Raw genomic sequence first — 72,089 nt, 5'->3', positions numbered from 1 at the left:
AGCAACATATGTCAAATTGCAACAACAGATATTAGTACCACAATTGAGTCCACAGTTATATAGATGTTTTATAGACCTGTTTCACACTCTTGGCATAAATGTGATAATGTGATAAGAATAGAAATTGTTCTGGTAGGTGCTGGGGGATGGCATACACCCATCAACACTCCTCTCAGGTAGAGAGAGATTGCTGGAGTTTTGGACGTAGTCTAAGGAAGATAAAGTCATCTCTTATAAAATTACTTAGTAGTATTTAATAAACATATATGAATGAAGTTATAACTCAGTTTTAGATTTATTCCACATGCTCTCTTACATGAATGTGAGTTGGATGCAATGTGTCATGGGGGTATTGGAGATGTAGCCCCCATCAACCTCTAGGACATATTCTAATTAGAGTATTTCACATTCCACAAATATTTCTTCATAATGAGCTGTTAATGTGAAAGATGCAAAACTATTATAGAAAATGCTGCTGATTGGCATATAATGTAGATCATGTAGATTGTCTGGCACTGACATTGGCATATGCAGTATAATGACACAAATTCACCAATTAACAGGTACTTTGAGAACATCTACAGCATTGCATTTTTCCTCATTAGCTCAACAATCAGTAAATGGTAGGTATATCCACATATTTATTTCCTATTAAAGTCATATTATTTATTATCAAAATCAAGTACGTTTTTCTGCTACCAACATGTGCACTTGGAAAAAATGGATACTTTAGGTAAAAGTTACCAAGAGGACGGCATTTGCCTCAATCAAAGTCCCCTAACTCCAACTTACAATCATTGGGAATTGAGTCCTCTCAGTAATTTTTAAAATACTTTATTTACAAGAGCACTATATCTTATTTATGGTCACCGAATCTCATTAAAGACATTGACAGACTGGAAAAAGTACAACGGCGAGCCACAAAACTGATTCCAAATATCAAAAATAAATCATACGAAAATCGACTTAAGCACATGAATCTGTTTTCCCTAAAAAAGCGTAGACTCAGAGGTGACTTGATACAGGTCTTTAAGATTTTAAAGGGAATTGACAACATCAAAAGTGACAAAATTTTCACATTGAATGAGAATCAGACAAGAAACAATGGTCTCAAACTGTCCGGAAATAGATTCAATTTGGAAGTAGGTAGAAACAACTTTGCCAACCGTGTAGTTAATGAATGGAATAAACTTCCTGCACAGGTAGTGCAATGTAGTTCAGTTCGAAGCTTTAAGAATCATTTAGATAAATACCTAAGTAAGATGCTGTAATTATTATAATTTATGTTATATTATTTGTTTTTGTGTTGTTATAATTTGTCTGTCTGATTTTCATTTATTATTAGTTATATGTCAATTTATTATCATTTACTATTTACCTGTTTGTTTGTTATTCAACTATACCAATGCATTTATTTATGTATTTTAATTATTATTTACATTGTTATAGTTTTAATTTATTATTAATATGATTTTTTTTTTTTTTTTTTTTTTTTTTTGCATCCGACCTAGATATGGATCAAAAGGTCTCCTGTCGGCATGCTTTGCCTTTGTAATCCTTTGTAATTTACAAGATTTTTTTTATTAGCTTTTAATGTTTTGCCATTGAAATTACAGCAGACACATCACAAGCAAGACATGTTTTGGAGTAAGTTGGAGAAGTCTTGTCCTGTTCTGGTAAAGAATAAATTTGCCATTTCCCTTTCTTTAAAGTATGAAACTATGCATTTTATGATTGAGAATCATTACTATCATATTGCTGTTTTGCTAACATCAACAAATACTGCCATAGTGCATTTAGGAAAGGGATATATATATTTATAATTTTTTGCAGGCGAGATGTCAGACAAAACTGTATTTGCAGGTACTGTGGAAGAGGAGGTAGATTAAGTCATATCCAACACTGGTAGGTGAAAACTCATATTTAATATAATGCTAGTCATAAACAAAAGAAAATTAAAGTATAATATCATTTCTTAAGTAAGAATGATTGTGTTTACTAATTGTACTTGCAAAATATTTAATCCAATTAAAAAGACACTATCAGTGCCTCATTATAATGTTATTTCATCATTGAATAGATGAAGATTGCTGCCAAACAAAAAGTTGGGAAGGTGTGTAGTGACGCAGCCACAGGCGGTCACACACTTCCCATAGTTGGCAAGAGGTGAATATGAGCTAGCCAATCAGGAGCCAGCAAATGGTTCTCGAGCGGCTAGCGACCTCTCTTGCCAACTACGCTGAGCCGCGAGCGACCCTTAAATAGGGCAGCGGCGGCTAGTCAGGACAGAATGGTAATAGCCACGGCAGCAGCAACAACATCTCGTCCAGTCTTGTAGCAGTTCCATCGAGCCTCGCCGTCATCAGCCGCCACCGTCTCTGACGTTAGGCTCACCGTCCAGCTACGACTGATCAGATCCACTAACCAGTGGCTATTACTTGTGGTTTTACCAAAGAGATTAGAATAAGAGAGCAAAGTGAATTTCATTTTCCCTGGCTTGTTCGAACCAAACCACTACAAATTGGTGACCCCGGTGAAAGACAACCAGGATTATGGAAAATTCACAAGTGAAACTTCCCAGTTTCTCCCGTGACTTGGAGAGCTGGCTACTTCACACAGAAGCCTATTTAGCCACTCAAGGTGACGTTCCAGACCACCAAGCCTTCGGCGCGTACATCGCCGCTCTACCAACGGACGTCATCGCCCTTGTCCGTAACGCCGTCTCTTCTCCTCCGGAAGAAGGCAAGTGTGCCGCCCTCAAGACTGCCTTACGGAAGCTATGCGCCAGGCCTGACGACCAGCTCTACCGAGATATCCAGCAGAGCGAACTCGGCGACACCACCCCCTCACAGCTATACACCCGTATGGCCAACCTCAACACCCGTGCAAAGGTGGCATTGCCCAAGGAACTCCTCCGCTCCATTTACCTCTCCAAGATGCCGGACGCCCTCCACTTACACCTGGAAGCTTTAGCCGGCGATAAGGACGACGAACAATACTGCGAAATAGCAGATAGGTTGTTCCAGCGACATACCTCGGTACACAAACCAGTGCATAGTGTTCGCGCAAAGTGTAGTGACAACCCAGGTGTTACCGACTATAGTGCTGTGAGTGAAAACATTCCCATGTCATATAGTGCCAGTGACCAAAGTATGCAGCAACTACGGCAGGAAGTCGCCGACATGAAGACCTTGCTCAACCAGTTACTAGCCGAGAAGGGAACCCCCCCTCAACCACCACCTAGCCCCGCTCCACGACAGGATACTGCCTCCTGTTGGTACCATACCCGCTTCGGAGCCAAGGCGCTCAGATGCACACAACCATGCAGCTGGTCGCAGGGAAACGCCAAACGCGCGGGTCGGTAAGCATTCCTACCCCCGCTAACCATACTCACACCCTCCTCTCAGTGCGTGATCGCCACTCTGGCCTCTCTTTCCTGATAGACACGGGCTCAGCCGTCAGCATCATACCCCCGACGGAAGAACCCAACCACGGTACACGGTGGCCATCCTACGACCTGCTTGCAGCCTACGGTACGCCCATTGCAACGTACGGCAGCCACCACAGCGTCCTGGACCTCCACGATGTCAAGTTCCCTTGGACATTCGTCATAGCAGCGGTCCAGCACCCCATTCTTGGCTACGACTTCCTCCAGCATTACAATATGGTAGTAAACGCCAAGGATAACTGCTTGTACCACGGCACGACAAGCATACCGGGAACCACCACTAACGCCGAATCCCACCAGATATCGTCCCTCCAGTCCGCTGGCGATTATGTACGCATCCTGCAGGAGTTTCCCCAGCTAACATCGCCAGACAAGACCAACACCACCACCACCCCTCACAACATCATGCACCACATCCAGACATCTGGACCGCCAGTACACAGCAAGCCTCGACGACTTTCCCCAGAGAAGTTGGCCGCTGCCAAACAGGAGTTCCAAGAACTCCTAGACCAGGACATCATCCAACCATCGGAGAGTGCTTGGGCATCACCACTCCACATGGTTCCCAAGCCACCCCCACCACCCAACCAATGGCGGGCTTGCGGTGACTACCGTCAACTTAACCGCATCACGAAGCCCGACCGCTACCCCATCCCTCACGCTCAAGACTTCCACTTCAAGCTTCACGGGAAGCAGGTCTTCTCCAAAATTGACCTGGTCAGGGCGTTTCATCAAATCCCTGTAGCGCCGGAAGACGTCCAGAAGACAGCCATAGCCACTCCGTTCGGCCTCTTCGAGTGGAAGATGATGGCCTTTGGCCTCCGGAATGCCGCCCAGACGTTCCAGAGGTTCATAGACCATGCCCTCAGAGACTTCGACTTCATCACCGTTTACATCGACGACATCCTCGTAGCCTCCGATACCCACGACCAACACCGCCAACACCTCCGCCTCCTCTTCCGCCGCCTCCAAGATTATGGCCTCCGGGTACATCCGTCCAAGTGTCTCCTCGGAGTTTCATCTCTCGACTTCCTCGGACACCGCATCTCAACAGCAGGTCTGTATCCTCTCCCTCAGAAAGTAGACACAATCCAAGATTTCCCACAGCCAACAACCATCAAGATGCTCCGACGATTCCTAGGAATCGTCAATTATTACCACAGATTCATCCCCAACGCAGCTGCAAAACTCGCTCCCTTGAACGAACTCACCAAGAACCATTCCAAGCGGTCGGTCAAACCTGTGAGATGGTCTTCCGAAGCGACCCAGGCATTCGAACAAGCCAAGGCGGCAATCGCTGAAGCCGCCCGCTTGTCCTACCCAGTAGCTCACGCACCCACATTCCTTACCACTGATGCCTCCTCCACAGCAATTGGCGCCGTCCTCCAACAGAAGATCAACGGCCAGCTCCAGCCTATCGCCTTTTTCTCCAAACGTCTGGACCCTCCTCAAATTCGCTACAGCGCCTTTGACAGGGAACTGCTAGCCATAGTCTCGGCTGTCAAGCACTTCCTTTACTTCCTGGAAGGCCGGCCTTTCGTTATCCTTACAGACCACAAGCCACTCGCCCATGCCCTAGACAGAGTCTCCGACCATCACTCCCCAAGAGTCTCCCGGCAGCTGTCCTTCCTCTCCCAATTTGATACTCGCATTGAATACATCAAGGGAGAGGATAACCAGGTAGCCGATGCCTTGTCTAGAATCACCTCCAGCATCCTCCCTAACCACAACATAGACTACGCACGCATCGCCGCATCTCAGAACAACGACGGTGAACTCCGCCTCCTACGTATGCACGACACCTCGTCCCTACAGCTAAGACAGCTTCCCAACAACCCCGTACCATTGTGGTGTGACATCTCCACAGGCAAACACCGTCCGTACATCCCCGCCTGTCACCGTAAGGACGTCTTCTCCTCCTTCCATGACCACAGTCATCCGGGCATCCGCGCGACACAACGCCTCATCACGGATCGAGTCGTCTGGCCAGGCATCAACAAGGATGTCAGACAATGGACCCGGACTTGCCTCCCCTGCCAGACAGCCAAGGTTACGCGCCACGTCCACGCACCACTCCAGCGTTTTCCTGCACCAACGGCACGTTTCCAGTCAGTTCATGTGGACATTGTGGGCCCCCTTCCGCCTTCTCGCGGCATGCGTTACCTCCTTACGTGTATCGACAGGTACACCAGGTGGCCAGAAGCGATCCCCCTTCCGGATATATCCGCCGAGACGACCGCCCGTGCTTTCCTCTCTGGATGGGTATCCAGATTCGGCGCACCTCACATCATTGTCACCGATAGGGGCTCCCAGTTCGAATCTGACCTATGGTCCAGCCTCCTCAAGTTCCTTGGCACCAAACGTAACCGGACCACCGCTTACCACCCCCAAGCCAATGGACTCGTGGAACGGTTCCACCGCCAACTGAAGGAGTCGCTGAAGGCACAACCCTCATGCGACTGGGTCGACGCCCTTCCCCTGGTGCTTCTCACGATCCGCGTCACACCTAAGGTCGACAATGACATTTCCCCATCGCAGCTACTTTACGCTGAGAACCTTCGCCTCCCTGGGGAAATTGCCACGCCTGCCGTCGGCGATCCGGATCGTCACGCCCTCCTCCAACTCATCAAGGACACATTCGCCAACACCCGTCCAACACCCCCTCGTCCACCACAACCACAGCCGGAGCACCTTCCCCCGGCCCTGTCTACAAGTGACTACGTCTTCGTCAGGAAAGACTCCACACGAGCTCCTCTTCAGCGCCCATACGACGGCCCCTTCCGAGTCCTCAGCAGATCACCAAAGTACTTCGTGATCAACCGAGGTGCCAAACCGGATAGCGTCTCCATCGACAGGCTCAAGCCGGCCCATCTCCCCATCAATCCCCCTACCAAACCTCCAGGGCCACTACAATACCTCTTACAGCATGGTCCTAACCCCATCCTCACCACCGAACCAAGTCATTCCTCACCCCCCGAAACACTCTCCCTTCCAAACCAACACTCCCCTCCAGGGCCACTACAATACATCTTACAACATGGTCCTAACCCCATCCTCACCACCGAACCAAGTCATTCCTCACCCCCCGAAACACTCTCCCTTCCAAACCAACACTCCCCTCCTGCCCCTGACTCTTCACCATACACAGATCACACGCACACGACAGCGAACCCTTCTTCTCCCACCCCGCAACCACATCCTTCTACAACTGTTCCCGGCACCCCGCAAGATCCTCCCCACCCTACGCCCCCACTCTACCATGCAATGCAACAATTCTCACCCAACCTTATGTCTCCACAGCTCCATACTCAACCGACCCCACCTCGCCAGGCATCTGACTTCGACCACACCACCCTGCATTCGAGCCCCCCTCCATCAAGGCCCTCCTCGCCAGACATGCCCCCTGATGGAATGACCACACGTTTTGGGCGAGTGATACGAAGGCCACACCGATTCAACCACGTCGCGCGCGTCGCTCCCTATCTCCCTCGACGCCCGCTCTCGAAGAGAGGGGGAGTGGTGTAGTGACGCAGCCACAGGCGGTCACACACTTCCCATAGTTGGCAAGAGGTGAATATGAGCTAGCCAATCAGGAGCCAGCAAATGGTTCTCGAGCGGCTAGCGACCTCTCTTGCCAACTACGCTGAGCCGCGAGCGACCCTTAAATAGGGCAGCGGCGGCTAGTCAGGACAGAATGGTAATAGCCACGGCAGCAGCAACAACATCTCGTCCAGTCTTGTAGCAGTTCCATCGAGCCTCGCCGTCATCAGCCGCCACCGTCTCTGACGTTAGGCTCACCGTCCAGCTACGACTGATCAGATCCACTAACCAGTGGCTATTACTTGTGGTTTTACCAAAGAGATTAGAATAAGAGACAAAGTGAATTTCATTTTCCCTGGCTTGTTCGAACCAAACCACTACAGGTGATCCTCAAAATTATTCTGCAACCCCTCTTACCTCAAATGCTAATAGGAGTAAGTAAAATCATAGTTCAGTATGGTAGTGTTGATATTTCTTTACTTTCTCTTTATTTCTCATTACCTACAAAGTTAATATCTACTAGTCTGTATAGATGTTCTTTAATACTTCATACTTCTCACAAAAGCATTTTTCTTGTATTTGCATCCCCCCAACCTGTAAGGAAATAAGGAAATAACATATATTTTCTTATTATGCAAAACATTGAAATATACTGTTTGCAATTACTTATATGTAAAACACTGATAAGTAAGGTAGATCATTTTACTTTTCTTATTCCCTCATTGACTACTCTCTTCACAATCACAGATGTAGTACTGAATCTGTTTTTATTTATGAAGGCATGTTAAGCTTTGGTAAATGTTTTAGCCATGCACGTTTTTGCTTTTTATTTTTTACTGAATAGGTTTGCTTTATTATGTGTCATTCTATTATTGATAATGATTATTTTATTTGCACAATTATTTCTTTTACAATGCATGAATTTCTGCTCTCTCAAGTGTATAATTAATTTTCAAATATGTGACCATGGATGATTCATTTTACGTTTATTATAGATATGATGCTATCATTTAATTTATGCTTTGTTTTTGTTTTTTGTTAAGTTGTTTTGTTTGTTTGCTTTTGCATGACTTGCTCTTTGATATATTTTGGTTGTTTTAATTTTCTCTGCTCTGTTCTCTTGTATCTTTGCAAGTTGGAGGTAAATAAACCTTTATGTTAAGTTTTAAATATGTGTTCTTTGGAATTAATAAAATTATGAAATAAAACCTAAGCTTTCATTTGCCCATATTACCACATATGATACCCATGAAGACTAATGATAAAGAAATTCATATGTACATAAATCAAATAAGAGAATATATATATATATATATATATATATATATATATGTGTATATATATATATATATATATATATATATATATATATATGTGTGTGTGTGTGTATTCACCTCGGATCTGCTGCAGCCTCTTTTCGAGACAGCCAGACACCACCCTACGGCAGTGAGCTCAGAGCTCATTATTAGCAGATCTCTGGGTAGGTCTGAGACCACTCACACTCCACACACCGGGAATGCAAGGTCACAACTCCTTGACTAACGTCCCGTACCTACTCGCTGCTAGGTCAACAGGGGCTACACGTGAAAGGAGACAAACCCAACTTGTCTCCGCCCGGCCGGGGAATCGAACCCCGGTTCTCCGGCTTGTGAGGCCAGTGCCTTACCAATCCGCCACCGGGCGTGTGTTTTGTGTGTGTGTGTGTGTGTGTGTGTGTGTGTGCATGTGTATATGTATATATATATGTATATGTGTATATATAATATATATATGTGTGTGTGTGTGTGTGTGTGTATTATAATTTTTTCTTTATATTTTATGAAAATTTCAGAGGTATGAAAAATTATATATATATGAGATATTGTCAAATGTCAAGTATGTGAAAGCAAATACTATTTTCACAGTAATGGTTACAATTGAAGTAACAAAAAAAGTATTGAGCTAAAACAATAATCATATACAAGGCCGAAAATATCAATCAATATATAATTTCAAAAATATATAAAATACAATAAGATGGCAACAATAGCTATCGCTTCGATTTTTTATTTTTCAACCTCTCAATAGATGGCGTTGAAACCACAGTAATCTAGCGGTGTTTGGCATCAATTCTGGCTACATATTTTTGCTATACACCTGACGAACCCTTCCTGTCTTTCTTATATAATCTTTGGGGTCAACGTTGATTGGTCGAATAGGATCTCGTGTTTTGACTTTGACAAATCACAGTCTTTCCCTCCACCACCCACTACCTATATTTGGCTTTCACCAAAAAATGTCGACAATTGATCGTTACAATTTGTCTGCTTCAGCATAATGCCCAACGGGCACGGTACATTTGCTTTCCGGATGTTATCTTGCATTAGTTAAGACGTCGAGGGGCAATATGTCAAATGCTGTGTCATGTGTGAATAAGGGGTATCAAATACCGCATATCAATTGCAACAGCTAAGATTTAGTGGCCATTTGCTAACAAACCATTTCAGTGGGACGGAGCAAATCGTTCTTGATGGGTTGTGCGGATTTTTAAGGAAGCAAATTCCAAACATTGCGATAGATTATCATATTCACTTCGAATTATTATCTGCAGTGTTGAATATATGCATAAGCTCTACATTTTGGCGGGATTATTTGGTGGGGAATACCACTAACTCTATTTAGGCATTATGACCCTTTGGACTTATTCATAATTACAATACAATACGATACAATTGTTGTGCATTCTTTTTAAAATGAGGCCTTTCTAAACAGTAAATGTGATTGTAATTGTGATTTGAGTAATTTGTATCTGTACTACCTATCACCTTCCATGACTTGATATAACGACCTAACTTAGTTGACATTTGTAACTGTTTGATACAACATAATCAAGATGACATACTCATGTGATATCCATACGTTGATGGGCATACATACACGAGCATATATTGCACACCCACACCATACGCAAAAACATACAGACCAACTTTGTACATTGATAAATAGCTGTAATTTTGTTTGATTCCATTCACACCCATGTAAGAGCTCGCTGCAAATATTCTTCTTAGTTGTTAGGACACGCTGAATGGATGCTGTAGCTATGATGCAACAAGACCTCACAGGTAGAGAAATCAAATTTTATGAGCTTCAAACACAACAGTCGAACGAATAATAGTTTCTTACTGGTTACAAGACCTGTTAGAACCTACAAATTGGAAACATTTCAATCCATAGGAAGGGTAAAAACTTAGAAAATAAACGTGGGTCAGTTTGCTCAAAGTAGAAATGGTTGCCAAAGGAATTGAAAATGTGACAATTTGCCAACCGAAAGCAATGTTGAACTTAGTAATAATTTGTTGAAAAAACGAAAAACAGCTGTTACTGGTAGAATGTTGCAGATCGCTAATCTATACATGCCAGACCCGTGAGAAATCAACTTCACAAAATCTCGAGACAAATTAGTTGGACTCGAGATTTTGTGAAGTTGATTTCTCACGGGTCTGGCATGTATAGATTAGCGATCTGCAGCATTCTGCCAGTAACAGCTGTTTTTTTTTTCAACAAATTATTACTAAGGTCAACATCTGAGTGTACAGTCACGCAAAAAAGTATCGGTTGGTGGTTTTGGGCGTTCGTGAGAGAGGAGCGAAGCAACAGAATCGATGTTCTTGTACAGTTGGTGGTCGTGACAGAATTGCGCCCTACGTGGTGTAGAATAAGCATTTAATGCGTAAAGATGTGACAAGATTGAAAGTAATTATATTTGCACCGATAATAATAATAAATATTTTGTTACTGAAATCTCACACATGCATACAGACACACACGTACGCACGCACGCGCACGCACACACACACACACACACACACACACACGCCACGACTCGGTGGCGCGGTTGGTAGAGTCTCCGACTCTACGGTGGTCCGGGTTCGAATCCTGCTCAGGACTGAAATAATTTCAGTATCGCTGCGCTTCGAGTCGTTACTCCAACTCTCGTGGTCGGGGAGTTGTGTGTGTGCGTGTAAGGTCACAGCATTACCCATGGATCGGTCATTCGAGCTCTGAGCTCTCTGCCGGGAGGGAAATAGCTGTCGATCACGAGTCCAACACGTGATCCAATGACCAAGATCATAGTGAAAACACACACACACACACACACACACACACACCTACCTGAACCCCATAAGATGTGGATGGAACACCAGAACTCCTCTTCTGTAATGTAGCAAGAGGTGGCGACAAAGAGCCGCTAATGCTTAATAATCCTATAGGTAACAAATGTCTAACAATCGATTATATATTATGAGAGGCAGAGTGTTGGAGTGAGGCGTGGACTGGCAATGTGGCTCCCCTCCTGTTTTAAACTTATCTACCACATACAGGATTTGTTCAAAATAAAGAAACCATATTTCTTATCTTATTTTCATCGTATATCAGATGCCTCTTCTGTTGAGAGAGCATCATAATTAAGTAAGAGTTCGCCACTGCTCCGGAAGTGTCTCGCTTTATCACCTTTTCCGCTGTGGCTCTTAATTAATAGACAAAGTGCACTTGCTACCTCCGATGGTTTCTGTCGACTGACTGTGAAGCATAATTTTGAACGTGATACGAATTCCATTCGAAGGCGTACCAACGGCTTCCAAGTCTTTTGAACAATGTGTCAGGGTTTAGCGTTAAATAATTAGTTACGACGTCCATTTGCGTACGATTTCGTACCGATAATTTATTGTACATATTCTAACGGTGCATTTTGAACGCCTTCCCGCGCTTTCCACGTCGACGTCGACATAATCTCGTATCAGACTTGTGGGCTGAACACAAATAGCTACAAATTTGTGCGTCTAATTGATACAATAATTTTGGGGAAAATGATAACTTTGTCTGATCTCCATTTATTCCCGTTTTTTTCATCTGTGTTTACATATTTAGAATGAATTCCCTTCTCGATACTTGGGCTTATATATTTTGTTCTTTCATTACCTCATCGCAGGGGTCGAGAAGCCTGCCTCCTTCATCCGTCAGCAACATCCTCTGATCCGCTGCTGGGACACAGGTGGCGCCACACCCTCCCCTGGGGAGGGAGGGAGGGAGGGAGGAGCCCCCCCGGACCGTCCACGTCCTGACCTCTGGCTTGGTGTCATCCCGTATCCAGTGCTCCTCCTGAGTACCTGCGTTGTTCTCAGGTCATATTGCTCTTCTCTTCCATTATTCTCTTCCTACCGTACCGACTCCTGGAAGCGATTCACAGACAGAATTAATCACCAATCCAGTGTAGCCTCCATGTGGCACATTATACGCAGAGTAATTAAGAAGGCTCTTGATACTGGCCGTCGTCATTCCCCCCACCATATTTGCCCGAGAGCTCATTGACACGTGGTCAGACCAGTCCACCCCTCCCCTGCCAACCTCCCTGCCCCCGTCCAAGATGCTCTCTCCTCCGGTGCTTTTGCTCGTGGACTCGGCTTAGTACATGCTCTGCTGCTGCAAGAGGATGTTATGAGGAGACTATGCCGATCACTGAAGATGAACTACGACGTGCTCTCCTGAGAGGTAAAGCCTCGTCCCCTGGGGATGATGGCATTACCTCCAGTGTGCTACGTTTACTGCACCGTATACCCGGTAACCCCCTCCTTCGCCTCTACAATATGTGTCTACGAGATGGATGTATCCCACATGCCTGGACCACGAGTACAATAATCCCCATACCCAAGCCCGCCGGCACAGCAAATTTCAGGCCCATCTCCCTCACATCCTGCTTTTGCAAAGTGATGGAAAGGATCTTGCTCACCCGACTGATGTACCAACTACAAGATCGCCTTTCTCCACGTCTCTTCGGCTTTTTACCCCAACGCAGCACCCATCACTGCCTCCTCGTCGACTTGTACTCTCGCCTCTCCCGTGACAGTGTTGTGGCATTTGTAGATCTAAAAAAATGCGTTTGATGTAGCTAACAGAGACATTATTTTAGACCAATTAATTGATTTTGGAATCAAGGGTAAATTGTTACGGTGGATCAAGGGCTACCTCAGCAACCAGACCTCCCGTGCCTTCTTCTGCGGTGCCCACTACAGCTCCTCACGGGATTTTCATCTCGCCACTCCACAAGGAGGGGTGCCAAGTCCTTTTCTTTTCAATATACTAATGCACTGTCTCCTCATGTCTTTGCCTACTGTTCCTGAGGTCACAATGATTACTCGCTATGTAGATGATTTGTGTGTTCACTCTACTTCCCCAACACACCTACAGCTCTTTCTTACTTCTCTCTCCCAGGCTACTACTAACTGTAGCCTTGTTGCTTCCCCCACAGAAGAGCAGATTTTTCTCCTGCCACGCTGCCAGAGTTCACGATTGGAGACTGCATTATCATCCCACTCAGCTCCCAGTACTGCTACCTTGGTGCACCAGCACGAATCTCAGAAACTCTTCCCATCCCGTAATTCGTGAACTGGTAGATCGTCTCCCTGCAAATACACACACAAACACACATGTGAACGTGTACACATATAAGCACACACGACGATATCTCCCCGTAAAATACAAGTATATAAACACACACACATGTGAACGTGTACACATATAAGTACACACGACGATATCTCCCCTTCCCGTATAATACAACTCTATAAATACACACAACCATTTGTCCGTATGACTCAGTGGCGTCATTGGTTGAGAGTCAGGCATACAATGTCAAGGTATCGGCGGTACCTGGTTCGAATCCTGCCCAGAGTTGATTTTTTCTTCAGTATCGCTGCGCTTCGAGTCATTACTCCAACTCTCGTGGGCGGGTAGTTGGAGATATCTGTGCGTGTAAATTCATAGATCGGACATACGAGCTCTGAGTTCTCTTCCGGGAGGGAAATAGCTGTCCAGTACGTGATCCAAAAGACAAAGATGAATCACACACACATGTGAACATGTACACATATGAGCACACACGACGATATATCCCCTTCCCATAAAACACACACACACACACACACACACACACACACACACACACACACACACACACACACACACACACACATGTGAACGTGTACACACATAAGTACACACGACAATATCTCCCCTTCCCGTATAATAAAACTATATAAATACACACACACACATCCTCATAACTATACAGTACGCCTCGGTGGCGCAATTGGTTGAGAAGCAGATAGATAATATAAAAGCATCGGCGGTATCTGGTTCGAATCCTGCTCAGTTTTTATGTCTTTTTTCAGTCTCGCTGCGCTTCGAGTCGTTACTTCAACTCTCGTGGGCGGGTAGTTGGAGATATCTGTGCGTGTAAGTTCATAGATCGGACATACGAGCTCTGAGCTCTCTTCCGGGAGGGAAATAGCTGTCGATCACGAGTCCAATACGTGATCCAAAAGACCAAGATGAATCACATACACATGTGAACATGTACACTTATAAGCACACACGACGATATATCCCCTTCCCATAAAACACACACACACACACACACACACACACACACACACACACACACACACACACACACACACACACACACACTGATCATAGCAATGAGCTAGAGAGAGATAACGGGGGGAAAATATAATAGTTCCAGTCTTCCTTAGCGTTTCACAGTTTTCTTCAGTGTTTCACAAAGAGAAAACGGAAGCAGCCAGATGACGTCAGAAGCTGCGCAGAACGGCTCAAGCTGTTAGACCTGGTGTATATAGATCTTGGCCTAGCCGCAGTCGGGCCGAGACAACATTGTGGCGACGAACCATAAGTGCCCTGCGGCGGTACGTGTATTTGTGGCGGCAGACGGACTCGTAGTTGGTGATGGTGACACTGAAGGGTCTCTCGGTGTCCCGACGACGCTGCACGGGTAGAAGTGTAGCGGAGCGGACCCTGGTGAGGTAACATGGCAGGTAGAGAGGTCGTCCATCACCACGACGCGACGGGGGAGTCGGCAGGCTTCCTTCGCTAGGCGGTCCACTTTGCTGTTATGGTGTAAACCTACATGAGAGGGAATCCAAATAAATTTGATGCAGAGATTGCGGATGGTCAGTAGGGATAGAAAGGAAAGGATTTGTTGTACAACAGAATGGTGAGTGGGATGAATAGCGGAGAGGGATTGCAGTGCAGACTTAGAGTCACATGTAATGACAGCATTAACTACTCTTTGACAAACGAGGCTGACAGCATCTAAGAGGGCGTATAGTTCGCACGGTATCTGGTCGTTTCGGTACATGGCCAGTTCGCTACCAACCATTTCGCTACATTGCTTGGTCTTTCGCTACATTTCTTTGGTCGTTTCGCTACATTCTTCGGTCGTTTCGCTACATTTCTTCGGTCGTTTCGCTACATTCTTCGGTCGTTTCGCTACATTTCTTCGGTCGTTTCGCTACATTCTTCGGTCGTTTCGCTACATTTCTTCGGTCGTTTCGCTACATTCTTCGGTCGTGTCGCTACATTGTTTTTTTCGCATTTGAGATACGAATATGAAGGAAAATACAATGTGTGCAGGTTTATAAAGTCATTTTCTTTTCACTACATGGCCAGTTCACTACCAACCATTTCGATACATTGCTTGGCCGTTTCGCTACTTCCTTTCGGTCGTTTCGCTACATTCTTCGGTCGTTTCGCTACATTCTTCGGTCGTTTCGCTACATTCTTCGGTCGTTTCGCTACATTCTTCGGTCGTTTCGCTACATTCTTCGGTCGTTTCGCTACATTCTTTCGGTCGTTTCGCTACATTCTTCGGTCGTTTCGCTACATTTAGCTACATTGTTCGGTCGTTTCGCTACATTCTTTCGGTCGTTTCACTACATTCTTTGGTTGTTTCGCTACATTTCGCTACGCAGTTTTTTTTTATCCCATCTGAGATACGAATATGATAAAAAATACGATTGTGCATTTCAGATACGAATATGATAAAAAATACAATGTGTGCAGGTTTATAAGGTCATTTTCATTTCTCTAAATGGCCAGTTCGCTACCAACCATTTCGATACATTGCTTGGTCGTTTCGCTATATCCTTTCGGTCGTTTCGCTACATTCTTCGGTTGTTTCGCTACATTCTTCGGTCGCTTCGCTACATTCTTCGGTCTTTTCGCTACATTTGTCTACATTCTTCGGTCGTTTCGCTACATTCTTTCGGTCGTTTTGCTATATTCTTTGGTCGTATCGCTACAATTCGCTACACCTTTTTTTATCGCATTTGAGATACGAATATGATAAAAAATACGATATGTGCAAATTTATAAGATAATTTTGTAGGCTACGGAAGTAGAATTTACCTAATGGGCGATATATAAATATGTTTTTATCAGGGCCTTATTTTATGCAATCGTCAGGCAGATTATTGGGCAGATAATTATAAAACAGTGACACAAGAGCTGGGATCGTTTGTCGGTCGTTTTGCTACATTTCTTCGGTCGTTTCGCTACATTGTTTTTTTTTCCGCATTTGAGATACGAATATGAGAAGGAATACAATATGTGCAGGTTTATAAAGTCATTTTCGTTTCACTACATGGCCAGTTCGCTACCAACCATTTCGATACATTGCTTGGTCGTTTCGCTACATCCTTTCGGTCGTTTCGCTACATTCTTCGGTCGTTTCGCTACACTGTCTCGGTCGTTTCGCTACATTCTTTGGTCATTTCGCTACATTCTTTGGTCGTTTCGCTACATTCTTCGGTCGTTTCGCTACATTTGGCTACATTCTTCGGTCGTTTCGCTACATTCTTTCGGTCGTTTCGCTACATTCTTTGGTAGTTTCGCTACATTTCGCTACACTGTTTTTTATAGCATTTGAGATACGAATATGATAAAAAATACGATGTGTGCAAATTTATAAAATAATTTTGTAGGCTACAGAAGTGGAATTTACTTAATGGGCGACAGATAAAGTTGTTTTTATCAGGCCTTGTTTTATGCAATCGTCAGGCAGATTATCCAGCAGAACCAGAGCGGGGTGCGTTCCTCGGTGAGTTCCACTTTAGTTTGGCTGAGATTAGCGCTCCTAAGCTATTAAAGCAATATAGGTATCAGTTTAGTATGTGACCTACGAAAATTTTCTTTGGTATATTATGTGGCCTACCGGACTTTTATTTCGGAACGCACCGAAGAACGCGCCCAGTTCTGTACATTACAATTAGAATGCCCGTTCATTTCCCGCACGTGACATACTGCTATATATGTCATGTGCGTTAAATGAACGGGCGTTCTAAAATGAAATGTTTGTCATCTTCAGATTCAGTCGGAATTAGGGGGGACCTAAATTATTTAAAACTGGGATGAATAATCCTTATTTTAATCAATTTCTCTTTCTTTTATTCGAAATGTGCTTATTACAAAATAATGTATATTGTTCAGTTTCAATAAACGTAATTGTAATTTGATAGGCCGCGCCTATGCCATAGGCTGACTGTTTGCGTTAAATGTTACCCCGGGCAACATAAGTCGAATCCTGCAACCTGATTGGTTCGAGATTTAAACGGACTATTTTCTAAAGTTTATATTGCAAGAATCTTACAGTTCAACCGATTGTGTCTCCAGGGTCTGACGACGCGACCCGAGATTGGAGGAAGACCCTGGGTACAGAGTAGGTTTCATTGCTAGGACGGTAACAAATAGAAGTGCAGAGGTAATTATTAAACTATCTAGCGATAGTTAGACCCATCCTTGACTATGCGGTACAGTTTTGGTCTCTATCCTACAGAATGGACAATTCATTAGAATCAGTACAGAGAAAAATTAACAAAATGATACATGGACTCAGAAATTTGCCTTACAAAGAAAGGCTTAGGTGCCTTAACTTACACTCTCTGGAAAGACGCAGAGTGCGGGGTGATCTAATAGAGGTGTTCAAGTGGATCAAAGGCTTTATCACGGGTAATGCAAACAAGGTCATCATATTAAAACAACAGGGCAGGACTCGCAGTAATGGCTATAAACTTGACAAATTTAGATTTAAGGAAATAGGCAAGAATTGGTTTATTAATAGGGTGGTCGACGAATGGAATAAACTTAGTAACCATGTAGTAAGCACTGAAACTATCAATTGTTTTAAGAAACTACGAGTACTAGACAACTTTATGGATGGGGATGACAGGTGGTGATGGATACGGAGCTGCCTAGTGTAGGCTTTATGGCCTCATGCAGTCTCCTTCATTCTTATGTTCTTATGAGTTTGATGCCCCCTTGACCAGGTAACACTACCTCCATGGTTTAGGCATTTTCAGATCTATAGAAAATATTTGTGATATTGGTCGGTCGTATCTGTGTGCCCCAAGACTGATGATGCGTATCTTCGATTGCCTAAAAAAGGCCGGAAGATACGTTTTATCAGTTTCGGTTTTATATATATATATATATATATATATATATATATATATATATATATATATATATATATATATATATATATATATATATATATATATATATCTATAAACTGTGCTCAGGGCCTCATCAGCTGGGAAGCTTTTGTGTACATCTCATGACGTCACCACGTGACTCGCCAATGAGAGTGACTCACTAACCATGAATGACGTTATGGCAACATCGTCGTGTTGCCATATGACAAAAAGAGAAAAATCTAAGTAATTGTTCAAGAACGCTTTGTAATTAAAGGGTCGACCTTTTTATACCCATTACAAGCCTTTGTGGACCTTATTTGTTTATTCATTTATTATACATAGTTATTTTTATTTAATAATTTATTTTATTTATTCATTTATTCTTATCTATTTATTTATCTATTATTTATCACTTTTGTGCTGTTGTCCTTATGTTGCCATTAATGGTATCGTTATTGATATCAATGTATAATTATCTAATTATTATTGTTTATTATTGATTACATTATTACAGTTATTATTATTGTTATTATTATTATCGTTATTATTATTGTTGTTGTTGTTATTACTATTATTATTATCATTATTATCATTATTATTATTATCATCATTATTATTATTATTGTTATTATTATTATTATTATCATTATTATCATTATTGTTATTACTATTGCTATTATTATTATATTTATCATTATTGTCATTATCACTGTTTTTATCATTAGTATTACAATCGTTCTAGATTACCTCTAACCTGAACCATGTCCCAGGAGACGGGGGTGACCTAAGAAAGGAAAGGACAACGAATGTTTGTATATATGCAGTGACACGGCTATCCCCTTATATCAAGGGGGAATAGGCATTTTAGTACATACTGTTATTCATGCATTTATCTATTTACTTTTTATTATCGACTGTATTTAAGTCGATGTGAGGAAATTACTACAGTATTTCTTTCCCGTTAAAGGAACTCAATGCGTTGTTGTTGTTTTTTTTTATGACGCGAATAGAACAAAAATTAACGATTTTTCTGCCAAATGTGAAGGAAAACATCGACATATAAAACCAAAATCGACGGTATTTTGCCTAGTGTGAAGATGGAAATCGACAGCATTTTTGCCGTCGATTTACATGAAAATCGACGGTAATTTTGCTTAGTGTGTAGATGGATATCAAAGGAGGAAAACGACGGCATTTTTGACGTCTTTTTGCCCTGTGTGAAGGAGGAAATCGACGGCATTTTTACCTTGTGTGAAGACGGAAATCGACGGTATTTTTGCCTAGTGTGAAGACGGTGTTTTTGCCTAGTTTAAGACGACATGGAAGGTAAGGATGTCATGTTATCAGGGAGCGATATTTTCAGGTCAGCACGTGGCCTTACGTAACATTGAACGAAGCATTCTGAGAAAGCCGTGTAGAGAAAAATGTTTTAAGAAGAAAAGACGATGAATTTCGACAATTGTGTTCTAAATTAAACGAGGAAAACATTCTGAGAAAATCCTTAGATACATGTAGAGAGAAACGTTTTGAAAATATAGAAGAGACGATGAATTTTGACAATTGTGTTGAACGAAACATTCTGAGAAATTTTCTAAACACGGGAAAAAAATATGATTGATTTTGATGCGACGTGACGTCATAACGTCGGCATCAGAGCGCGGGAAGATTTTTCGGTCCTTGTGTATGGTCATGGCGAATAAAACAAAAAATAAATGTGAAGCAGCAAGACGTCGACATAGAAAACCAAAATCGACGGCATTTTGCCTAATGTAAAGATGGAAATCGACGGCATTTTTGCATAGTGTGTACATGAAAATCAACGGTAATTTTGCCAAGTGTGAAGATGAAAATCGACGGCATTTTTGCCCTGTGTGAAGGAGAAAATCGACGGCAGTTTTGCATAGTGTGAACATGGAAATCAACGGTATTTTTGCCCAGTGTGTATATGGAAATCGACGGCATTTTTGTCTAGTGTGAACATGAAAATCAACGGCAGTTTTGCCTAGTGTGAAGATGAAAATCGACGGTATTTTTGCTTAGTGTGAAGATGAAAATCAACGGCAGTTTTGCCTAGTGTGAAGATGAAAATCAACGGCAGTTTTGCTTAGTGTGAAGATGAAAATCAACGGTATTTTTGCTTAGTGTGAAGATGAAAATCAACGGCAGCTTTGCCTAGTGTGAAGATGAAAATCGACGGTATTCTTGCTTAGTGTGAAGATGAAAATCAACGGTAGTTTTGCCTAGTGTGAAGCTGAAAATCGACGGCAGTTTTGCCTAGTGTGTACATGGAAATCAAAGGTATTTTTGTTTAGTGTGAAGATGAAAATCAACGGCAGTTTTGCCTAGTGTAAAGCTGAAAATCGACGGCAGTTTTGCCTAGTGTGTACATGGAAATCAAAGGTATTTTTGCCTAGTGTGAAGCTGAAAATCGACGGCAGTTTTCCTAGTGTGTACATGGAAATTAAAGGTATTTTTGCCAAGTGTGTAGATGGAAATCGACGGCAGTTTTGCCCTGTGGGAATGAGGAAATCTACGGCATTTTTGTCTGGTGTGAAGATGGAAATCGACGGTATTTTTGTCTAGTGTGTACATGGAAATCGACGGTATTTTGCCCTGTGTGAAGGAGGAAATCGACGGTATTTTTGCCTAGTGTGAAGATGGAATTCGACGGTGTTTTTGCCTAGTTTAAGACGACGTGAAAAGGAAATCAAGATGTTGTCATGGTATCAGTGAGCGAAATTTTCAGGTCAGCACGTGGCCTTATGTAACACTGAACGAAACATTCTGAGAAAGCCGTGTAGAGAAAAATGTTTAAAAATGTATAAAAAAGAATATAGAAAAGACGATGAATTTTGACAAATGTATTCTGAGCGAAACATTTTGAGAAAATCCTTAAATACATGTGGAGAGAAACGTTTTAAAAAAGACGATGAATTTTGACATTTGTGTTGAACGAAACATTCTGAGAAATTCTGAAACACGTGGAGAGAAAGATGATATAGAAAATATAATCGATTTTGATGCGACGTGACGTCATAATGTCGGCATCAGAGCGCGGGAAGTTTTTTCGGTTCTTGTGTATGGTCATGGCGAATAAAACAAAAAATAAACGATTTTTCTGCCAAATGTGAAGGAAGACATCGACATAGAAAACCAAAATCGACGGCATTTTGCCTAGTGTGAAGATGGAAATCGACGGCACTTTTGCCTAGTGTGAAGGAGATCAACGGTATTTTGCCTTGTGTGTAGATGGAAATCGACGGCATTTTTGCCTTGTGTGAAGGAGAAAATCGACGGTATTTTTGCTTAGTGTGATGTGGATTTGGTGGTGGATGATGATGATGTGGATTTGGTGGTGGAGGAGGAGGAGGAGGATTTGGTGGTGGAGGAGGAGGAGGATGTGGATTTGGTGGTGGATGAGGATGAGGATGAGGATGTGGATTTGGTGGTGGAGGAGGAGGAGGATGTGGATTTGGTGTTGGAGGAGGAGGATGTGGATTTGGTGGTGGAGGAGGAGGATGTGGATTTGGTGGTGGAGGAGGAGGATGTGGATTTGGTGGTGGAAGAGGAGGATGTGGATTTGGTGGTGGAGGAGGAGGAGGAGGATGTGGATTTGGTGGTGGAGGAGGAGGAGGAGGAGGATGTGGATTTGGTGGTGGAGGAGGATGTGGATTTGGTGGTGGAGGAGGAGGAGGAGGAGGAGGATGTGGATTTGGTGGTGGAGGAAGAGGAGGAGGATGTGGATTTGGTGGTGGAGGAGGATGAGGATGAGGATGTGGATTTGGTGGTGGAGGAGGAGGAGGATAAGGATTTGGTGGTGGAGGAGGAGGAGGAGGAGGTGGATTTGGTGGTGGTGGAGGAGGAGGATGTAGAGTTGGTGGAGGAGGAGGAGGAGGATGTGGAGTTGGTGGTGGAGGAGGAGGAGGATGTAGATTTGGTGGTGGAGGAGGAGGAGGAGGATGTGGATTTGGTGGTGGAGGAGGAGGAGGAGGAGGAGGAGGAGGAGGATGTGGATTTGGTGGTGGAGGAGGAGGAGGAGGATGTGGTTTTTGGTGGTGGTGGAGGAAGAGGAGGAGGATGTGGAGTTGGGGGTGGAGGAGGATGATGTGGATTTGGTGGTGGTGGAGGAGGAGGAGGAGGATGTGGAGTTGGTGGTGGAGGAGGAGGATGTGGAGTTGGTGGTGGAGGAGGAGGATGTGGATTTGGTGGTGGAGGAGGAGGATGTGGAGTTGGTGGTGGATGATGATGATGTGGAGTTGGTGGTGGAGGAGGAGGAGGAGGATGTGGCGTTGGTGGTGGAGGAAGAGCTGGTAAAGTTGTAGGAAATTGTGGTTCAAGATCTGAAGAGGAGGAGGAGCCGATGGTCGAGACGGTTATTAAATGCCGCGGGGGGTGGGGGGGGGGAGAGTGGCATTGGATGTTGAACAGGGAGAGAGAGAATGAGATGGAGTTGAGACATTGAAGGCGTTGGTGGAACCAAAAGGAGGTGAAGAGGAATTGGGAAGACGATAATCCAGGTCTGGGAACAACAGAAATGCGAGATCGGGATGAGGCGAGACTAGGTTGGGGGGGGGGGAGACGGTATTACATGCATAGTGGTCGAGGGAGAGGAAATAGTTGCTGTTAGGTTTGTGGGGATGGGAGTCAGTCGTACTGCTGGTTAGGTGTGGTGGAGTTGGAACCTGATGATCAAGAACCAGCCTCGCCGTGGTGGGAAGGATCTTCGCTTCTTCAAAAGTAGAGGTGGCTTCAGACGGACCTGAAGGACAAGGGAAGGCTCTCCGCTGTGAGTATTGAGAATCTGGTATTTCAGAGATAAAGTTCTATATCCTAGTACAATGGCAACATTACACAAAGCAGTAGATAATTCTCCGTGTTCACTGGATGTAAATCTGACATTTCATTGGAGGTCCTAAATTTGGTAGTCTTTTAGATAACTCATCAGATGACGAATCTGATCCCTGTTATGCCCCTTTTCAGCACCTCGTGGAACTGCAGTTTTAAAAGCGCCGCTGCTCCCTTGACCTACAGTACTCTCTTGTATCTCCCCTCGGTAATCTTCAGTCATGCAGGACAGGGCGACACCTTTGCCTCGGAAGGTACGTCGTCTGGAAAATGTAAATACTCGTAGTGCTCACATGGCAAGGCTTGTGTCATGGTAGGCATTGTTAGTTACTGTGCATTCATTCTTAGCAGTCAGAGCAGAAAGTTTAAGACAATAGAATGGCATTTTATTACTTTGAACTTTAATTGAAAACTCTATATACCAAGAGCTTTCCCCCATCAGGGATGCAACAAAGTTGAAGGCATCATGTACCTAATCCCTCCCACTCCACTCCCCTCCACCACCCTTTCCTTCCTCTCATCTTAGCTCCTCATTGATGACGGGTCATCCCTGTATCCCGCCCACTGCCCCACTGGGTCAGAAGCAATGTAGTAAGACACGGTACATCCACTGAAAGGCAGCCTCGCTTAATCAGTGAACTCTCCGTCCCCTCGTGCAGAAAAGACTGGGGGAATCCTTTTGTACTGCATTAGAATGTTGTTCCCAAAAGAATACCCTTCCTGTCTTGCAAAAAGTATCTATACACAGCCACACTCCACCTCCTATCCCCATCTCCTACCTTCTTCATTGCCCAACAGCCTCTTGTTCAACGTCCCCCTGCACATCCATCCATCCATCCATCTCGTACTTGGTCGTCCCCTCCAGTTCACTCCCTCCACCTCTGCCTTCGACACCTTTTAATCTTGACACATTCTTTGTCCAAACCATCCCAATACTGTTTCATCACCCCTGTTGTCAATCTTTCTTTAATCCTGGTCTCTCTTCCTCCACACAGTTTCTCACTAACCTAGTAACAACCCCTACCATATTTCTTGCACATTTCATCTCGATCAGACATTTCCTCGCTGCCCATGAATTCAGTATGTCGTAAAATGCTGTCGGCACTCTCTCCTTCATACAATCTTTGAATCCATTCCCAGATGCCTATTTCTCGTGACATTTTTAATCCCTCTAAAAGGCGTTCAAGTCTACTTGCTCTACAATTTACCTTTACCTCCAATCCTGGAAGCTGTGGCCAAGCAGGTTAGGGCGTTGTTGCTTGTGGCAAAGGTGGAGGGGATGGCGGTTCGAATCCTGCCACAGGCCAAGTTGAACCAAGGGCATGGTTCATTAAATTCCACACTACAAATTCATCTGTATGGGCACTGTCTTAGCCTCCAATCCTCACTTTCCATCATGTAACCCCAAATACCTAAAGGCATCCACTTCCAGACTCCTTGAAGATTTACTTCAAACTTGCTACCCACTGCCCTTGTACATCTAATCTCCTTGCTTTTACCCACATTTACCTCAAAATTTCTACTCGTACCTTCCCAAACTCTTCACTTCAGTCCCCCTATCTCACCCAGCCACAAGCAGTCACCAGTTCCCAATTGGTTCCTCTCCCACTCTCTTTAACCATCTCCAGTCGCCTTCCCATTACCCTCGCCTTTACCTCCCGCACCACCCCATCCATGTACAGCCTCGGCAACATTAACACATCATTGACGTAGTCCCACCTTTACCTCAAACCACTCGCTCTCACCGTTTCTAAATCTAACGCAGGCTGTACTATTGTAAAAACTTGGACTGCCCTCAAGTTTCCCCCCAATCTCGTGTATCTGCAGAACCTCCCACAGTGCCTTTCTGTCGACCTTGCCTTTTCCAAATCCATATTGGCCCAAAATGCATCAACCTTTCACTAAAGCTTACTCACAAATCTGATCCATGCAACCCTTGCCTTCCCTAAACCCACATTGATCTTCACCAATTCCTTTTGTTCCTCTCCTAATCCTCTTACAACCTCCCATGCATACAAACTACTCAGACTTGTCCATGTAAAACTACTATATTGTCCCAGTTTCCCTTCCGAAGGAAAACTGTACAGGACGAAAGTGGAAAGTAATAGGATTATTGACAGGGGGAATTCTGCAGTAATTTTCTTCTAGCTATTGCTTGTGGAATACAAAAGCTCTAATCTTTTTTCCAGTCGCTAAGGACTGCGGTTGACCAGCATGTCCTCCCCACTTCATGGGCCATGGAAAATGGTTTTCTTGAGCCGCCGCCGCCACCACCTGAGACTGCAGCTCCTAGACTAGCGCCACTGTTCTGTTGCTCCACCACTCCACTCCTGCATCCTTGCCCTGCCCTGCCCTCCAATATACTCTTCTTGCATCGGTCTTATCTGCTGTCATGCTGTCATACCCAAACCATTGAGCTGTTACATATTCCTAGTTCAAAGGAACTAGGTGTTGCTGCTGGCTCTCCTTACCTGTGAATATTGAATAAATGATCTTCGTCATTCCCTAGACTGCCTGGTCAAACCGTTCCTTCTCGGAGGAAGAAAGTTTAAAATGGAATTGTCATCATGGGATGATGCACATGCTGGGGCTTATGCCACGTCCACACGGTCGAGCACTGTCCGCCGGGCACGAGGGCTTTGCTCGACAACGGGCAATTTCATCGGGCAAACCATCAAACTGTCCGATCCCGGCGCCATTGGCGGGCAGTGGATGGAGGGCTGACATCGCTGCCAAACGCATGAGGTGAGGTGCGAGCAAAGTTAGCAAACCCACTCAGTACAGACCGAAGTTACCTTACTACCATGTCCGCACCTAGTACTAGTGTGTACTGGTCTCGACAAGACGTGTTATTGGTGCTATGCTTTTCCTCATATTTGTCTCTTGCCTTTGTATATATGGCTCCACTTTCGAAGGGAGAACAGAAAAGCTGCTTATGTTCATTCTCATGTAATTGCAAAACAATTGTTCATTTTCATCTTGCAATTCACGTAGGATTGTCACTGAGCTTCCCATTAAATCACGTCTTTGTAACCACTCCCGGCATCAGACATGTCTCCGTGATTTCTTGTTTTTCTTTTTAATGCAGGCAGCAATTATAATGCTGTAAAGTGCTACCTTCTTTCCAAGTATGGCGGGAACCATGGTTATCGTACCGCACTGAACCACTCCCTCCCAACCTCTGCTTGCGGCCAACTAACCTCCTCTCTATTGAGTATTTCTGTGCCCTTCATGATTCTATAGATGGTCAATAGGTCGCCTCTCTTCTTTGCTCCAGAGTCGGTAACTCCAGTTTAGCCAGTCTCTCCACATATGATAAGTTTGCAAGTGCAGGGGCCATTTTTGTGGCTGCCCTCTGGATTCTTTATATTTTCTTTATATTCTTTTTGGTACCGGGTAACCACAATGTCTTCACATATTCTGGTCTAGGTATGACTAATAATTTTTTAATAATTTCTTCATCCAAATATGTAAATGTCACTTTATTGATCTTAGCAAGTTATAGGATTCTCCGACAATTTTGTTTATGTTTGTCATAAGACAAGTCGTTTGAGGTAATTACACCCAAATCTTTTTCGGATCCCACTTTCTTTACCTCCTTAGTTCCAATTTTATATTGTCCTGATATTCTATTTTTACTTTTTCCAAACTCCATTATGCTACACCTCTTAATGTTGAAGTCCACTTCCCATTTCTGACTCCAGTTCCATACCTTATGCAGGTCTTCCTGGAGTGATTCGCAATCCGTTTCAGTGTGTGTGTGTGTGTGTGTGTATTCACCTTGGTCTTTGGATCACTTTCTGGACTTGTGATCAACAGCTATTTCCCTCCTGGAAGAGAGCTCAGAGCTCGTATGACCGATCTATGGGTAATGCTGTGACCTTACACGCACACACACAAATGTCCTCGCCCATGTCGATAAAATATCGCCGCAGATAATAACGACACACTTTGGTTTGAAAATAACCTACGGCACTCGTTTCCTTTGTTTCCGCCATCTTTGTTTACATTCTCCTCTCATTAGCGACTTTGGGGAGAGAGGCTGTTTTCAACTTGTTTGAAGTTATTCTGTCCTTGGTAAGGTTGTATGTATGGTGAGAATTTTTTTTTTTTTTTTTTTTTTTTTAATGTTGGAATGGCTGTGGTTGTGAATTAAGTCTGAAATCAATGTAATCAGTTCGTTCATGCTTATTATGTGCAGGAGAATTGGAATCCGAAGCTCACATCAATATTTGTGGGGGATATAGGATAATGGCAACAGAGAAGACGAGGACTGAACAAGCATTAGCCATTATCCTAGGTACAGGAGAATGAATACAACCTGTGTCACAAAACTTAGGAATATTATGATTTTTACTTGGTAAAGTCGAGGCTAGGATCTACTGTTGGCAAAAGACTAAACCATTTGTTGTCTAGTATTACATAAACAGTATAACTCAACATTGGTTTCATATGTATCTTGATCATATTACAGAAAAGTTGATACAATGCACTTTTATTATTCTGGAATAATGGACGAATCCACAGAACCCTTATGGACAACAGTTATCCTCACCGTAGTCTAAACTAGGGAAAAAGGATGAAATATATATTTTTGTATTATTATGAAATCTGTGTTTAGACTGCATAAGATAAGAGTGATAACATCAATAGATATAAGATGCTACATAAAATATGGTGATAACATTAGTACACTAAACCCAGGCATATCAAAATAAACATATAGGATGTATACACATGTTGGCAGCTGCCACCGTCATATAAACCCAGTTAATTGATCAAATATGTTGATCCATTACATACATCTTTTTATGTGATTATTGGAATCATGTCAAGATTAGCAAATTCAACATTTTTAAATTTTCTAGATTTTAGCCTTCTTTAACTAAAGTTAGATAAGGTTAGGCTAGGTAATATAGCTCTGCTTGCAGGTTATAAAATATTTAATACAATGATAGGATTTGGAATAATATTTTAAGAAAATTTTAGTTCGCTTATTTTGACATGATCAAATTATTGTACAGTAGTGGTTCTTTTCTCCCACCCTATGTACTCCCTGGAAAATGAAAATGTACCACTCATGCTACATGTATCCCCAGTGCCACATTTTCAGTTTTTATACAAATTATGAAGAAGTATATTTTTGCCTCAAATGACATTCTTTTACCTTATTTTTTTAATGTATACTTATCATATATTTGTATACATATAGCAATTACATCTAGTTGCTGTTATGCAGCTATAACTTTGTATAAATTAAACTAATGTAAGTGCTATTAAGGAAATAATCAGATTAAAATAGGTATTTGGGATGGTAACTCAAGGGTCTACCAACATTTCTTGGCACATTTTCCACAAATTAGAGTTGGGTGATACCACAGATTTTTTTCAATATGATCTGATCATTTTGTGCTCTAGTATTGGAGGTATTGAGTACTATAGTACCCAGTATCATTTATATCTGACTTGCTACTCCAATCTTTGTGACAGTTATTATACTTGAAACAGAATTATATTTTACAGGAAATTCTAACAGCACAGAGTGATTTAAATAGCATATTGGACACTGGAAAATGCGGAATACTATGCTAAATCATAATGCATCATTTGATCCTAGAATAGATCACTTTTCACAAGGCAATCTAAAATCTACAGATATTTATGAAATTATATTAAAATTGCTAGAAAGTTATCTTTCATAACATGCCAACAGAAAATCCCAAACCAGAAAACTTAATGAAGGAGGAAGTATACTAGGTTCAATGTAATTCAGCATTAACATGATAGCCTTGTCTCAAATACTGTATAAGCATAATATGAACTAATTCATAAGCTGATATCAATTATTATTTCCCAATTAACAGCAAATGACAGACATGATGAACTGAACAAATAAAAAACTTGAAAAGGCAATGATCCTCATGTCAACAGCGAGCCCAAAGATCCTAATGTAAAGAATGGCCAAACCAAAAGAGTTCATGTGAAGAAAAGCAAAAATGTAAAAAATAGTGTACTAAGTTTAAATTGGTAAGTAAACAATGAAAATAATATGGTAACATAATGTTCAATTTACATTAAGAATCTGTTAAACCTAGTTATTGAAAGGGTACTGCATGGCGATTGCATTACAGAACCTTGATTGATAATCTGTCAACAGTATACCTAACCTAACCATAAGACTTCTTGGATACCTGAATACAGAAATTCAAACCAACATATAAAGACCACTATTAAACCAGCAAGGATTCATAAAGGTTAACTAGTGAACAAAAGCTATGAAATTTAATTAGTTGTTTAAGTGTTGTTTGTGTACCGAAGTGTTTATGTTAAGAGCAGCAAACCCGATTGTACTCGTGTAAGGAACAACGAAATCAAAAAGCTTTCTTGGAAAGAGTAGTAAACCCTGCTGTGATTGAGTTCGCTAATCATGACATAATCCTAATATTGCAACTAAATGTTATAAAGTACTAAATTATATATTAATAAGATGCACAATTAAAAAAAAACGAGAGTAGAAATAACATAAAATGTCTTTTTACTAAAGTGGTTTTGAAAAATTGATATTAGCAAGTAATATACTCTATGTCGGAATGTTTTTACAAATGGCTTCTTTCACCACAACCTGAAAGATTAAATCTTATGATGATTTACGACTAAGATTGATACAAGGTACAGATATTAATGCAAATTATTTATTTGAAGTGGCTGTTTTCACTGAATAACTATAATTTGACAAACTACTCCAAACATACACTTTGTTTTAGTATTTCATAGAAGGGAGTGGTGAATCTAAATTGACCTTGGTGTAGGTTACGATAGATTGATAAGAAATTTATTTCTCACACCAGAATGTAAAAACTCAATATTTCATAGTTTTATTTAAAGGTGGTATTTGTGCAGAATGTTACTTGTTTTCCCACCAACCATGAGGTTAGAGGAGTGAGGGGTTGATTTCCTGAAGTAGATATCAGGTTTTAGTAAATCTCTCAAATGTTGATTTATGACATCAACGCTATTGCGTTGTACATTATACATCAATCTCTCTCTTCTTTTTTTTCCTGTACAGTATTTATTCAGCCACTCTTTTGCCTTGTTATGTCCTGAATAATATCTACTGGCCCAGTCTTTTTTTTTTTTTTTTTTTTTGTGAGACTCCATAGTTTTTATTGTTTGTTCAACATCTTTCATTAAGCTTTTTTAATATGAGTTGGTTGTTCCCTTCCCCTAATGCATTTTGGTACATACCCCATTATATTTGTATATGATTGTGTTACTCTTTATTTTATGTTCTCAACAAGTTAAATGTCAAACTTATTAAATATTTTCTTTCAGGACGAAGGTAATTATCTATATTTCTTTGAAAAAAACAAACATCCAAAGGACCCATATATTCGTCATACAATAAAGATAATCTGGTGTGACAGGAAAGAGTGCTCTTAAGTGTCACATAATGACCCACACTGGAGAATAGCATTTCAGGTTTGATGTGTGCCATGAACTTGCTCAACAAAAAGTGCTCTCAAGTACCACATGATGGCCTTTTAATTGTGACCTATGCAATACAGGTTTCTCACGAAACAGTATTCTTATAAATGACACATGATGACCCACACTGGAGAGAAGCCCTTTAAATGTGACACGTGCAATGAAGCTTTCTTCGATAAGGCTAATCTCAAGCGACACATGATGACCCACACTGAAGAGATGCGTTTCAAGTGTGACCTGTGTAATGCAGATTTTTCAGGGAAGAGTGGCCTCAGATATCACATGATGACCCACACTGGAGAAAAGCCCTTCAAATGTGAAATGTGCGATGCAGCTTTCATAGCAAAGGATGGTCTCAAACGTCACATGATAATCCACACTGGAGAGAAGCCTTTCAAGTGTGACCTGTGTGATGCAGCTTTCTCTGGAAAGAATGCTCTAAAATATCACAAGATGACCCACACTGGAGAAAAGCCTTTCAAATGTGATACGTGCCATTCAGCTTACTCATCAAAGAGTGCTCTCAAATATCACATGATGACCCACAGTAGAGAGAAGCCTTTCAAGTGTGACCTGTGTGATATAGCCTTGTCAGGAAAGAGTGGTCTCAAATATCACATGATGACCCACACTGGAGAGAAGCCCTTCAAGTGTGACCTATGCAAGGAAGCTTTCTTAGATAAGGCTAATCTCAAGCGACACATGATGACCCACACTGGAGAGAAGCCTTTCAAGTGTGACCTGTGCCATGCAGCTTACCCAACAAAGAGTGCTCTTAAATGTCACATGATGACCCACACTGGAGAGAAGCCCTTCAAATGTGACCTATGCGATGCAGCTTTCATAGCAAAGGGTAATCTCACTCAACACATGATGACCCACACTGGAGAGAAGCCTTTCAGGTGTGACCTGTGTGGTGCAGCCTTCTCAAAAAAGAGTGCTGTGAAATATCACATGATGACCCACACTGGAGAGAAGCCCTTCAAATGTGACCTCTGCGATGCAGCTTTCTTAGATAAGGGTAATCTAAAGCGACACGTGATAACCCACACTGGAGAAAGAGAAAAGCCTTTCAATTGTGACATATGTGATACAGCTTTTATAACAAAGGGTGATCTCAAGCGCCACGTGATGACCCACACTGGAGAAAAACCCTTCAATTGTGACCAATGCGATGCAGCTTTCATAGCAAAGGGTGATCTGAAACGACACATGATGACCCATACTGGAGAGAAGCCTTTCAAGTGTGATCTATGTGATGCGGCTTATTCACGAGTGAGTGCTCTCAAATATCACATGATGACCCACACTGGCGAGAAGCCCTTCAAATGTGACCTATGCGATGCAGCTTTTAGAGGAAAGCGTCATCTTAAGCGACACGTGATGACCCACGCTCGAGAAGGGGAATAGCCTTTCAAGGGTGATGTATGTGATGTAGCATTCTCAGGAGTGTTCTGAAATATCACGTGATGACCCACACTTGAGAGAAGCCCCACATATGTGACCTATGCGATGCAGCTTTCATAGCAAAGGGTGTTCTCAAGCGACACGTGATGACCCACACTGGGGAATAGCTTTTCAATTGTGACCTGTGTGATGCAGCCTTTTCATTTAAGAAGTCTCTCAAACGTCACGTGATGACACACACTAGGGAAATAACCTTTCCAATATGACTTGTGTGATGCAGTTTACTCAGGAAAGAGTAATTTCAAATATCACATAATGACCCACAATGGAGAAATGCCCTTCAGTTGTGACCTGTGTGATGCAGCCTTTTTAGCAGAGTATGACCTCAAACGACACATGATGACCCACACTGGAGAGAAACCTCTCCAGTGACCTGTAAGATGCGGCTTTTCACGAAAAGGTAATCTCAAACGACACACAGTGAAGAGAAACCCTGCAAGTCACGAGTCATCTCAAACAACACATAATGACCCACAATTGAGAAAAGCCTTTCAAGTGTGGCTTGTGTGATGTGGAGTTTTCATGAAAGAATGATCTCAAACGACACATGACGACCCACAATAGAAATAAGCAATTCATGTACACATTGACGTAACGTGGTGACACATACAGGTAAGAAGCAGTTTCAGCTTTCTCATGAAGCCTCTCCTGTGTGGCCCTAGTGATTTAACTTTTCTGTACGATTGTAATATCAGCTATCAAATACTGATCCATTGCTGCAGATCTGCTTGGTTGTAAATGTCACTTGTTTACTTTCAATTGTGAAGATTTGGTGGTGACCTTATTTGTTTGGTCTTAAAGGTACTTAGATGTTCCAGTAAGTGCACGAAGGTCTTTATAATTGAAAAAAAAATGAGAATATTAAAATGTTGTTGGTGAATATATGTTAGCACGTCATGACGTGCAGATGTCCTTTTTACCATTGCGTTGTATAAGGTTATTTGGAGTACACCATTGTTACTTATAATTTGTGTTACTGTAGATATCTACTGTGATATAATCAACAGTGTTTATTTTATCCTTTGAGACATAACTGTTACATATCAATGAAGTCTGTCAATGTTATAAGATCAATAGCTCACTATCGACGAAGAATAAATCAAATTTGTTAGTTGAATGGTAATCATTTCTACCTGATTACTTAACTGAGTCATGAGAACTTTAGTGTCATATAATTTCTGATATGGCATGATGTCTAGTGACTGTCCGTCCTGTATTAAATGTAGTTGTTTGATTGATGTTTCTGCATCTAACACATATTTTTTTCAAGTGAGTCTCAGGGCAAGATGCATTGAAACCTCCTCGACGGTGACCTCTGGGTGCGTAGAAACTGTTTTGAAACTTCTGTACTTGGTGACTGACCCTGGTCAGCATTTGGTATTATTAATTGTAGTTTATCATTCTACCAAAGCAAAATTGGTCACATAATTGAATATGAAATCCGAGGGAAATATATAATAATAATAATAGTAGAAATCATAATGATTATAAAAATCATAGAAGTACATATTTTAGAATAAACTTGTGTCTAAAAGGACGGCCTCTTGCCAAAGTCAGTACAGCTTCCAATACAGACTCGGTAGATGTCAGACGTCACTCTTCGCTCCAGTTCTCGCAACAGCGCCCACCAATCTTCACCGGCCGGCCGGTCGCGGCGGAGATTTTTCTCCCTTGCCACTGACCGGTCTGGCACAAGCCTGACCTCTTCGTTAACGTTGACAAGCGGGGTTACATACATACATATACCAAAGGCTTTTCCCCCCTACATGGGGGGTAGCCAAAAAGAAAAAGGCATAGAAACCACTCCCACCCATTCCATTTCCTATATATTCAACTCCCGTCCTCCCTCTTACCTTGGCACCTCCTGGATGACGGGTCATCCCTGCATCATGTCCACTGCCCTGGGTCAGAAGCAGTGTCGCAAGACACAGCACATACACACCTAAGACAAAGACACACATTTCCCAAGCCACGTTATTCTCTGCTTTCAGAGTTGTGCTGGGAAGAAGATATAGAAACACACACTCGCTGGCACAGCAGAGATCGGTCGTTGTCCTTCACTCGAGCTCTCTCAGCCACTGCCCATAATTCTTCGCCGGTCGGTCGTGGGGAAGAAGATTTCATAATGACCTTTAGTCTCCTCCTGTCCCGCCGACCGGTCCGGCACACGCCTGGCATTCTCGCCAACGCCCATAATTCTTCGCCGGCCGTTCGTGGGGGAGGAGGTGCCGGACCTCTCCTGTCGACCGGCCCGCACACGCCTGGCCTCTTCGCTGACGGTGGCGAGAGGGTTTACACTTCTGACAAATACACACACTCTTAACTAGGCTTCGGATATCGCCATTGCCTCGTTAGAGGTCAAATGCCAATATCCTCACCTGGGGCTAATCAGGAACGCTAAAGCCTCAGCTGGGGTTAATCAGGAACGCGCTCCCTAGCTTATGGTAAACCAGTAACGCCACACGCGTATAATACATACACACACCTCTCACGGACATAACCACGCCACACGCACAAACATCTACACTTACTTTTTCTTCGACTAAAATTCGCTTCCTTTCAAACTTTCTCTTATATTACATCTCATTTCAGTTTACCTCCCACTATTTTTTTTCTTCCGTTTTTCAACCTTTACTACGATGCCTCCTACCATTTTCTCGACTTTTGGTGATTTTAATCGCAGACATCGGCGCCGCCGTCCAAGTTCCCTGCCCGTTTCTCCCAAGCCACCACCATCAACCGCCCCTTGGCTAATCGCCCATGCAAAAAGCGCTTATTGGCAATAGGCCTCTTTTATACACAAACCGATCCCGCTTGAGCGGGAGGTCTTTCCTATGTAGACAATAGTCCATAGTACATCTTCAACCGCCCCCCGCAGCAACACCTCGCCTTCACATCCAGGCCTTCTCTCTCTGCTATACCCTATGCACTGAGATCTGGCCGTTAGGGCGGACCACTGGGAGTTCCCCTGTGGTGCCACATATAATTATTTTATAGTTTTATTTTATTATATAATTCTATCTTATAATTTTGTAATGTTGCCTCATATGATTATATTATAATTTTTTGTCACACACCACCACTGAGATAAAAATCAAAGCAATGTTTTCTATACAAAGGTTTCGTTTCTTTAAGTGTAGATATGGCATATGTGCATGCGAGAGCGACGTTGCCACTACATCTAATCTCTGGCCCCGCCCCCCTCACACTGCATTCAGAAAACATTGCATCCACACGCACGTTCTCGCCATGGATGCCCATATGTGGCAACACCGGGAAATCTCCTAGCCACGCCTTATCGGCCAATTCTCCTTGCGCTGACTATAGCATCGTCCGAAGACCTCCAGCCCTGGTCTTCCTCTCTCCCAGCAACGATCGGGGACCTCCAGCTCCATACTTCCTGTATCCCTGCCAGGACCAAGTCCACCCCAGGCTCGCCATATACTTCTTCCTGTACTCACCTTACTCTGTGATTATTAGAGATAGAGAACACTGTGTAGTCGGGAGTTTGATTTCTTCCTTGGTTGTCCATACCGAACCTTACCCGAAGAGTACTACAACGGTGCCACCTGTTCTTGGTAGCGGCCAAAGGAGAACTGTCGGCCACCATGGAGTTGTGGCAATATTTGACCCTTTTCACATCTGAGAGAAGAATCTTCCGTACAAAGTAGGTCATCCAACAGTGCTCAAGCATACAATCAATTTCTTTATCCTCGTTCTCAATAAGGAACTGGCCCCTCTCCAACACTCTCCTCTCCAGACAAGAAATTAAATGACCTTAATAAACCATGAATCAAAGTTTTCTATATAAAGTTGTACATTTTGGTTTGTCTGGCCAAGATTAGACACCGTGAACCCATGTTTGAAAATTGTATGTAGGGATTTGCAAGAATTTTTGTGGTTCCTGGGACAACCAATGGTCAAGCGTGTAGCTTGCATGTATTAGTTTGGCAGGTATTTTTTCTGTTCTTTCCCAATAACAAGAGATTTATCTTTTTTTAAGTACTTGTTTTTCCTGTGTAATTCCATGTCAATGAAATATCGCCGCAGATTAATAATAATAACAAAATTTAGTTTAAAAAATAATACACGTCACTCGTTTTCTTTGTCTCTCCGCCATCTTTGTTTCTATTCTCCATTAGCAACTCTGGAAGGAGGTGCTGTTTTCACCTCGTTTAAAATTATTCCGCCCATTATTGTTGCAGGTCAGATGGATCTCTGGTGAGGCCTCTTTAGGGACGACACAGTTCCTGTACATTACCACGGTGGCTTGATTCTGTTTCGTAAGGTTGTATGTATGTGGAGAAATGCATTTTTTTTTTCCTGTGTTCGTATGGGTGTGGTTGTGAATTTAGTCTGCAATCAGTGTTATCAGCTCGGTAATACTTATTATATACTGGAGAATCGGAATCCGAAGTATCCGTCAGTATTTGTGAGGGATATAGGATAATGGCAACAGAGAAGGGGAGGACTGAACGAGCATGATCCTTGGTATAGAAGAATGAAGATAATCTGTTACGAGATACCGAGATCTACTGGTGGCGAAAAACTATTTGTTTGTTGTCTAGCATCATGTAATCAGAGGAACTCAACATTTTCATTCGTATTTTGATCGTATTATAGAAAATTAATTCTTATACATATTCTGGAATAATGGTAGAATCTACAGAACCCTTGCGGGCAACAATTATCATGACCATAGTCTAAACTAGTAAAAAAAAAAAAGATGAAATATATATTTTTATATAATGACATGTGTGTTAGACTGCATAAATACGAGGTGCTACATGAACTATGGTGATAACATCGATACACTGAACCCATTTCGAAATAATCAGCATGTGAGGACAGAGCATTTATTAGTACAATAAAGGCACATTCCTCACATAATGTTTCTTTGGAAAGACTTGTCAGCAACTGTCACTTTTTTTTTTTTTTTTGCCACTTTCATATAAACCTAGTTAATTTATCAAATAGGTTGACCCCATTACATATATCCTTTTATATAATTATTGGGATGTCAAGATTATCAAACCCAACATTTTTAAAATGTTATTCTAAATTTTACCCTTTAACTAAATTAGGTTAGGCTAGGTAATTTGACTTTATTTGCAGGAAGTTATGAAAGATTTTAATATAAGGATAAAATTTATAATATAAGTAAGATGCTGTAATGATTATAATTTATGTTATATTATTTGTTTTTGTTTTGTTATAATTTGTCTGTCTGATTTTCATTTATTATTAGTTATATGTCAATTTATAATCATTTACTATTTACCTTTTTGTTTGTTATTCAACTATACCTATGCATTTATTTATGTATTTTATTTGTTATTTTTACATTATTATAGTTTTAATTTATTATTAATATGATTTTTTTTTTTTTTTTTTTTTTGCATCCGACCTAGATATGGATCAAAAGGTCTCCTGTCGGCATGCTCCGCCTTTGTAATCCTTTGTAATCCTTTGTTGGGTTCGCTAACCTTGACATGATCCAATTATTGTACACCATATGTATTCTCTGCAAAGTGGAAAAGTACCACTTGGGGTACATGTACCCCCAATGCTGCATTTTCAATTTTCATACAAATTGTGTAGAAATGTAATTTTGGCTTGTATATGTCATTATTTTGCCTTGTTTTTTTTGTTAATATATATTTATCATATTTGTATATATTTGTATTTTTTGTTTTTATAGCAAATCTTAAATTCTATCACATCTAGTGTCTATATTTTGTTGTGTAGTATCTGTGTATAAATGAAACTAAGTAATCAGATTAAATTAGATATTTGGGATGGTGACTTAAGGGTCTGCCAACATTTCTAGACACATTTTCCTCAAATTAGAGACTGGCAGTATCACAGATTTTTTTTTTTTTTTTCCCTCTAGTATCGAAGGGAAGGAGGAAGATGTAGGGGAGTGGAATATGTGGGGAATGGAATGGGTGGGAGTGGTTTCTATGCCTTTTTCTTTTTGGTTACCCCCTGTGTAAGGGAAAAATAAGCTATTGGTATATGTATGTATGTAGTATTGAAGTATTAAATACCTTCATATCTGACCTGCTACTCCAATCTTCATGACAGTTAATGTAATGGAAACAAAATAATATTTTACAGGAAATTTTAACAGCATAGAGAGATTTAGTGAGCATATTGGACACTAGAAAGTGTGGACTATTTATTATGCTAAATCTTAATGCTTCATGTGACCTTAGTTTAGATTACTTTTCGCTGTACAATCTAAAATCTACAGATATTTGAGAAATTATGTTCAAATGGCTGAAAAATTATCTCACGATCAGAATAGTGGACATAAAATGCTAAAAGAAAATCACAAAGAAGAACCTAATGAAAGAGGAAGTATTCAAGAAAGTATACCAAGTTCAACGTAATTCAACGTGATAGACTTGTCTCAAATACAATATAAGCATAATGTGAACTCATTCAAAAGATGATATCAATTTTTATTTTCCATTTAAAGACACCAAGAATGCAAAACAAAATGCACCAAATAATGTCTGACATGATGACCTGAATGAATAAGATTTAGACACGGAAGATCATGTGACACTAACTTAATTTGCTTTTATTCGAAATAATGCAAGCAAGGGATGGATGGGTGGATTGTGCTTTCCTAGATCTACAAAAAGCACTTGATAAAGTACCACACAAAAAGCTACTAAAAAAAAATTAATCAATAGGTGGTGTTCAAGGAAAGTTATTGAAATGGATGGAAGATTTCTTGACAGTGAGAAAAATGAGGGTGGTACTTAGAGACAAATATTCAACCTGGGTAGTAATGATAAGTGGAGTCCCACAAGGTTGTGTATTGGCTCTGATAATGTTTGCCATATACATAAAAGACATGGATGAAGGTGTGGAATGTTATATGAACTTTGCAGATGATGCAAAACCAATAGAATAAATACAGAGGAAAACTGTGAATCACTACAGAAAGACCTGGATAAAGTCTAGGAATGGAGTCAAAAGTGGGAAGTGAACTTCAACATAAAAAAAATGTAGTATAATGGAGTTTAGAAAAAGTAGAAATAGAATATCGGGGCAATTTAAAACTGGTACAAAGGAAGTTAAAAAGTTAACACATAAAGGAACCTAGGAGTAATTATCAGCAAAGATGATGCCACTAGACAAGCATAGCAACAAAATTGTCGCAGAAACCTTCAATTTACTAAAATCAATGAAAGTGGCATTTGATTACTTGGATAAGGAAATGGTAAAGAAAATATTAGGTACACTGAGAAGATCAAGATTGGAGTAATTATCAGCAAAGACGATGCCACCAGACAAGCATAGCAACAAAATTGTCGGAGAAACCTTCAATTTACTAAAATCAATGAAAGTGGCATTTGATTACTTGGATAAGGAAATGGTAAAGAAAATATTAGGTACACTGAGAAGATCAAGATTGGAGTAATTATCAGCAAAGATGATGCCACCAGACAAGCATAGCAACAAAATTGTCGGAGAAACCTTAAATTTACTAAGATCGTTGAAAGTGGCATTTGATTATTTGGATAAGGAAATGGTAAAGAAAATATTAGTTACACTGAGAAGATCAAGATTGGAGTAATTATCAGCAAAGATGATGCCACCAGACAAGCAGAGCAACAAAATTGTCGGAGAAACCTTCAATTTACTAAAATCAATGAAAGTGGCATTTGATTATTTGGATAAGGAAATGGTAAAGAAAATATTAGTTACACTGAGAAGATCAAGATTGGAGTAATTATCAGCAAAGACGATGCCACCAGACAAGCATAGCAAGAAAATTGTCGGAGAAACCTTCAATTTACTAAAATCAATGAAAGTGGCAATTGATTACTTGGATAAGGAAATGGTAAAGAAAATATTAGTTACACTGAGAAGATCAAGATTGGAGTAATCAGCAAAGACATTGCCACCAGACAAGCATATCAACAAAATAGGTGGAGAAACCCTTCAATTTACTAAGATCATTGGAAGTGGCATTTGATTACTTGGATGAGGAAATGGTAAAGAAAATATTAGTTACACTGAGAAGATCAAGATTGGAGTATGCTGCAACACTATGGACAACCAGCACTAAAGAATAAGAAATTAGAATGAATTCAAAGATCAACAATAAAGATAGCGCCAACACTCTCCAAATTGACATACAAAGATTGTCCAAATTGGAATTACCAACCCTGGAACAAAGAAGAGAAAGAGGAGATCTGGTCATTTACAGAATCATGAAAGGGATGGAAGTCATCAACAGAGATGATTTATTTAAACTGGGATAATAGAAAAACAAGAGGATATGAAAAGAAACTAAAAAAGGATAGTTACAGAAGAGATCTGAAAAAATAGCTTCCCACACAGAGTGGCGGATATCTAGAATAAATTGGATGAGACAAGAGTGTGTGCAAAAACTATACAAAAATTTAGGAACAAACTTGATGCTGAAAGATACAAAGATCAGTCAGTGTGAGCATAGCTCTCTTACCGTATAATACAACTAGATAAATACACACACACACACACGTGTGTGTGTAGAAAATAGTATGTTGAGTTTATATTGATGGTGGGTTACCGAAAAATTAAAGATATATTTGCTGTAGAAGTACATATCAGATTCTTGTGAATCTGAAACATTGATTTGTAACACCATTGAATGGTGTGTGTAGTGGTCCTATCCAAAAATTTGTCAAAGATTAGTAATTTCCAACAATGCTGATGTATGCTATATTATACACCAATCTCTTTTTTTCGTTGCCTCTGCAGTATTTATTCAAGCACTCTTTTGCCATATTATGTTCTGATTAATACTTAATGATTCAGTCTGTTTCTTTTTTCTGTGAGACTCCATAATTTTTAATGCTTGTTCAACCTCTTCTTCCTTTAAGCTTCTGTAATAAGAGTTGGTTGTTCCCTTCCCCTACTGCATTTTGGTTAATGCCGCATTATATTTGCATATGCTCGTGTTACTCTTATTACATGTTCTCAACAATTTAAATGTCAAAGTTATAATATTTTTCTTTCAGGACGAGGGTAAATATTTACATTTCCTTGAAAAAAATATCCGAAGATCTTGTATATTCTTCATACAATAAAGATAATCTGGTGTGACCTGTTTGAGTCAGCTTTCTTAGGAAAGAGTGCTCTTAAGTATCACATGATGACCCTCACTGGAGAATAGCATTTCAAATGTGACATATGCCGTGCAGCTAACTCAACAAAGTAACACGTGATGGCCAGCACTGGAGAGAAGCCTTTCAATTGTGACCTATGCAATGCGGCTTTCTCAAAAAAGCATATTCTCACACAGCACATGATGACCCACTCTGGAGAGAAGCCTTTCGAATGTGATCTGTGCCATGCAGGTTATTCATCTAAGAATGCTCTCAAATATCACTTGACAACCCACACTAGAGAGAAGCCTTTCAAGTGTGACCTGTGCCATGCAGCTTACTCATCAAAGAATGCTCTCAAATATCACATGAAGACCCACACGGGAGAGAAGCCTTTCAAATGTAACGTATGTAATGCAGCTTTCATTGCAAAGGGTGATTTCAAACGACACATGATGACTCACACTGGAGAGAAGCCTTTCAAGTGTGACCTGTGCGATGCGGCTTTCTCACAAAAGAGTATTCTTAAACAACACATGACTGGAGAGAAGCCATTTAAATGTGACATATGCGATGCAGCTTTCTTAAAAAAAAGTAGTCTCAAACAACACTTGATGACCCACACTGGAGAGAAGTCTTTCAAGTGTGACCTGTGTCATGCAGCTTACTCATCTAAGAGTGCTCTCAAATATCACATGAAGACCCACACCGGAGAGAAGCCTTTCAAATGTAACCTATGTGATGCAGCTTTCATTGCAAAGGGTGGTCTCAAACAACACATGATGACCCACACTGGAGAGAAGCCTTTCAGTTGTGACCTGTGTGATGCAGCTTTCATATCAAAGGGTGATCTCAAACGGCACTTGATGACACACACTGGAGAGAAGCCTTTCAGTTGTGACCTGTGTGATGCAGGCTTCATAAAGAAGGGTAATCTCAAGCAACACATGATGACCCACACTGGAGAAAAGCCTTTCAATTGTGACATATGTGACACAGCTTTTACAACAAAGAATGATCTCAAGCGACACGTGATGACCCACACTGGAGAAAAACCTTTCAGTTGTGAACTATGCGATGCAGCATTCGTGGCAACGGGCTATCTGAAACGACACATGATGACCCACACTGGAGAGAAGCCTTTCAAGTGCGATCTATGTGATGCGGCTTTTTCACGAGTGAGTGCTCTCAAATATCACGTGATGACCCACACTGGAGAAAAGCCTTTCAAATGTGACCTATGCGATGCACCTTTCAGAGGAAAGCGTGATCTCAAGCAACACATGATGAACCACGCTGGAGAAGGAGAATAGCTTCTCATTTGTGACCTATGTGATGCAGCTTTCCCAGGAAAGAGTTGTCGCAAATATCACATGATGACCCACACTGGAGAGAAGCCCTTCAAATGTGACCTATGCAATGCAGCTTTCATAGCAAAGGGTGTTCTCAAGCGACACCTGATGGCCCACACTGGAGTAAAGCCTTTCAATTGTGACCTGTGGCTCTCAAAGGTCACATGATGACACACACTGGGGAAAACCTTTCCAATGTGACTTGTGTGATGCAGCTTGCTTTCTTAGGAAAGAGTACCTAATTTCAAATATCACTTGATGTCCCACACTGGAGAAATGCCCTTCAATTGTGACCAGTGTGATGCAGTTTTTTTAGCTAAGTAGGACCTCAAACGACACATGATGACCCACACTGTAGAGAAGCCTTTCCAGTGTTACCTGTAAGATGCGGCTTTTTCACAAAACAGCACATAATGACCAAAGACTATGTAGGGAAAGATAGGAAAACTCCAATACTGTATTGATAAAAAATGGCAGCCGCTACACTACCGCCACCTGTTGGCTTGACACAATACTACAATATTTTCAGGGCCAACTATTATATTTTTTTGCATTACTTATTCGTAGTCTTGTGATAACTTTTTCTTGATATCATCTTTTAATATAATTTTATTAATATAAAATCTAATTTCAACTTGAAAGAAGTGTATGCTGATGACATGTTTGTATTTTTTCTTACTTATTTTTTTGCTGATATTCACTAAATGTATATATATTTTTTTCTATTATTATTGTTTTCTTTAATGGTCTTTAGTTATATAATTATACTTAGTCCTTGGCTTATTTTCTTCTATCAAATAAAATAAAGTTTCAATCTCTCTTTTAAACAAAGTTAAAATAATTACAATGTGGATAATTAAGAAAACACTTTGATTTTTCCTCAGCTTTATGCTTTATTCATGTTCTCAGAATGCTCTGACATGAATAATATTTACATGCAAGACATAGACATAGGAAATGCATCATGCACCTTTAACTAAAACGAATACACAATTAGAAAGATAAGTTAAAATCCAAACTTATATATTAACTGAAGAATACAGACACGGAAAAATAAAACAAACAAATGGAAAATACAAATAAGAATAAGAAAAAAATTGTAATAAAGAGAACAAGTAGGAAAATTATATACAGTACATATATATAATATATATATATATACATATATACATATATATATATACACATATATATATATATATATTGTATATATATATATATATACATTGTATATGTATATACATATATATATATGAATATATATTACACACAGGAACCCACAGTCGGAGAAAGAATAAACTTCGAATAAAGAAAAATCCTATATTTCGGCTATCAACTGTAGCCCTCTTCAGGAAAGTACATAAGATAGAGAACAGAGGGGACTTATAAACTACAGTAAGAAGAGATGTGGACAGTTGACCTCACTCAGGCACGGGGCAAACTGGGGTGGCGGAGGAGGGAGGAGGTGAGGAGAGGGAAGGATGTAGCGTCCGCATCAGCTTGGCTACTGCTGCGCGTGAGATAATGTCAGGTGTATATTTATATATATATACACATATATATATATGTATATGCCAAATGACAAAAGTATAATACAAAATAATCATGTTCAAAACAAACAGATAAGAAAATATAGTGCACTCAAAAACTATATTTAATCAACAATCAGATATGTATATAAAAGAAAAACAGAACATAAAACAAGATATCATGCAAGATAAACACTGGGGAAAAATGGTGAAAATATGCATACTAATCCAGAGAATACATACCAAATTCTTTTTATCTTTGATGACATCCCTTTCTGTAAATACAAAAGTCATTGAAAATTCAAATCATACTGCATTACTGATGCGTAATTTTGATTAATTTCATTTATCTTTTTTCTCCATATCCATTGTCATTACATTTTCTTTTGTTGTTTAGTTTCCTGTTATAAAACTTTGTAAAATAATATAGTCACATCTTAATGTAAATGCAAACTATTATATTTTTTAAATCATCACACAGATAAAAAAAAGGATAATATCTTTTGCATTTATTACATCAAAAAGCTTTCTCTTCAAATTTTCTTCATGCATGAGTTTTTCAATATTTTCAACAAACACTGTCTCAATTTGTTTGATAAAACTAATTATGGTATTATTAGCATAATATAAATACTTTCCCTCACCTGCATCCTTTAAATGTGTATACATATAATTTTGTTCTAAATCAGATTCAGATATTTGATTAACCTCATTACAGTGCAATTGTGATTTTTTATAAATTGATGACATATATAACCAGTTATATATATAACTATATTATTTTCTATCTCACACTGATTACAATTAATGTTATTATTACTAGAACCAACCTCTTCTGGATGATGGATGAAGTGAAGGCAGCAGTTAAGATGATGAAAGCAGGTAAAGCACCTGGTATGGATGGATGCCATGCAGAATGTCTTAAAAAAGGAGGTATAGTGATGGTGGACTGGCTGGTGAGGTTATTTAATGTTTGCTGGAGAGAAGGTAGAGTGCCAGAGGACTGGAGGAGTGCTTGTATAGTTCCACTTTACAAGGGAAAGGGGGACAAGTGTGAATGTAGTAGTTTCAGAGGGATTAGCTTGTTAAGTGTAGTTGGGAAGGTTTATGGAAAGATCTTGATTGAGAGGATTAGGAGAGGAACAGGAGTAATTGGTGAGGAACAGTGTGGGTTTAGGACAGGTAGAGGTTGTGTAGATCAGATTTTTGTGGTAAGACAGATGTGTGAGAAAGCTATAGGAAAGGGGAAGGTTGTTTTCTGGGCCTTTATGGATCTGGAAAAGGCTTACGACAGGGTAGACAGAAAGGCACTGTGTGAGGTTATGCGGATATACGGGATAGGAGGAGAGCTTCTCGGAGCTGTCAAGAGTTTTTATGAGAGTAGTAGAGCTTGTGTCAGGATTAGAAATGGAGAGAGTGAGTGGTTTGAGGTAAAGGTGGGACTTCGTCAAGGATGCGTTATGTCACCCTGGCTGTTCAACTTATACATGGATGGGGTGGTGCGAGAGGTGAATGCAAGGGTAGTGGGCCAGGGATTCGAGATGGTTAAGGAAAATGGAGAAAAGTGGGAGGTGAGCCAGCTGTTGTTTGCGGACGGCACTGCGCTTGTGGCAGGATCGGAGGAGGGATTGAGGAAGTTGGTGACAGAGTTTGGGAGAGTATGTGATAGAAGAAAGCTGAAGATAAATGTGGGTAAAAGTAAGGTGATGAGATGTACAAGGGGTGAAAGTGGCAGTAATCTGGAAGTGAGCATTAAGGGGACCCCCCGCCCAAAATCTTTTTTTCTGAAGGATCTTGCTGATTTTTTCTGTGTGGTATCTAGGTCTGAGAAAACCGTCACAGCTTGAGTTTTATTCAGATCTGACCAGTAGTTGTTTTTTTTCTAATAACATGAAAAATTCCCTATTTTTGGACTTTCAAATTCTATCTCCTACAATTTTTATTTGATGTCTTTCATTTTATAGCAAATGAATCTTCTACATATATAGAAAAACAAAATAGAGAGTTTTTTTAAATATCTTTGTTCAATGCCGAGGAAAAAAAATATAATTTTTTTTTGTGAAAAAACAATTTTGACTTTGACACGTTATTAAAAAAAAATTATTCAACATATGAAAAAAAACTCTCTATTTCATTTTTTTTCATTTATCTAGCTATCAATAGAGACCTCATATGAAAAGATTGGTTGAAAATTGAGGGAGGAGATAGACTTTGTGTCTAAAAAACTTACATTTTTCAGAAACGAGCGTTAAAGTTTTTTTTCTTAGTTTTACTAAATTTTACATTCATGAACCTCCTAAGAATAATTGAAAACAGGTTCCATTGTATTTTCATGATGATTTTGCATCTTTCAAGTAACTCAGGCACTTTGTCCCCTCCTACAGTGTAGGATATTATTCACCCAAAGTGAGGGTCTCATAAGGCGCCACCTTACTCATTGTGGCAAAGTTTGAGTCATTGGTCTAGAATGACCCAGCGAGGTAGTCTGATTGCTGGGATTCAGCTCTCTTTTTTGTCCTAGGTTTTCTTTCTGGTGTTGGAACAGGCTCTTGCTGCATTAGGGACATCACTGTGAGGTTTGAGACTCTAAACCCAAGGTGTTGCAACAAGGAGGCATTCTTGTAGCCAAAGTTGTGGTCAAGTACAGTGACCTGAGAGAGGAATATAACTCTTCTGATTCCAGCAAACTTGCTTTTGTTGCACTTGATCCACAACTTGGAATGCAGACTCTCATTTGGGTTCTGAGTTCGTCCTCTCAAGCATCGGCTTAGCAGATCCATCTTCGTCAGGTCAACGTAGACGTCACAGACCAGCTTTAGCTTCTCCTTTGGAATCATTGACAGGAACGGTCTTTTTTCTTCATGTGAACTTGTTAGCAAACAGTTGTTTGCGTAGAGACAACGTGTCTGATAAAGGTATAGAGGACGGAGGATCAGGTGCTGTGGATGTGGATGGCAGGGAGAGAGCGGAGGATGTGGATGTAGATGGCAATGAGAGAGACGAGGATGTAGATGGCAATGAGAGAGACGAGGATGTGGGTGTACTTGGCAGGGAGGGAGGTGCTGTAGGGAGTACTGGTGGTGGTGGCGGAGGTGGTGATAACAAGGTTGATGCGGTTCCTTCTTTCTCCCCTTGCGTTGCTAAGGTCAACGTTCTTGTCTTCTGTAAGTGTGATTTTTGTTTGGAAAGCTTAGGCATGGCTAATATCTTCAAACTTCTCTTCACTGAAAAATAAATGCGAAATACACACGGCAAATTAGTGAACGTGGCAAGCTAGCGTACACTTCCTTCCCTTTCTACGGCTATCAGGTCACTGGCGGTCAAGTGGGCTAATTTTCCTGCTGTCAGGTCACTGGTAGTCGTGCGGGCTGAGTTTCCTCATACCACACACTCACGTGCATGCCAGACGCAAGAGAAAACTTTGTAAGTGCATCAAACAAAAACAAAACAAAAAATAAAGTAAAAGAGGTGTTTTCATGGTCAAAACGAATGTAAACAATAGTGGTGCGGAGCACGTGGCTGCCGGGGGTAGGGAACGTAGGCCCTTTAAACCATTTGAAAATGGCGGTACGATAAAAATCTTTTAACATGGTGTAGAGCAAGCGCTCTTCTATGCATTTATGCAATAATTTTTTTTTTTTTTCGTAAATCTGGGGCAGGGGGTTCCCTTAAGGGAGAGCAACTGGAGGAAGTGGATAGTTTTAGATATTTGGGTGCAAATGTGGCAGGAAAAGGTGGAGTGAAAGTGGAGGTAGAATGTAGATTGAGAGAAGCGAGTAAATGCCTTGGTGGTTTAAAAAGTGTAATGAGGAATAGAAATTTGGGAATGGATGCTAAGAGGAGACTGTATGAAGGAGTGATTGTGCCAACAGCACTGTATGGAGCAGAAACATGGAACATAAGAGAGGAAGAGAGAAGGAATTTGAATGTGTTTGAGATGAAGTGTCTGAGAAGTATGATTGGGGTTACTAGGCTTGATAGAGTGAGAAATGAGGAGGTGAGGAGGAGAACAGGGGTGGAAAGGGAGCTGGGAGATAGGGTGGATGAAAGAGTATTAGGATGGTTTGGACACATGGAAAGAATGAGTGAAGAAAGACTAGTAAAGGAGGTATGGAAGGCAGATGTGGAGGGAGTGAACATGAAGGGACGTCCTAGGATGAGATGGATGGATGGGGTGAAGGGGGCTTTGGGGAAGAGGGAAATGTCTGTTGAGGAAGGACGGGAGAGGACAGAAGACAGGGGTAAATGTAGAATGGTTGTATATGGAAAATGTTGTGATGCATAAGGTGGAATGGGTGGGGGGATGGGGAGTGAGGTAGTGTGTGTGAGCAAAAATTTTGACGCAGCCCAAAGGGATTTCTCCCCGTCCTCTCCTTTATATGGGGGGCCGATTTAATGAAGCGGCCTTGCTGTGGATGTGCTGTGTCCTATGACACTGCTTCTGACCCAGGGCAGTGGACAGGGTGCAGGGATGACCCGTCATCTAGGAGGTGCTAAGATGGGAGGGAGGGTGGAGGGGTGTGGTGTTTTCGGGGATGGAATGGGTGGGAATGATTTTATGCCTTGTCCTTTGTGGCTACCTCCCTGGTAAGGGGGAAAACGCCTTGGTATATGTATGTATGTACAGTATACTGTATATGTATATATATATATATATACAGTATATATATATATATATGTATATATATATATATATTAGTATAAAATATTTTTGCAAAAGGAATAAACAATATTACAGGATAAATATAATTTTAGTACATAAACATTATTACATAGTATATCACTACCACTGAAAATATTTTAACTATCATTGATACTAATATTAAAGTGAATATGGAAAATATGATAATAACAATAAGAGTAGAAATATAAATAAATTCATTATTAGCATTAGCATTATGATAATCATTATTATCCAAAATAATGTTACCAATAGTGACATTAATATAATTAATGATAATGCTAATGAATTTGCTCATGAGAGGTACTATAGATATATAAATTATTGGTCTCACTTGTTGCTTTTGAAGCTGCATCTTCAACAGCTGTGCATGGTTGCTGTTGTTGTTGTTGTTATTCCTCCTCGGTGGGTTCTTCATTTTGATATGGATATATTTTATGTATAAATATATTAAGGTATAACTACAATTCTCAAAATCAATAAACACATATTAGTGATTATATATATATATATGTATATATTAAACATGAGCTTTATAATAACAGCATAAAAATTCAGCAATAGGGCATAAGCACATCTATATGTTATAAAAGAAATAATAATTACCACTTGTATTCTGCTTTCTATAATTTAAATCTGTGTATGCATGTGAATCATCCTCTATGGCATGCTTCAGAGAACCTGGAAATGGGATTTGTAACACATAATATAAAGAATTGAAGATAATAATCATTCAATTTATTGTGATTTATCTTTTTTGTTAACTCACCAAATCCTGATTCCATATACTGTAGATAAGAAATTGCTACAGGCAATTCAGGTGCAGACTTATAATCTATGCCAGGTTTAATATCTTTGTATCAGAATGATATTACAGATATTTGCAAGACATGCTATTATTATCACCATCAATATAAAAGAGGCATTATTAACATCACCCATATCTCATACAATCAAGGTAAATGAAGCCACATACTGCATTTTGAAGCCTGAGATGCCACCTCCCCATTGCTGTCTGTTGGTGTAAAGGAGCTTGATATAGGAGGAATTGTTGCTACACCTGCACATACATGCAAAGGAAATTAGACATAACCTAAATATTGAAACAAAATTAAACATTCCTACTGTACTTATGCTTTGATTATTTAATAGCAAACCACTTAAATAACATTCTAACAATTTATTATGTTCAATATATTCAAATAAACAACTTTAATGCATAAAATTAAGATTCTGATCAGGTAATGCATTCTGGAGAAGTCTGGAGCTGGTTGTTGTTGTTGTTGTCGTTCCCTAGACTGTATGTCCGAGCAGTCCCGTCTCCCAAGGAAGGCCACAGCCGAAACTGGGTTTTCCCACAAATCCTTTATAGAGTGTATGTTGTGTTGTTTGCGTGCATGATTGTGTATAATGCAGTCTTCCATTATGTGTTGTATGGTATGGGGTGAAGTGTTACATCCTGGGCAGCTGTTCACAACACGGTCGTCCAGCCTCTTCTGGTAGCTTAGAAGTGCTGGGTGGTGACCGCATCGCAGTCTGGCCAGGGGTAGTTGCTGCTGTTTGGCCCCCAACTCTGGGGTTGGGGGGTGGTCCCACGACGTAGACGTTGCAGCTCCAGGACCGTCTGGAGCTGGTTGTTCCATTTGTGTAGTTTTTTGGGGAAAAATGTCTACTGCATAGCCTGTAACTCCTGTTCAGATCCTGAGCAGATTTTTCAAATAATTGTGGGACCTGGATAACATTCAGCCATGCCATTGATCTGCAAAGATGTACATAATAAGATTACCATGTACTATATAGAATATTACAAAAATATGTACTGAATCAAGAAAAGTGTAATCATTACCTATTTACTTTGCCATTAATTAAAAAAAATAATAAAGCCGCAAAATTATTGTGTAATCCACACTATTTACTTTTCCCACTATGCTTTAATTGTCAATTCTGAAAAGACCTGTTTCAGCTCTCTCTTGTCTTGAATGTGACAAGGATTCAATGTGTCGTCCAAAGGCGATTTGTAGGAGGGCAAAGAACCCCATCAACACTCCCTCTTGGATGGAGTCAGAAGGAAAGGGTTATGGGGGCCTGGACGGGGGTAACGGTGTTCGATCGGCAAAAGAATAATGTCAGATTCGTTCGAATTAGCCCAAAATACCCTAGAAAAGCTCTAATAGTATAAAGATATAATATATATATATATATATATATATAATATATATATATACAATATATGTACATATATATATATATATATATATATATATATATATATATATATATATGTGTGTGTGTGTGTGTGTGTGTGTGTGTGTGTGTGTGTATGTATATATATAATGTATGATCCTTAATTAAAAACAATATCTTATTGGCGACATGTCTGGGGAAAATATATACCTCACGAGTCTTTTACCGGTAAACAGTCGGTAATTTCGGTAACTGTATTGTTGTTCACCAATAATTTCGATATTGAAATTAGCGGTATTTGCCCAGCACTAACATCTTGTATCTCTGTCCGTCCTGTATTAAATGTAGTTGTTGATTGATGTTCTGCATCTAATATATCTTTCTTCAAGTGAGTCTCAGGTAATATACTTTGGAGCATCCTGGGCGGTGAAATGTGGGTGTGTAGTAACTGTTTTGGAGATTCTATGCCAGGTGAGTGGACCTGGTCAGCGTATGGAAGTATTATAATTATTTACGAATTTGCCACACTTGTACTCGCTATACCAAATCAAATTTGGTCACATCGTTGAATGTGATACACAATGAAAAATATATACATACATATACCAAAGGTTTGTTTCTTCTTACAGGGGAGATAGAAAAAAAAAATCCCTTTCTATCCCCACATACTCTACTCCCATTCACCCCTTCCTTCTCTCTTATCTTGGCTCCTCCTGGATGTCGGGTCATCACTGCATCTCGCCCACTGCCCTGCGTCAGAAGCAGTGTCGAAAGACACAGCACATCTACAGCAAGGTCGCTTCATTAATTCGGCGACCCGCCCCTTTTCATCCCCATATGCAGAAATGAAGAAGTCTAGGAGAAATCCATTCGGGCTGCGTCAATCTATTTTTCACACATAATCCTTCAACGCCCCCCCCACACACACACACCCATTTCCCCTCATGCATCACAACATCATCCAAACACAACCCTTTTCCATTCACCCCTATCTTCTGTCCTCTCCCGTCCTTCCTCAACAGACATTCCCCTCTTTTCCAATCCCCTTTTTCCCCATCCATCCATCTCATCCTAGGACGCCCCCTCATGTTCACTCCTTCCACCTCTGCCTTCCACACCTCTTTTACTAGTCTTCATTTATTTTTTTCCATGTGTCCAAACCATTTCAGTACTCTTTCATCAACTCTATCTCCCACCTCTTTTTCCACCCGTTTTCCTCCTCACCTCTCTTCTCACTCTATACAGCCTAGTAACCCCCATCATACTTCTCATAATAATAATAGTAATAATGATGCTAATGATAATGTGGATAGGAGGTAAAAGGAACACGGGCTGAGGGAAATACTTTTATTCCTGACTAGTTTCGCCTGAGTGGCTTCTTCAGAGGAATAGAATTTTAAGTCAAGTTGGTCAATTTATATGGCAGAAAAGAACAACGTAGTTATTACGGAGAGACAGGCAGAGGGATTGCCAAGAGGACATCTGGGCACAAAAGTGGCGTCAGAACCCACCGAACTTCTAATTCTTTGGTGGTACACCTTAACAACTTTGGCCACCTACCAGAGTGGGAGAAAACAGAAGTACTACATAGAGGTCTACCCAAGAGAGAAAAAAGGGCAATTGAGGCAGCCTACATCAATTTGCACCCACGTAATAACCACCGTGATGGATTCGTCAAATTAGCAACGCCGAGCGGAGGTGTGGGAGGAGCGACGGTGATCGGGGAGAAATGGGATAAGCTGGGAGTATTTAAACTGTTATTTTATTTTATCTACTTATCTATTTATTTATTTTACACTCTGAAGAAGTCCTTCTAGGACGAAACGTAAGTATTAAAACTCCAACGGCTTTTGGCGTTTTCCTCACCACTCTTATACATAAGTCGAAGGTGTGTGTGTATATGTATATATATATATATATACATACATACATATATATATATATATATATATATATATATATATATATATATATGTATATATATATATTGTTCATAGTTCTTATTATGTCTAAAATTGTGATCTTTTCTGGGTGTTTTGCTTGCCTTTTCTCTGGACATGTTTCTCTTGTTCTGGGTACCCAGGACTGCACCCTTCTCTCTCTCTCTCTTTTAATACGGCATTTACTACATCGTCTTGTTTGGCTCCCGTTGGGTTAATTTTCACCATCAACCTCTTTCCTTTTGGTTAATTCAGTCATAGGAAAAATGGTTGCCCGGATAACCTGGATGGGGTTGGGTAGTGGTCAGTGGAGTGTTTTGTTTGTTGTGTGTCTTGCGATTGGACCTGGTCAACGTGTGAAGGTTGATATATTTCTCTCGTGTTTTGACACATATTTAATCAGTTTCTGATACATCCTTTTTGTTTTCAATAATGTTATTTTTTGTGCTTCCTGTTCCATTGAGATGCACACTTGTAGGCCTTTTAGGAATCCATTAAATTTTTATTGTATTTGTCGCTCTGTGCAGAGGTAAGTGTATGTATCCTGGGCCGCCAGTTTGTCTTTTTCAGTACGAAAATCCAATTTAAGAATGTCACTTACTAATCTTTCAATTCTTGCTAATCTCTCACTTTCTTTATATTCACTTCTCAGGTTCACTTCGTGTTAATTGAATATAAACAAATACCTTATTGTATAAACATTTACATAATACAGACTTGAAAGTATCTTTGACCCTCGACATCTGTGAAATCCAGTAGTTGAATAGAATTTGGTAGCACAAGTCATGCAAATAAGTGTTATTATGGGTACTCGTCAACCGTATACATGTGTTTATTATGTGGTAGAGATTATTTTCCTTATCAGTTCAGCACATATTGCCTTATTGCCTATATTCCGATCGCGCTATGGACACCGACAATTTGGTAGACAGAATATAGTTTTCCTAAACGCTTGTTAATTCTTTAGTCTCTCATGCCATGCATACAATGACCATAAATATAAAGCCATAAATTAGGGAATATGTTTCATAGTTTGATATATTCTTGGCAAGTTCTTTTTAATGTCAAGGATACTGGTTACATTAGTATCATATATTTGGGACTGGAATACTTCAGTTACATGAAGTTAGATGTCGTTCTAAGTGACTAATTTGACTGAAGAATAACCATAACTCAGCTAGCTACTCCCACCATGCGCCCTATTTCAGTAGTTGGTAGAACTGTGTCTGTGTCTGTGTGGAGAGTCTAACCTAACATAGCTCTAGGTAGGATATGTTATGCTCGGTTGACTTTTTTTTTTTTTTTTTTTTTTTTTTTTTTTTTTACTAAGGTTATAGACATAAATATTTTATAGTGTAGGGGTGGGCAAAAGGAAATCAAGTGATTTGCTGTAGAAAACAATAAAGGATTCGCAAGATTTCTGACATCCTTGAATTGGGTTGGTATGGACCTCTGTGTTATGTGGTTTCATATATCTCTACTAATTTCTACTTTACCAGTCTCTGATTTTTCAATTTTGTCTATTTTCTTTCTCTTACTTTAAGCTTGTTTGGTACAAGTGGTTTCTTGGCCCTTTTGGTAAGATAGCAAAACATTTCAGCCTCCATGCACCAATGCTTTTTCATACATCTAAGATAAATATTGATGTAGTTTTTGGCTTTTTCAGGTCAAAAAGAATGAGGGAAAAGTACAGTAACGTAGGAGATTATGATTTTTAACAGGTCTAAGCTACATATAGGGAATAGGTTAGGTGGAGTATTTTTTAAAGGTTATAGACATATAAAATATAGTCTTATTTATGGGCTTCTGGTGCTTTTCATACCAAAATCACATGTTAACTCGCCAATCTGTGGAGGGGGAGGGGTGGTGTTCCCTGACAAAAACAAGAATTGCACAAACAGTTTCCAATAGCCTTGACCAATGGCTGAGTTTGGATCTCTGCAAGAAATTGACCAAGGTTTCTTATTTCCAGATATTTGTGTTTTTGTATTTTTCATCACACTACAATTGGTCGGGGGTATGGGCTTCTATATATAATGTTTATTCATCCATTTCCCTATAAATATTCACTAATCTTTACATTGATTTATGAGTAAGACTGCTGCTGGACACAAATTTTCATGCAAATTACTTGTAACTCATTTGAAGTAGGTGTTTCCACATTTGATAATTGATGGTAGGGAGAGGTCAATCCAACCTAACCTTGGTGTAGGTAGGGGCATATTAGGATAGACTAGAATTAATTTACTTCACATTCAAGGATATCAGAAATCGACATTTCATAGTTTTATCTATAAGTTTCTGGTGGTATTTAAGGAGGGGGTCACCGAAAAATTAAAAATAAGTTATTTCATATAGAAATAAGTATCAGATTCTCATGAAGCTCTTGAACATTGATTTATGACATCCTTGGTTCCTGTTTCCAGGTATCCTACATTACACAACGACCTCTTTATTATGTGTCCTCTCTTTGCAATATTCATTCAGACACTTTTTTGCCCTAAGATTTCTTATTTTCAACTATATCCTACATTATACACAAGTGCACATTTCTTATGTCTTCACCTCTTTGCAGTATCTATTCAACCACTTTTTTGCTTTATTAAAGATGCTTTTTTTTCCATTTTCTGCAGAACTGCATATTCTTTGTATTTGTTCAACCTTCCATTTCTTCTAATTTTAGTCTTCTTCTTTGACAGTGCTGTTTGTTCCCTTTCCCTATTGCATTTTGGTTAATGTTCAGATCGAGGTTAAATATAAAAATTTTCCTAGGAAAAAGTATCCAAAGATATCGTATTGGCGTCATATGATAGAATCTGGTGTGACATCTGCGGCGGCACACCTCCTCTCTCACGAATCATCATCATATCACGCGATGGCCCACGCTGGAGAGAAACATTTCCAATGTAGCCAGTGTGATGCGGCTTTTTCACGAAATTACCATCTCAAACTACATTTAAAAGCCCACACTGGAGATAGGCCTCTCCAATGTAACCTGTGCGATGCAGCTTTGTCTGAAAAATCATGTCTTAGACGACACTTGATGACCCACACTGGAGAGAAGCCTTTCCTATGTGACGTGTGTGATGAGGCTTTCTCAGAAAAGAGTCGTCTCAAACGACACGTGGTGACCCACGGTGGTGACAAGCCTTTCCAATGTGACCTGTGTGATGCAACCTTCTCACAAAAGGATTATCTCAAACGACACATGGTGACCCACGCTGGAGAGAAGCCTTTCCAATGTGACCTGTGTGATGCAGCTTTCCCAGTAAAGAGAGCTTTTCAAATGTGACCTGTGTGATGCAGCATTTTCAAAAAAGCACCATCTCAAATGACACATAATGACCCACAGTGGAGAGAAGCCTTTCCAATGTGACCTGTGTTATGCAGCTTTCTCGGAAAAGAGTCGTCTCAAACGACATGTGGTGACCCACAGTGGTAAGAAGCCTTTCCAATGTGACCAATGTAATGCGGCTTTTTTACGAAAATATGAACTCAAACAACATATAATGACCCACAATGGAGAGCAGCCTTTCCAATGTGACCTGTGTGGTGTGGCTTTTTCACGAAAGATTGATCTCAAACGACACAAGATGACCCACAGTGGAGAGGAGCCCTTCATGTAAACATTGGCGTCATGTGCTGACCCATACAGGAACGAAGCAGCTTCAGTTTTCTCACGAATGGTTTATTTCAAATGTCACGTGGTGACTCACTTCCTGGTAAAAGAATGATCTGATGCTGAGAAGCCTCTCCAGTGTGGTTTGAATCTTCTGTATGGTTGTATTTTCAGCTATTCAGTTCTGGCCCAGAGTTGTAGATCTGTTTGTGAGGTGAGTCGTCACTCATTTACTGTCATTTGTAAATGTTAGTTGGCTCTCTCTCATTTGTATTTTGGGGGGGGGGGTGACCTTGATTGACATGTTTCGTAATTGCAGTTTTGTTTGTTCGTAATTATTTTTCCATTAAATGCACGAAAGTTTTTGCAATTACGGAAAGCTGTCAAGAATATTAGAGGATGGTTGGATATATATTAGCACATCATGACGTCCAGATGTTTTTATCGTAGCTTTGTGTAAGATTAAGGTATACGATATTGTTACCTGTAGTTTTATGTTACTGTAAACATATATACTGTAATATAATCAGCAGTGTTTATTCATCATTTGAGACATAACTGTCACCTTTCAATGAAGTCTGTCAGTGTTATATGATTAATTGTTCATTATTGACAAAGAATAAATCTAATTTGTTTGCCGAACTATTATGTTTTTGTTATCATGATTGTCTAGAGGGGCTTCTTCGTGGTGTCAAGCAGTAGTTTTTCCAATCTGGAAGATGACCACATTGGTCTAAATGAACCACAAGCGAGTTGGAGGTTCTGCGAGCTAATGGTTCATTTAGACCAATATGGTCATCTTCCAGATTGGAACAGGATAGAGATTCTCAACAAAGGTTTAGGGAAAAAAGAAAAGAAAAATAGTGGAGGCAGCCTACATTACTTCCCACCCCTGCATCAACCATAGAGGTGGGTTTATAAAATTAGCTGGGGCAGCAAGCACTTTAATCATCAAGGAGGTCAAGAGGACGATTGAGAACAGAGGGAGAAGCGGCATGGTCGGAGTCACTTGAGAAGTGTTGAGAATGGATGAGGGTATGGAGGGAGAGGAACACGGCAAGGATTAATTATATAAGCTGTTCGTTTTCTAAAATTGTATGTACATTGAGAATGTCCTGGTAAGGACGAAACGTCAGTGAATAAAACTCCAACTGTTCTCTGTGTTTAGCTCACCGCCCTTCCACTCATTTATCTTCCTTACTACATACATATATATCTATCTATACATATATATATATATAAATATATATATATATATATATATGTGTGTGTGTGTGTGTGTGTGTGCGCGCGCGGGCGTTTCCCGTCGTCTAAACCAAATCATAAAGTAATTGATGCGCCAATGCTTCAGTTGTACGGATTGGGATGGTTTCGCGACAGAGAAACCTATCAGCATAGTGATTTAGTGAGCATATTGGACACTGGAATGCGTGTAATATTATGCTGATTTTTCATGCGCCATATGACCCTAGTTTTTATTATACTTTACTAGACAATCTGAGATCTATATTTGTGAAAAAATAAAATGGCTTCAATGAGAAATCCATGAAATGCTAACAGAAAAATCAGAAACAAGAAAGAGAAAGCTAAATAGAGGAGAGTTACAAGGAAGTAGGCTTACACTAGGTCCCACATGTCTCACATACTCTATAAGCATAATGTGAACAAATGGCATACTGATCATATGAAATTTTATTTCCCAGTTATCGACACCATGAAAAAATCCAACAAATAATGATTGATATGATGGACTGAACGAATAAGAAACACACACACACACACACACACACATATATATATATATATATATATACATATATATATATATATATAGTATCTGTTTCCAGAAGAAATATAAAGAAACTTGGCCAAATTGAAATAATGAAGACATATAACAACAGTGAATATAGTGACAACAGCAAGAAACTTTAGAATAACATTTAACAATACTTTTCATATAAAGATGAATACTGAATACGGTACAACTGCAATTATTACCTATGCAATATTACATGACATCGAAATTAAGACCCAACAAAGGTGTCGCTTAATAATTAAGTAGTTTCTAAATTACACTACTGTAACTATTATGAAATATTAAATAATGTACTAACGAGACTGTTGGACATGATACAAAACAAAGGGGTTAGACTTTTAAAAAGGAACAGTAAATATGATAACTTCTTAATTAATATATCTCCACTGATTGGAATTTAATTCGAGAAAATATATAAAATGTCTTTTTACTAAATCACTCATAAAATCTGGAAAATCTTAACATTTGAACGATTAAGTAAATTCGTTTTAACTCTTGACAAACTCACCAATACATGCATCTAATAAAAATCGAATATCTGAACCATAGCTCAATAAAATCATAGGAGGTCAAATATTTTAGACTTGTGCTTCAAGACTATGGCCCCAAATTACTTTTAAATACTACAAAAATTGAACAGCTTTGTGGAATTCTAAAGATGTTTCCACCTGAAAGGTTTTACGATATAGAACAGAACTTTGTCAATGAATGTAAACTATAATGCAAGAGGATGGTAAAAAGAAAAAATACATCGATAAAGCAGGCAAACAACACCCCCCCCCTCCCCCGAAAAGGATGAATACCACCATATTCCTGGAAGAATGCGACAAGAAAACTCAAAGTGACACCTGAAACTCAAAGCTACAGAATTAATCAAATATAGCCAACAGTGTTAGTGAAAGGCTCGGAGAGATCCCACAATCCTGTTCCATGGTTTGTTGTTCTGGAGAGAGAGAGAGAAGGGTGCAGTCCTGGGTACCCAGAACAAGAAAAACATCGTTTTAGTTAAAGGTGCATGATGCATTTCCTATGTCTATGTCTTGCATGTAAATATTATTCATGTCAGAGCATTCTGAGAACATGAATAAAGCATAAAGCTGAGGAAAAATCAAAGTGTTTTCTTAGTTATCCACATTGTAATTATTTTAACTTTGTTTAAAAGAGAGATTGAAACTTTATTTTATTTGATAGAAGAAAATAAGCCAAGGACTAAGTATAATTATATAACTAAAGACCATTAAAGAAAACAATAATAATAGAAAAAAATATCAGTGAATATCAGCAAAAAAATAAGTAAGAAAAAATACAAACATGTCATCAGCATACACTTCTTTCAAGTTGAAATTAGATTTTATATTAATAAAATTATATTAAAAGATGATATCAAGAAAAAGTTATCACAAGACTACGAATAAGTAATGCAAAAAAATATAATAGTTGGCCCTGAAAATATTGTAGTATTGTGTCAAGCCAACAGGTGGCGGTAGTGTAGCGGCTGCCATTTTTTATTAATATAGTATTGGAGTTTTCCTATCTTTCCCTACATAATCTTTGGTCATTATGTGCTGTTTGAGATTACTCTTTTGTGAAAAAGCCGCATCTTACAGGTAACACAGGAAAGGCTTCTCTCCAGTGTGGGTCATCATGCGTCGTTTGAGGTCCTACTTAGCTAAAAAACTGCATCACACTGGTCACAATTGAAGGGCATTTCTCCAGTGTGGGACATCAAGTGATATTTCAGAATACTCTTTCCTAAGAAAGCAAGCTGCATCACACAAGTCACATTGAAAAGGTTTTCCCCAGTGTGGGTCATCATGTGACCTTTGAGAGCCTTCTTAAATGAAAAGGTTGCATCACACAGGTCACAATTGAAAAGCTTTTCTCCAGTGTGGGCCATCAGGTGTCGCTTGAGAACACCCTTTGCTATGAAAGCTGCATTGCATAGGTCACATTTGAAGGGCTTCTCTCCAGTGTGGGTCATCACGTGATATTTGAGAGCACTCACTCGTGAAAAAGCCGCATCACATAGATCGCACTTGAAAGGCTTCTCTCCAGTGTGGGTCATCATGTGTCGTTTCAGATAGCCCGTTGCCACGAATGCTGCATCGCATAGTTCACAACTGAAAGGTTTTTCTCCAGTGTGGGTCATCACGTGTCGCTTGAGATCATTCTTTGTTGTAAAAGCTGTGTCACATAGGTTACATTTGAAAGGCTTTTCTCCAGTGTGGGTCATCATGTGTTGCTTGAGATTACCCTTCTTTATGAAGCCTGCATCACACAGGTCACAACTGAAAGGCTTCTCTCCAGTGTGTGTCATCAAGTGCCGTTTGAGATCACCCTTTGATATGAAAGCTGCATCACACAGGTCACAACTGAAAAGCTTCTCTCCAGTGTGGGTCATCATGTGTTGTTTGAGACCACCCTTTGCAATGAAAGCTGCATCACATAGGTTACATTTGAATGGCTTCTCTCCTGTGTGGGTCTTCATGTGATATTTGAGAGCACTCTTAGATGAGTAAGCTGCATGACACAGGTCACACTTGAAAGGCTTCTCTCCACTTTGGGTCATCAAGTGTTGTTTGAGACTACTTTTTTTTTTTTTTTTTTAAGAAAGCTGCATCGCATATGTCACATTTAAAGGGCTTCTCTCCAGTCGTATATTATTATTATTTTTTTTTATCTGCGGCAATATTTCATTGACATGGAATTACACAGGAAAACAAGTACTTAAAAAAAGAGAAATCTCTTGTTATTGGGAAAGAACAGAAAAAATACCTGCCAAACAGTGAATTCATGTAGGCTACACGCTTGACCATTGGTTGTCCTAGGAACCACAAAAATTCTTGCAAATCCCTACATAGAATTTTCAAACATGGGTTCACGGTGTCTAATCCTGGCCAGACAAACCCAAATGTACAACTTTATATAGAAAACTTTGATTCATGGTTTATTAAGGGCATTTAATTTCTTGTCTGGAGAGGAGAGTGTTGGAGAGGGGCCAGTTCCTTATTGAAAACGAGGATAAAGAAATTGATTGTATGCTTGAGCACTGTTGGATGACCTACTTTGAACGGAAGATTCTTCTCTCAGATGTGAAAAGGGTCAAATATTGCCACAACTCCATGGTGGCCGACAGTTCTCCTTTGGCCGCTACCAAGAACAGGTGGCACCGTTGTAGTGCTCTTCGGGTAAGGTTCGGTATGGACAACCAAGGAAGAAATCAAACTCCCGACTACACAGTGTTCTCTATCTCTAATAATCACAGAGTATGGCGAGCCTGGGGTGGACTTGGTCCTGGCAGGGATACAGGAAGTATGGAGCTGGAGGTCCCCGATCGTTGCTGGGAGAGAGGAAGACCAGGGCTGGAGGTCTTCGGACGATGCTAGGAGAGAGAGAAGGCCTGGAGATGAAGGCGAGGTGTTGCTGCGGGGGGCGGTTGAAGCTGTACTATGGACTATTGTCTACATAGGAAAGACCTCCCGCTCAAGCGGGATCGGTTTGTGTGGGAGTGGAAGAATGTCTGTAAGAAAATGAAAAGATAGTCGTGTATAAAAGAGTACTATTGCCAATAAGCGCTTTTTGCATGGGCGATTAGCTAAGGGGCGGTTGATGGTGGTGGCTCGGGAGAAACAGGTAGGGAACCTGGACGGCGGCGCCGACGCCTGCGATTAAAACCACCGAGAAATGGTAGGAGGCGTAGTAGAAAAGGTTGAAAAACGAAAACAAAAAAATAGTGGGAGGTAAATTAAGATGAGGAGATACAGTATAAGAGAAAGTTAGAAAGGAAGCGAATTTTAGTCGAAGAAAATGTACGTGTAGATGTTTATGCGTGGGGCTTAGTTATATTCGTGAAAGGTGCGTGCATACACTTGCGGCGTTGTTGATTAACCCCAGGCTAGGTAGCGCGTTCCTGATTAACCCCAGGTGAGGCTTGAGCGTTCCTGATTAACCCCAGGCGAAGCTTGAGCGTTCCTGATTAACCCTAGGTGAGGCAATTGGCGTTTGACCTCTAACGAGGCAATGGCGATATCCGAAGCTTAATTAAGAGAGTGGATCTAATGGCAGTGCGAGGGGGGCAGGCGGGCGATTGTTGGTTTATCTCTCTTCTTCCAAGCACAACTCTGGAAGCAGAGAATTACGACACTCGGGAAACGTGTGTATTTGTCAGAAGTGTAAACCCTCTAGCCAGCGTCAGCGAAGAGGCCAGGCGTGTGGGGTTCGGTCGACAGGAGAGGCCCAGCACCTCCCCAACGAACGGCTGGCGAAGAATTATGGACAGGAGACTAAAGGTCATGATAAAATCTTCTCCACCACGACCGGCCGGCGAAGAATTATGGGCAGTGGCTGAGAGAGCTCGAGTGAAGGACAGCGACCGATCTCCGCTGTGCCAGCGAGTGTGTGTTTGTATATCTCTTTCCGAGCACAACTCTGAAAGCAGAGAATAACTTGACGTGGGAAACATGTGTATTTGTCATAGGTATAAGCCCGCTTGCCAACGTCAACAAAGAGATCAGGCTTGTGCCAGACCGGTCAGCAGCAAAGAAGAAAAATATCCGCCGCGACCGGCCGGCCGGCGAAGATTGATGGGCGCTGTTGAGAGAACTGGAGCGAAGAGCAACGTTTGACCTCTGCTGAGTCGGTATTGGATGTTATACTGACTTTGGCAAGAGGCCGTCCTTTTAGAGACAATTTTTTTTTTTTTCTAAAACATTTACTTGTGTGATTTTTATAATCATTTTAACTTATATTATTATTATTATTATTATTATACATTTCCCTCGTATCTCATATTCAATTATGTGACCAATTTTGCTCTGTCAGAGAAAATGATAAACAACTAATAATACCAGATGCTGACCAGGGCTAGTCGCCAGATACAGAAGTTTAAAAAAAGTTACTACATACTTCCTTTTTTCCTTTCTCTACTGTCTTTCTTTCGTACGATTTTCACTAACAATTTTAGTCATATAATTAGAATTTGTATATTGCAGTCAGGCCTCTACTTCTCACTATGCTTTCTACATAGAGATATTGATATGTTTTTTCTTTCTTGAATACAAGTTCTCTAAGGTACACCAAGGGACTCCCCTCAAGAACGTTTAATTTAGGTCCTATGTCAGTTCTGCAGTGGCTTTATGTTTTCTATAGTCCAATGATCTTTAGATTTATATTTAAGAACCATCCCAAAGAGCGTGATCTTACAAACGTGGAGCAATTGAATTTTCTCCCCCACTATTTCTCCAATCATATCCGCCGTTAGAAGTACGCACACAATATTGTTTACTCGGGAATCTCGAAACACTGCACACTCACTTAGGTTATATTAGCAAAAACAAAACATGTCATATAGCAATGAAATCAGGTCCCCAGGCACTTGTTTATAAGCACAACCAAGAGAGCGAAGTTATACAATTCCTGGCTTTCTCGCCTTCAGCTGTGTTTATAAACTTCTTAATCCTCGCCTTCGAACTGTTGTTTACCAAATAGCCGACCTAATAAGAATTAAATTCTATCAACCACCTTTTGCTACCTCATTTGCCTATATATATCTATAAGTCTCTTCCACCGATACATAGCACATTACTTGCTAATATCTTAAGAGTATCATGAAAATATGCTAATGCATTAACCAAAAGTCCAGCAAGGTAATATAAACAATTCATACTAAAGAAGCTTCAAGGAAGAAAATGGAGAAAAAAGGGACTGAGAGTAGAAACCGGAGGAAAAAAAATAGAGATTGGTAAAGAACAAATTACAGTAAGGCAGGAATCGGAAGCCACAGGAGTGGATGAATAATCAAGTCAATAATGGTGAAGTATAAGCACATAAGAATGAAGGAGGCTACAAGAGACCATAAGGCCTACACTAGGCAGCTCCATATCCATCACCACCTGTCATCCCACCCATAAAGTTGCCTAATCGTTTCTTAAAGCAACTGATAGTTTCAGCGCTTACTATATGATTACTAAGTTAATTCCATTCGTCGACCACCCTTTTAGTAAACCAATTCTTGCCTATTTCTTTCTTAAATCTAAAATTGTCCAGTTTATAACCACTACTGCGAGTCCTGTCCTGTTGTTTTAATATGATGACCTTGTTTGCATCACCCTCGTTAAACCCTTTGATCCACTTGAACACTTCTATTAGATCACCCCGCACTCTGCGTCTTTCCAGAGAGTGTAAGTTTAGGTGTCTAAGCCTCTCTTCGTAAGGCAAATTTCTGAATACATGTATCATTTTGGTCATTCTTCTCTGTACTGATTCTAATGAATTGATGTCCATTCTGTAGGACGGAGACCAAAATTGTACCCCATAATCAAGGATGGATCTAACTATCGCTAGATAGAGTTTAATAATTACCTGTGCACTTCTATTCGTTACCATCCTAGCAATGAAACCTAATGCTCTGTTAGCTTTATTCCTGGCGCTAATGCACTGTTTCCTGGTTTTAAGGTCCGGACTCACTAGAACTCCCAAGTCTCTGTCGCACTCAGTTTTCTCTAAAAGCGTGGTATCTAAGCTGTATCTATTTTCGGGGTTGTGTAGCCCTACGTTTAACACGCTACACTTTGAGATATTGAAGTTCATTTGCCATTTCACCGACCATGTGAACAATTTGTTAAGATCATCCTGCAGAATCTCTGCGTCGTCTCCTGACCTAATTAGGCGTCGTATTTTAGTGTCGTCCGCAAACTTACTAACATCCCTATTTATCCCATCGTCTAAGTCGTTTATGTACATAATGTTTATGTACATAATGGACAACAAGAAACCCAAAACTGAGCCCTGTGGGACCCCACTAGTAACATTGCCCAACCAAGATTTTAAACCATTTATGGTGACCCGCTGTTTTGTGTTACTAATCCAAGCTCTAATCCATTCTAACACTTTTCCTCCTATACCATGGCCTTTGATTTTATTTACTAGTCTCTGGTGTGGCACCTTGTCGAACGCTTTGCTAAAGTCAAGGTAAATAACATCGTAATTATTGTTATCTGACGCCTTATATACTTTAGTGTAAAAGGATAGAAGATTAGTCACACATGACTTACCCTTGGATAAACCATGCTGTGAATCACGAATTAAATTATGCCCTTCGATGTGTTCTCTGAGTCTACTATTACTGATTCAAGCCTTTTACCTATAACCGATGTCCAACTGATTGGCCTGTAGTTGCATATAGACGATCTATCTCACTTCTTAAAAACAGGAATAACGTTTACCTGTCTCCAAGCAATAGGCACAAAACCAGTGTCTACCGATTTATTAGATATTTCAGTTAACTGGTAGCAGATTTCAAATTTACACTCCTTTAGCATTCACGGAAAATTTTCGTCTAGACCCGGAGATTTTGTAGCTTTAAGTCTTTCAATCTGTTAAAATTTCTTCCACCATCCTCTGCGAATTAAGTTTTACTTTGAGAGGTCTATTCTTCTCTTCAGAATATTTTCCCACCCTGTAAATTTCTTCTATTGCCTTTTCAAGTCCTTGTCCCTCCTCCTGTATTTCTTTTAGTATTTCCGCCACTATATTTTTCTCCTCTTTTTCCCTTTGTCCATGCTTCTCTTTGATACCATAGATTACTATACATTTTTTTTGTCTATTGTGTCTCTTACCCAGTCTCTTTCTTCCTTTATTACTTCTATCACAGTGTTCTTTGTACTTTCGTTCATTTGTTCTTTTACTATTTCTCTAAATAGTATTTTTTTGTTTTCTTTGTCCTCTTTCACTTGTTTTTTAATTTCCATATTCTTTTTTATATTTTCACCAACTTTGCCTGCCTCTATTAGTATCTTTTCATGAACTTCCCTCAACAAAGTTTCATTTATATTTGTGTCATCAGTTTTCATCTTTTTATTATCATTTTTTACTATAGCCAGTTCCTTTTTCATTTCTTCCATTTCCCTATAATTAATAGTGCATTTTCCTTTCTCAATTCATTCACTTCTTTGTATAATTGGTTATGTTCCCTTTTCCACTCAGCAATTTCCCTTTTCAGTTCAAACATTTCTTGGTTTATCATTATGCTTTTGAGGTCCATACCTCTCTCTGTTCTGAATCCATGGAATAATTCGTCTTCATATCAAAGAGTATCAATATTACATTTTTTGTTCTAACCTTTCCCAAAGACGTTTCGTACTTACTCATATCTAATCTTCTTTTGGTTGTCTCAGCGTATGTCGGTTTATCGTCCTTTTATCCATTTCCCTTCTTTTTCTAATTTTATTTTTGCTAAACTTAATCACTTTGTTACATCACGGTCCCATTCGCCATCGCCCCCCTTCCGTCTGTTTAGGTCACGCGCCACTCTTTGGCCGATGAGTCGTCGCTAGATCTAGCCTTAGCTCGCGGAGCGTTCTCAGGCTCATCCGATTCGTTGACTGTCAGAGTTTGTGTGTGTATTCACCTCGGATCCGCTGCAGTCTCTGTCGAGACAGCCAGACACCACCCTACGGCAGTGAGCACAGAGCTCAATATTATGTGTGTGTGTGTGTGTGTGTGTGTGTGTGTGTGTGTGTGTGTGTGTGTGTGTGTGCGCGCGCGCATGAGTCTATCGGTGAGTACTATAAAACTCATTATTAGGACTTATTTTGATCGTCTTTTTTTCAGTGCTAGAAATATGGAAGATTGAGTGACGCTGATTCACCAAAGTAGCCCAATGTAGCAAACTAGTAACCGCATTTCCATGTACAAATGGCAAGTACCACGTTTTCTAAATCAAATGATAGACAGCGTGATAAGAATAAAAATTATGACCACAAAACGAAAAGATAGTGTTTATGCATTCGAGGAAAGACTATGCATCTGTGGCCAATTTATTGAAAGTAAAGAGGTAGTGAAGTTGATGGTTATAAAAGTAAACTTGATGAATGCTATTTAAATCATGCCTGTGCGTCCAACAAGTTCTTTTGAAATTCTACCTGTACACACAGTGTGCAAATTATAATCTTAAGATATATCATAAATATAGAATAAACGAGTGTGTGTATATGTTTATGCATCCAAAAAGTTATGTTAGAATTCTAGCTTTACATACAATATGCAAATGATGAGCTTAAGAGATATATCGCAAATATAGAATATATGTGTTTATGCAAACATATATCTATATGCATTTATTGGTGATGCGGAGCAGGAGATTGTTGTGCAACTTATGACTGCTTAGAGGAAGAAGTAAATCTCCAAGATTCATCGGGGGGAATAACTCAAAGAGAAAAGACAAAACGCTGAAGAAAAAGAAAGAAAAAAAATGGTAGCTGGTCTTCCCACGATCAGAAAGCGGAGAAATCGAAGGAAAAGCATGATAAATAATTATTACATAACTTACATATGCAATTGGTGATACAAGCTGACTTGTGGGTCCTCAGAAGGAGAGATACAAAGAATATAACGAGCAGGTGATTGATTGTGAATCACGAAAAAACGTAGAGACTAAACAACTGCACATCAGGCTTAATAACCACCTTATGGGTCGATAGAAAAAAAAAAAAAACAGGTGCGTGTGTGATGTATATTTGGAAGTGGTCACTTGACAGTGAGGCAGTGAGCGACTCAATGGGATGGAAGAAGAAGCCTATTTGTGGGAAACTATATATATATATATATATATATATATATATATATATATATATATATATAATTTATATATATATATATATATATATATATATATATATATATATATATATATATATTGCAGTATTTCACAAATGACACGTGAATATATTTTGCAGAAAAAGCCACTGGTAAATAAACGTTGTCCGAACGTTTTCGTCTATTTAAGACATCATCAAGGGACTGATGTCTTAAATAGACGAAAACGTTTAGACTGCGTTTCTTATTTACCAGTGTTTTTTCTATACATACATACATACATATATACATACACACATATATATATATATATATATACATATATATACATATGTATACATGTATATACATACATATGCATATATATACATATCTTATAGTGTGGATTTCAAAGACTGCATTTCCTAGGTTTAACCTTAGAATTCTAAACGCCTAACTGTTGTTTGGTGAAATCTCAAGGAGCATGAGGTCCAATTAAAGATCTATTTAACTTTTGCCCATCATTACGTACAAATGGTTACACAATAATAATATCAGACAATAGAAAGCTATAGAAGCACACAGAGATCAAGGGTACATTAGAAATGTATATATATATATATATATATATATATATATATATATATATATATATATATGTATATATATATGTATATATATGTATATGTATATATATATGTATATATATATACGAAAACACAATGTGTTATACTGGTCATTCAACAGAAACGATGTTAAAATATGTAGGAACCACAAAAAAGGGCTACTTCGCTATGCGACCTACAGTCAATTAATGTGCAGTATAGCAGCGGAATGGGAGTAAAGAAATCAACGACGGAGTAGCCATTGCTGTAAGATGCAGGCTTGAAGCATAAAATAGTACCGGACTTGGAAGGTTAAATCCCAACCGTACATATGGAAACAAACAGAGGCCCCTTTAAGTATAAGCAAAAGGAAACTAAAACACATAGGCCCAGATTTCCCAATTTACATTTGGCAGATTCCTTGAAGATGTCTCAAACAGACGAAAACGGTCGGTCACCATTTATCTAACTTTCCAGTCGACAATAATACTAACAGAAACGAAGAATCATTACTGAAATGCAACATTCTTTTTGCACCGCTATTATACATTCTATTTGTTAATATAATGAACGTTTAGCATAGGGGCTGAAGTGTTTACAAATATTTATGCTTCATGTCGCCTCATAAGGATTCTGAAATGTTTACTAAAGTGTCTCCTTATACAATGAACAAAGGTACTTGGTATATTTATTAGATATCGGAGGTAATGGTGTTTACTACCAATGTAGGATATCTTATTGTCTTTATATTAAATTATAAAATTTTAAAAATCATAAACTAGCAAGCATATCATTTGTATCAAAATATATTCTATATATACATTTTTTTCGAAACAATAATATCCGTCACGGGATATCTAGATTGACAAAAAAAAAATCTGAGAATGTTTCGTCATAAATCATCTTTTCTATATCTTTAAAGCATTTTTCTCAGCACGTGTTTAACGGTTTTCTCAGAATGTTTCGTTCAGTGTTACTATGAACACTTTTCAGAATTCATCGTCTTTTCTACATTTTTAAAAAGCATTTCTTTAGGTTTTCTCAGAATATTTCGCTCGGTGTTAATATGAAAAAAAAATTCATCGTCTTTTCTACATTCAAAAAGATTCTCTACATGTGTTTAAGGATTTTCTCAGAATTTTTCGCTCAGTGTTAATATGAACAGAATTGCCAAAATCTATTGTATTTTTATATTTCAAAACATTTTCTCTCACGATTTTCTCAATGTTTCGTTCAGTGTTAATATGAACTCAATTGTCAGAATGTTTCGCTTAGTGTTAGAATGAACATAATTGTCAAAATTTATCGTATTTTCTATACGAGTATTTTTCATATTTTCTCTACAAGTGTTTAAGGGTTTTCTCAGAATGTTTCGCTCAATGTTAATATGAACACAATTGTCAAAAATCATATTTTCTATATCTTTAAAGCATTTTTCTCTGCATGTGTTTAAGGAATTTCTCAGAATGTTTCGTTCAGTGTTACTATGAATACTTTTTCAAAATTCATCATCTTTTCTATATTTCAAAAAGTTTTTCTCTAGGTTTTCTCAGAATGTTTCGCTCACTGTCAATATGAAATTTTTCAAAATTCATCGTCTTTTCTATATTAAAACAAATCTCTACACGTGTTTAAGGATTTTCTCAGAATGTTTCGCTCAGTGTTAATATGAACACAATTGTAAAAATTCATCGTATTTTCTATATCTAAAAAAAATTCTCCACGTGTTTATGAATTTTCTCAGAATGTTTCCTTCAGTGTTAATATGAACATAATTGTCAGAATGCTTCGCTCAATGTTAAAATTAGCATAATAGTAAAAATTTGTCATATTATCTATACGAGTACTTTTCATATTTTCTCTACAAGTGTTTAAGGATATTTTCAGAATGTTTCGCTCAGTGTTAATATGAACACAATTGTCAAAAACCATCTTTTCTATATCTTTAAATCAGTTTTCTCTTCATGTGTTTAAGGGATTTCTCAGAATGTTCCGTTCAGTATTGATATGAACACTTCGAAATTCATCGTCTTTTATATATATTAAAAAGGTTTTCTCTGTTTTCTTAGAATGTTTGGTCAAATTTCATTGTATTTTAAAAAAAAATTCTCTCCACGTGTTTAAGGATTTTCTCAGAATGTTTCGTTCAGTGATAATATGAACACAATTATCAGAATGTTTCCTTTGCTATTAAGATGAACATAATTGTCAAAATTTATCGTATTTATCGTCCAAGTATTTTTCATATTTTTCCTACAAGTGTTCAAGGATTTTCTCAATGTTTCGCTTAATGTGAACATAATTGTCACAAATCATCTTTTTCATGTCTTTAATGCATTTTTTTCCCACGTGTTTAAGTGTTTTCTCAGAATATTTCGGTCAATGTTAATATGAACACTTTTTAAAAATCATCGTGTCTTCCATATTCTAAAAGGTTTTTCTCTAGGTTTTCTCAGAATGTTTCGCTCAGTGTTAACATGAAAACAATTTTAAAATTCATCGTCTTTTCTATATTAAAAAAAATCTCTACACGTGTTTAAAGATTTTCTCAGAATGTTTCGCTCAGTATTAATATGAACACAATTGTCAAAATTCATCGTATTTTCTATATTTTTAAAACATTTTTCTCTCCACGTGTTTAAGATTTTTTTTCAGAATGTTTCGTTCAGTGGTAATATGAACACAATTATCAGAATGTTTCGCTCAGTGTTAAAATGAACATAATTGTCAAAATTTTGTCATATTTTCTATACGAGTATTTTCCATATTTTCTCTACGAGTGCTTAAGGGTTTTTTCAGAATGTTTCGCTCTGTTAATATGAACACAATTGTCAAAAATCATCTTTTCTATATCCTTAAAGCATTGTTCTCTCCCCATGTTTAAGGGTTTTCTCAGAATGTTTCGCTCAGTGTTAATATGATTTTTTTTTCAAAATTCATCGTCTTTTCTATATTAAAAAACTTCTCCACAAGTGTTCAAGAATTTTCTCAGAATGTTTCGGTCAGTGTTAATATGAACACACTTGTCAAAATTCATCGTCTTTTCTATACTTTAAAACGTTTCTCTCTAAATTATTTTCTCAGAATGTTTCGCTCACAATTGTCAAAATTCATCGTCTTTTCTATATTCTTAAAACATTTTTCTCTCCACAGGCTTTCTCAGCATTTTTCGTTCAATGTTACGCCACGTGCTGAACAGAAAATTTCGCTCCATGATAACATGACAGCATCTTGATTTCCCTTTGACGTCGTCACTAGGCAAACACACAGTCGATTTCCATCTTCAAATGAGGTAAAAGCACCGTCGATTTTCATCTTCACACTAGGCAAATATACCGTCGATTTCCAAATTCACACTGGACAACAATACCGTCGATTTCCATCTTCACACAAGGCAAAAAATATCGTCGATTTCCATCTTCACACTGGGCAAAAAGATCGTTGATTTCCATCTACACACTAGACAAAAATAACGTTGATTTCCATATTCACACCAGGCAAAACTACCGTCGATTTCCATCTTTACACTAGGCAAAAATACCGTCGATTTCCATCTACACACTAGGCAATAATACCCACGATA

General features: G+C 39.6%; 2 protein-coding genes across 2 annotated transcripts; both read left to right on the top strand.

Annotated features, from left to right (window-relative positions):
* Positions 1 to 30,440: 30,440 nt before the first annotated feature.
* LOC143031196 (uncharacterized) lies at positions 30,441 to 33,179 on the top strand. Its single transcript, XM_076194735.1, has one exon. It carries the CDS (start codon positions 30,742 to 30,744, stop codon positions 32,035 to 32,037), a length of 1,296 nt encoding a protein of 431 aa, XP_076050850.1. The 5' UTR covers positions 30,441 to 30,741; the 3' UTR covers positions 32,038 to 33,179.
* Positions 33,180 to 36,207: 3,028 nt separating this feature from the next.
* On the top strand, positions 36,208 to 43,424 carry LOC143031194 (uncharacterized). Its single transcript, XM_076194733.1, has 2 exons — positions 36,208 to 36,315; positions 41,121 to 43,424. The coding sequence occupies exon 2, from the start codon at positions 41,327 to 41,329 to the stop codon at positions 42,518 to 42,520; it is 1,194 nt and encodes a 397-aa protein (XP_076050848.1). The 5' UTR covers positions 36,208 to 36,315; positions 41,121 to 41,326; the 3' UTR covers positions 42,521 to 43,424.
* The last annotated feature ends 28,665 nt before the right edge of the window (positions 43,425 to 72,089 follow it).

The sequence above is a fragment of the Oratosquilla oratoria genome, chromosome 12 (assembly GCF_046742065.1).
Source record: "Oratosquilla oratoria isolate Oo_2021 chromosome 12, ASM4674206v1, whole genome shotgun sequence".
Classification (NCBI taxonomy): domain Eukaryota; kingdom Metazoa; phylum Arthropoda; class Malacostraca; order Stomatopoda; family Squillidae; genus Oratosquilla; species Oratosquilla oratoria.
The sequence above is the reverse complement of the archived record's forward strand: the minus strand, read 5'-3'. Positions and strand labels throughout refer to the sequence as shown.

Coding starts and splice junctions, on each gene's coding strand:
- LOC143031196 (XM_076194735.1), top strand. CDS start 30,742: ATGATGACCCACACTGGAGAGAAGCCCTTTAAATGTGACACGTGCAAT.
- LOC143031194 (XM_076194733.1), top strand. CDS start 41,327: ATGGCCAGCACTGGAGAGAAGCCTTTCAATTGTGACCTATGCAATGCG.